We start from the raw sequence: 72089 nt of genomic DNA, 5'->3' as shown, positions 1-72089 counted from the left end.
GTTTTTAATCACTTCCACATGCTAGGTCTGATCAGTTCAGTAGGTAGAATTACACGTTCATCCATAAACTGTTCTTTTGCCATATTTGTTGTTCTTGCCATGATTTTCATAATTTGTACTTTAGAAACATGTTTTTGAGTTGTTTTAACATGTATTATCATTCATATTTCGATTTTAGTACACCCCAGTATGTTTTTGTGCGTTTTGATCCGTTTTTGACTTTTTTTTGTATGAAACCTAACCAAAACGACGAGCTCCTTCAAACCAGCCAGAAGTGGCGACGCCGCCACCCCACCATGGTGCTGCCGCCATCCCATTCTTCAACTCAGACTCCTCCCAGATTTTCTAAAATCGCTTCAGAACTTGTTTTTGTGTATCCGAGCTCGTTTGAACTCGAAATCGGGCCTCGTTTGAGCCTACATACATGTAATTATTTGTAGGATTTGTTTTTATATTATAATCGGTCAATCCCAATTTATTTCGTGTCCAGAAACCCAAATTTGTAACTCACCATGCCAATCGGCTTCGAAGCCCTCGCCCGCTAAGACTAACCACTTCGAGCAACCATTCTAGGTTTTTTTGAACCCAGAATGGACCCTGGTTTTAGCCAATCGATTTGTATTGACGAGATGAAGAATTTCCATGTTCTGACCAAGTCATGTATCCAATCACAGAGACAAACAGATGATAGACGTTTGCCGGATACTTAGGATCTACAAGGTTTAAAAGTATTTTTAACCTTATATGTATATCAATTGCACGTGTGTATGCTTGCACTATTTACTGCTTTCCAAAACATGTCCAAATCCTATATTAACAGGCTAATGAACCTAACCATAATAAATTAGTAATCACATCCAGCAAGTCTAGTAGATTACCTAGAAATCGTAGGATTGCCATGAAAAATGTAGTTAGTGGTTGTATAGGCATATAAGATGACTTAATAAAATCAACTTCACTTAGACATGTAGTTTTGGATTTATGCATGGAAAATGGTAAAGACTCACCACTGTCTGTCATATGATAGAAACCACTAGGATTAGATGATTGTTTAGGATTACATGCTACATGACTGACATGCCAGTCCAAATCGAGTCATATGCGCATCTTTCTTCTTTACCGCTTTTAGAAGTGTTTACATTTCCAATACTATATCATGTGGCCTGCATGATTGTTAAGATGATATATACTGAAGATGCCCATTAAATAATCTATGATCGATAAGCCAAGTACAAGAGCTTCAGTAGTGTCCATCGAACCCGGTCTTTTGATCCGATGCACGATAATCTCAACCGTAAGTGTGTGAGGTTATCTATTCGGTAGAAAAGGCATTCCCTAGCTGAGCTAGGTGGCGAATCCATTTTTTCAAAACCTTTCCAGATTTGAATTCAGCCATAAGCCCGGGCGAATAGCCCCCAAACCCCGCTCCGCTCATAGTGGCGACTCCACTAGGGATGGTCAAACTGTTTTTAAATATAAAACTCAAAGCGTTTTCACAAGTGTTTTTTAAAACAGTTGCCATATACACAACCGCATGACTTGCGTCTTATCGAACATGATTATTTACCAGACATATCCACACCTGGTGCATTGTATTAGAAATTTCTCTTCTCACCTACTCTCTAAGAGTCCCTTTATCATCCCTGAAGCTCATAGCCGATCTCACGTCTAAACGTTGCAGTCCAACATCTAGAACATCTTATGCGGAGTAGCATCACTCACAGCCCAGTACCTCGGTTGTTTGTACTAGTGATTGAGGAGGCCTATCAAAGGTATATTTGTCCGTGTGGACCTTAAACCGGTTACTACCAAATCCCATCGACTCAGCCCACATGTACTTCAGGTTAGTCACTTCCCTCTAAGGAAATGCAATATAATAATTGTATTTGAGACGTATGTCAATGTGAGGATTTCGAATCCATTATTTCAAAATATCCAATTTCAATCTCAAGTTTAGGTTAGGCCTAACTTTTCATTTTTCAAAATCAGATTCTCAAAAACATCTTGTTAGGCCAGACTTAAATACCAAATCCAATCAAGTAAAGTCCATTTAAGTGAAGTCCATTCACTTGATCAATCCTAATATCCAGATTTGGTCAAGTAAAGTAAAGTCCATTTACTTGATAAGACGTCGAGGCTCAACTACTTCCCAGATTTTCTTTCGGTGGCGTCCTTGGTCCACCTTTTCTATATATTTGCACACCTTCCAATTAAAGGGACAAACAAATTCTTACATTTACTATGTTGCTTGTCTATTTTAGGACTACTAGAAGAGAGCTTGCAGGTATACGGTCGACCTTTGCATTGCTATTCGAAAGTCCACTCCAAAACTCCTAGGAATAAACCTGTCAGACCCTGTCTTACTTAGCACGAGATTGACGGTTATTTAAAATATTTTTATCTCCAAATCGCCATTGTAAAATATGTTCTATAAATAGTTAAGCACAAATATATTAAAAACCTTTATACTTATTTAAACCATTGTATGAAAACTAAGTATTGTTACAAACTTTTATACATATGATATAAAATATATATGTATATGTACAAATAAGTTTATTGTAAACCAAAACATCAAGGCATCTCAAAGCTCGGAGATGTGGCCAACCTTTATGTCTCAAGCCCAAACCCTATGCCTAACCCCCTCTCCAATCAATTATACTATAGATTGCTCAGCTAATTGAAAAGGTTTTAAAACAACTAAACTGAGCGAAAGCTTAATAAATAGACATAACAATCAAAAAACATTTATAAGCTTAAAGTAAGTATATCATATAATAACGAATACTAGAAAACAGTTCAATACAACACAAAATACTTGTAATGTCCATCATGAAAGCATTTACAAATATAAACGAATATCAAAAAAATTTCACTTTAAAAATGAAACATATTTTGTATCAATCAACAATTATAACAATGATATATTACCATGTAACAATAATATAAACCATAGACTTGTAATCAGGAACACAACATAGATCTACAGTCTAACAAACCTATCAAATCACACTTGATGGCTAACCCTTCTACATCATTAGCACGGCTCAGCCCTTCTCTCTTCACTGACCATCAACCAAGTTACCTGTGTCAAATGCGCATAGACACTCATAATATCTCACATGTGCATATAACTAACTCAGCACATAACTAGGTGCATATCACAACTCATCATCTCCCATATATATATATATATATCATTATAGAGTAGGCATATCATATAAAAGAAATATTAAGTCATTTCATCAAAACTCAATACAATTCAATAATAAAACCATTTCAAATTCTCATTCAATACTTAAACCAAATCAAACACTTCCAAACATTATATACCAAATCAAACGACTATTGAATTGCCGCAATGCATTACACATTCATGAACAAATAATAATTTACCAAAAGCATCAAAACTTTACTAAAATCAAATACTTATATAGATTCAAATCGATACTTCTTTCATAATAAACAACATTTGCAAAAGGTAGTATTTGAAACATTTAAACAAGACATTTCATCGAACACCTGTGCATTCAAAAACAACCATGTATAACCATTTAAAGCATAATAAAGCTTGACATTTTAAATATCAAAATAGCATATTAATTTAAGTAGCAAGGGCTAGTATATTTACTCACCACACAACAACTAAAACTAGTCCAAAATATCGTTACAAGCTGCCTTACTTTCTACTTGTACCGTCGTTGCCAAAACGAGCACCTAAATGAGTAATATAAATCACAAAATACCATCAAAATCATATATACATACTTATACATATATCCAATTCTGAGTTGACCTAAATTCAGCACCTACAAATGGATTTTTATATGATTTATGCATGATTATAAACTTGACGACAAATTTGCCTTAATAGGCAGAACATTAGACCTCTAATTAAATATGTCATGTGCACAATGTAGACATAATTTTAACAAATCCTTTAGTGAACTTTTATCTCTTTTATTATAGAATCCAAATCAAAAATATTTTCATCATTTCAACATCTGCAATGAATTATGCAAGTTTTAGTCAGATGAGGTCAAACTGCTTTTATAGTAGAAGTAATAAAATGTCGAGGTTATTTTAGGTATGAAAACGTCAGACACAATTTACAATCAAAGAACAAAAGTTATAGGAGACTGTCTAAAGTTTCTTTAGAATCAAGAATTACTTTATTTAGAGTTTTATAACTCTACTAATTGACAAAATACATAAGTTATAATTTCTGTCATAAAACAGAACAAGACCACAACTAACTATATTATAACTCAAAGATGAAAGAATTTACCAATCCTGCTTTACCACACCTTATAATGACTTAGAATATTGATAATTGAGGTTTAGGTTCTGAAATGGAGTTAGGGTTTGAAGGATTTCTAATTTTCTCTCTTGGATTTTAGGTTTCATCATATATAAGAATAAAGAGGTGCTTTTTAACTTACTCTTAGCAATTATTCTTATATATAACAAATTAGGATTTTTTTAATGTATAAAATAAGAAAATGAATAATGTTCCCATTAGTACTTTAATAATTCCAAGAGTTCAGTGTAAACCTTAAAGTTTCAATTCGTTTCAAAACAAAATCAACTTAGTTTACCGACGAACTTCCATTTCAATTGAATCCTAATAATTTTCAAACTAATCAATTGACATGCTAAATAGACTCTAGTATTTTAATGCGTGATATTGAATGTTTAATGAATGCATAATCTAACATTAGAGTACGGGTGTGAAAAAACCTCGTCCGGAATACGTGTGCGGGAGGAATAAGGTTGGAAGGAACAACATGTCTCTATGATATCAATGGTTCTATGTGTTATGTGTTATGTGCTACGTGTTTACTAACCTTGCATGACATAAGCATGCATATCACGCATCTCAGGCATTTATAATTCCATGCATCAAGCATTCTCAAAGACCAACGACATAAATTTTGAAGAAGAGGATTATAAGCCTGTTTTCAAATTGTGAAAACCGATCACCCATATTTTTAGAATGCTAACGGAGAAGGGTCATATATAACCATTGTCATCAGAACAATTCTATGAGTACCACAAGGAAACCAGACATTCTATGGAGCACTACAAAAGCGTGAAGCATGCAATCCAGGATTTGATAGGGAAAGGAAGCGCTAAACTCGTTGTAGAGACCATCAGAGGAGATATCGTTGCACAAGATGAACTATCGATTTTCAAAGAAAACATGATTACTGAACCGAGGACCAGGATGAAAACCTTCAAGCAAGAGATAAAGAATGAAGTTACAACAATGCTCAGAAATTCGAACAAAGATCCTGGTACGCTAAGACCCCCCATGGATGCACGGTACACTTCCCAGAAGAAAAGCCAGAAATATTTGAGTATGCAAAAGGCTTCCAGGAGAAGGTTCTCTAAACTTGAAATCCCCTATCTGTCATATTTGAAGAATTAAGAGCTTCAAGCTTGATGAAACCAATAGTGGTGAAGAGTGCGCCAGACCCAAGTAACCCGAACTTCATTGCTAATGCATACTGCAAGCTACACCAAATGGAAGGGAATCATACATATCAATGTTCCACCCTTCGACATAGGATTCAAGACTTGATCGACAGTGGGATCATCCCGAAACATTTAAGCGATGGAAATGATGACCTCGCCCATGTTTGGGGTATTCAGAGGTCTATTCTCCGAAAAATTTATCATGGTTTCCAGTTTTATTTATTTTTTGCATTTGAACGTCTATGAATAATTTAGTTATCTGATATGTTCAAGTCCTAGAGTTGATGATGAAATCTAGTTTTGCTTATTTATGCGATGTCTTAACTAACATGCATGTTATTTTCAATCGTCATACGTGCATGAGTGGTGGAATCGAGATATATATAACCAGTTCATTCAAACCGGTACAAGGAAACTAATCACTTCTAGAGAAAGCTTCTACGCCTGAAAAATGTGATTGATCCAAATTGTCTCAAAAAGGATTACGGCATGCTAAGTGGGTTTCGACTTACTAGCTAAAATGATTTGGCCACGAAAAGCTTTACAAGAGTAGAGGGTAACATTAAAATAGGATGTCCCACCCAGAAAGGAGCCGAAGAGGGAGAGAGAGCTTCCCACCAACCGCCGAGTTCGCCGCCCAATAAATACTTATCTCGGAGTGGGATAGTCTAAGTAGTGAGAGGAGGAGTGCACTAAAGACCTCTTCAAGATTATTGACAACGTCGTGTAAGACACTAAAAAATAGTAAATTATGAAAATTCGAAAGGACCAGTTGATGATAGAGGTATGATGGCTTGAAACATAAAATATATCAACTGTACAAGTTATTCAATGAGCCAGTAATATAAATATTTAATCATGCATGCATATTGATTATTGACTAGCACATATACCTAGAAAGAATGGACAAAGGACTGTAAATCTTAAAAGCATAATCCATGAGACAATGGGACAAAAACTTTATCAATCAATTATGCCATTTAAAACTGTTCTTCTACACTTCCAGTCACGCTATGTAATTGTTGAATGCGCACTATTAGAATGGAAAACAGAAGGGTCCCACCGGGCCAAACGAGATAATACAAATGGCTAGATGGATCAACAAACTCTCCTACCAAGTCCCCTATGACTCTAGCATCTGCAAGACAGGCTAGTGGACAGCTACGCAACTTCACCTCTAGAAAGTCTTCATCTAGCAAATTCTCAAGATCAGTCAACCTAGCTAGTATGACGAAATCAACTAAAGAGATGCAACTCGTAGTTCATCCAATATATCAGAATCAACCGAAGAGGTACCACCTGTAGTCTAGATCAGCATGGTTTATCTGGGAAATGCATTCCAAAATCAATACTCTCATGGACGATCAAAAGGAGAACTTGGTGAAGCCATTATACATGTGACTACCTCACCTTCAATAACATACACGGGGGCACAATATCGGCCAATGCAATCAGGCCAAAAGTCTAGAAGTCAACCGATCATGAGACATCCATCAAGAGTCGTGATCTTTGCATGAAAAAGCTCCAATGATACAACATCCAGAATGAAGGAAATAATTAAAAAATTTAAGCTTGGCAAATAGAATGACAGAGAATTAAGTTAATTCTAATGACTCTCCGGACAAAAGAAGCAGATTACGACAGAGTTCCAATGCATATGTAATAACAATTAAAGCAGTTTACTATTGTGACCAGAAATCCCAGTTAGTTGAAAATCCACAAAGGACGGCTTAGACAAAAAATTAGGGAAAGGTCTGCTGAGTTTGACCCGGAAGGGCGACTTCGGTAAAAAGATTAGGCCCGGAAAGAAACAAAAAAATAAAATGGTTGCAATGGTACCAATGTCCCAAAGATGCAAGTAATAATATGAAGATCGATAAGTCTTCGTCATCTCGTCTACCAAACCCGTCTCTAAACAAATGTCAATATCATCGATGGCAGACTCGTCCTCAACAATTTGCTATCCAGAACAGCCGAAGGAATAGCAGAGGTTTTAGTTATCCAAAGCAGCCAAATGGAGAAATAGAGACTTCAATTATCTAAAATAGCCAAGCGAAACAATAGAAAAGGTTTCAACTATTCTTAACAACTAGGTGGAGCAGTATAGATTTTAAGCTATCCAGAGTAACTGAATAGAGAAGTATAGATTTCAATTATCCAGCATAAGCCAAGCAAGGCAGTAGAACTGTCTATTGAATAATTCAGTTCCCATCCAGAAAACTGAATGCTTCAATAAGGGGGCACACCAGAGTCTAGAAGTGACAAGCGACAAAGCCAATTGCATCGGAAAATGGAAAATTGCACAAATTCATAGCCCAGATAAGGGCAGAGTCTAGAAGTAACAGGCAAGAAGGCCAATTCCATCTGAAAAATGAAAAATCAGGCCATTTTTTGCAAATTCACGGATCAAACAATAACATATAACATGCCCTACCTCAAAAATCTCCCGAATCAAGAATAGGAGACAAGCCTCTAGAATCAAGAACACATGCGACATGCCTCTGCTATAAAAAAATGAGAACCCAGATAATAGGGGGCATCAAAGTCTTCACCACCCAGACAGTAGGGGGAATCAAAGACTCTATCAACTAGACAATAGGGTTCATCAGATCTCCATCAACTAGACAATAGAGGGCATCAAAGTCTTCACCACTTACACAATTGGGGAATTAAAGTCTCCATCAACTAGACAACATGGGGCATCAGATCTCCATCAACCAGACAGTAAGGGGCATTAAAGTCTTCACCAACCAGATAGTAGGGGGCATCAAGACTCCATTGCCTAGAAAATAGGAGGGATCAAAACATACTCATCAACTAGACAGCAGGGGCGTTAGGTTTTAACCATCCAAACACTACGGGACAACGACTTCCCACCATCCAAGAATCACAGGACTACAACCTCCCACCATCCAAGCATCATAGGACTTCGGCTTCCCACCATCCAAGCATTACGAGACTACGACTTTCCACCATCCAAGCATTACAGAACTACAACTTCCCACCATATTAGCATAACGGGACTATGGCTCCCACCATCCAAGAATCACGGGACTACGACTTCCCACCATCCAAGCATCACGGGACTATGGCTTCTTACCATGCAACCATCACGAGACTATGGCTTCCCTATCATTCAAGCATCACGGGATTATAACTTCCCATCATTCAAGCATCACGGGACTACGACTTCCTACCATTCAACTAGTAGTATCCATAAAACATTGAGCCAATTCTGCTAGAAGAAAAATAGTCATGCTACTATTTACAAAAGCAAAAACACAGAAAAGGCATCAAGAAAAAATATTAATGATATAATGCAATGAGCGTTACATCCGGACATATACCATTATGTTCAGACATACAAAGAGTCACTACCAAGGTAGAGCAACATTAAACGAATACAAAGGAGTGGAAGCTACTCATCAAAACATAGTCCTAAACTAGTGGCTCCATATCGCCATCGGCGATCCCTGAGATCATCTCCTCATCCCCAACAAGACCTCCAAGATGATCGCGCCCCACTTGCGCGCCACTAGAAGAAAAAGTGAAGTCTTCACGACCAACAGAGACACCAAGTCCACATCTACCAGGGCCCTGGTTCCTCGCCCGACAGCGGAAAGATCACCAACTTTGCCATAAGATGGCCCCAGGTCAGTCTGCCGGAATTGACCCTCCAAATCCTCGATGCAATACTGCAAAAGCCTAAAAAGCAGTTAGAACTATAATTGCATGCATACATACATGCTAGAATAGAGCATAAGCATATACCGTATATTTACCCTCACATGTGCAAGTGCATTACATAGCTGATCATGCCAAAAAAGGGCCATGTTCGCCAGCTGAGCAACCTCAGACATGGTCACATGCAAATTGAAAGTAGACTATCAATCTAGGGGGCAAAACAGTTGCCATAAAAAATAAAAGCACAAACGCATAGAGCAGACTCACATGAGTATAGCCAAGAGACAGGAAACTGGACCTAACATAGTCACCCAGCATATAAATCTGACTACATCCACGAGCATCCCAATAGCGAGCGTTGCTATCCGGCATACGAAGATATCAAACCAGAAAAAGCCTAAAAGAACTAGCAGCCGTCGGTTCACTAACAAGAGCTCGTCTAGGAGACCCAGGAACCAAAATTCGGATACGACCAACACGAGATCCACGTCCAGGCCTTCTTTGAAGAAATACCATATAAAGGAAGAGGGTTAGGAAAATAAGGAAACAAACCCCAAATACAAGAGACCAAGAAAGATGGTACGTACTTGAGGCTCAGCAGTAGCCTGCTTGACTGGAGGATCCGGAATGATTAACATCTGGTATACCATTATGACAACTAGAAGCAACCTACCCAGAAGCAACATTGTATCACTAGATCCTCCAAGTAACCCCTCCAAGAAGTAGATAGCTTCTTAGATCACTGCAAAGACAAGGAGGCATGACATCTCAGTCGCGCATCATAAACAATAGCGGCATTCTAGGCACTAAACGCTCGAAGGATCTGACCCACTAGTGGAGCATTCACCCACCCAAAAGCCAGGTCCAATAATTAGGGCCATGGATAAAATAATGCACACCAGACCTATCAATAACTCCATGAAGCCAATGAGGCCATTGACTCCCAGAAGAGTATTCAAGGATGTAATAACATGCAAACTACTCCAAGTAAGTATGCAATTCAGATACAGATTAAAAACTAACCAGTTTGTTCTATGTTGTGTATATCAATCCAACCTAGTTTGTTTAGCTGCTCTCTGTTGGCATCTCCCTAACCCCGAGTCAAAGTATGATAAGTATCCTAACATCATAACAGAGGATCAGACCAGAATACTTCCCTAGAAGATCAGATAGGGGCAGACCTAAATACTCCCCAGATGATCAGATCAAGCTACTTCCTAGACGAAGCAGGACATCCCCACAAGACGGGATCAAAATGGCTAACTGTAAAAAGATACTGCCATGCCAACTAGTATTCGCAGAATGCGACACACAAAACAGCATAACAGCGGCCTGACCCTACATGCAAGACTCCAAACAGAGGAATAATTTATTATCAAGAAGACATCTTATGGTAGAAAGGCACTAAAAAGTGGTAGAAAGACACCATAAGTTGTAAAAAGACACCAAGTTACGGTAGAAAGACACCAAGATATGATAGAAAGATACCGAGATATGGTAGAAAGACACCAAAAAATAGTAGAAAGACACCAAGATATAATAAAGACATCGAGATATGGTAAAAAGACACCAAGATACCCAGAGCATAACATGGTCAAACTCTACATGTGAGACTTCGGATAGAGGAGGAATCTAGTGTCGAGGAGACATTTAGATATTGTCTGCTATAGTTTAAATAAATTTCAGACATTTCTTATAGTTATGGAATAACTACGAAACCTAGGCATCCATGCAATAGGATGGCCCATGGGATTTCCAAGGGGATGCTATCCTTTCTGCAAACCTAAGAAGTACTGGACAAAATAATTTCCAAGCACCTATGAAATAGTGTGGCACTTGGGACAGCCAAGGACTCAGAACGATACTTCTGAAGACCCAATCCTTTTTTCCATCACTTTTTCCATGCTTATTCAAACTATCCCTAGTCTTAATGGTACATTAAGACTAGTATGACGTTGACATATGATTATATTTTACTAATCATTTATATGAGTATTAAGTCAAATCATAAGTGTCATTTAAGAAATGAAGCACTAGATGACCCATCATGAGAATACTACATAGATCAGTATCATAAGTATCTCTCATTATAGTAATATTAAAAAAATCCTTTGACCTTGAAATAACCGTGGATTTCTATATGGCTATTTCACATTTTGATACAGTCTTACATTATCTTTAATAGGATAATGGAATAGAGTGTCGTTAGATATGAAAGTAACTATGTGAGAAATGTGAGTGACTGAGAAGGAATTTGTCCCTCAATGATTTGAGTAAGATATCTATGGGTCCCTTGAAAACATAGAATGAAGGAAATGCATGGCCATGCTAAATGAATTGATAAAGAGTTATCGTTTTCAGTCCACTTGAAATCAGAAAACTAATGATTGATTATTATAAGGATGGTATTACTATGCCTTATATTCAATCTGGATACCGAGACAAAGGGATTAAAATATTAACAGATTAAGCTAGCATGCATCCTAACACATAAATACTCAGTAAAATGATCAGAATGACATAAAAAGTGAAATAAGAATAAAGAGGGTCCTCAGAAGTACCGTTATGAGTCCTTGGCTTGTTTACTGGCGAAGTGGATGCGGAATCCAGCTTTGAATCGTTGTGCAGTCTGTATTCTTAAAAGATTAAAGTGTTTTAGCTTGTTTTCTGGACCGGAATTAACTGGTGTGTGGTGGTGCAATAGGGCTTGGCCAAACTAGTATTTTCCTAGGGTTTGAAATTCAATTTTTGTGCTTCCGGTCCAACCATTGGCTAGACTGCCCTAGGGTTCTATTTATAGAGATTTAGGATGACCTAAGGTTTACCAGGATTCTATGTTGTAATAGGAATGTGAAAGTGTGTGGAGTGATAACTCTAGAAGTCTGATTAGGATTATGATTAAGCTTAGCCTATTATCTTTAGGATTTTTAATTAGAAATTCGTATTATTGTTTGATAGCGAAGTAAAAGAGTGCAAAAAGTTGATTTTGGTTCCTAGTAGTGTTTAAAATGGCTTCTGGGACCCTAAGGGTTTGGGTATGGTCTATTTAACCCGTTAAACTTGCAAATTGTCCCATAAACTTCTAAGATATTATAATTAGTCCAATTTTTTAGGCTTATACAATATCTTTGGATTTTTATAGGCTATTTTCGGTTAATTACGTTTTAATACCTTAAGTTCGCAATTGTGCACTAATCACGCATGCTTGAATTCAAATAAACGGATCGATAGCTCGTCTCATGGACGAATATCTCTGAAAATCTTCATTTGATGCTTCAGTCTCTTATCACTTTTCTACCTATACGGAAAATAGGTGTCTACAGTTGGCCCCCTCTTTAATGTGAATTGACAAAGTAGGTCAATTCTTGTTAAAAAGTAACTCGCTAGTTGACAAGCGACAAGGATACTGCCACTATCGGAGGTACTCGCTCGCCGGTGGTTTGGTAGGGGTCAAATCATCACCTCAATAACTCGGCGTTTCTAGCATGTTTCATCTCCGGTTCTTGTGGAGGCGTTAGCTCTTAGGAAAGAAATAGCCCTCGTTATTAGATTGAAGCTTATCAACTTAGTTTTTAAGGGAGATGCCAATTTCGTCATTGATGCTTTGAATAGGAATGCACCGGTTGATTTGGATTGCCAAGTTATTATTGTAGACTGCCAGAATTTATGCCTAGGTTTAGATATTTTTTTCCAATATTTTTGTTAGGAGGAGCTGTAATTCAATGGCGCATATTGTGATTAAGAAAACCCTAAGTGATGACGATTTTTTTAGTAGTCCTCTAGCCCAAGTTGAGTGGCTAGAATCGAGATTCGTATAGTCGTTTTTACCCTTCAATGAAGAATTATGTTTGGCAGAAAAAAGAGAGGACAAGGGATATTAATTGTGGGAAATGAAAACACAACTAAAAAGGCAATTCAATCCAGCTTTGCATAATAACAAAATCATTTGCTAATGTCTTAGTAATTGATAAACAGTTAACATAGATATAAATATTGACATATATAATTATTTTAAAAGAACATTTTCATTAATAAAACATTATTATTTTTCTAAACAATTATATTTTACTTTTACTATATTATATTAAGGTATATAATAATTAATCATTTAAATAATAAATAGTTGTTTATAATTAAAATGAAAAAATAAAAATAATATTTATCAATATAAAAATGAAGGGAGCAATTATTTACTGTTGGGACAATTGCTGTAAAATGAACTGAACACGATGAGATTGAGTCGCGGACTAGGTCGCTCTCTTTTAAACGTTTTGCGGCACAGCTCGGTGTTGCAAAACTGACTATCAACCGCGGCTTTCTTAGGATAAAACAGCCAAAAAATATTGATTACACTGCACTGTGAGATCAGCTCCGAAACACTTTTTTTGGATTGCTCTGTATTTTCTGTCTTTTGCAAATGGAAATGAAGCCAATATTTATAGTTCAAGAAAAAGAGCTGTTGAATTAATAATTAATATAGGAAACGTTTTCTAATTAATGAAGGAAAACAACAATAGTAAAAAACGTGGGGAGGTAAAATCAAAAAGTCAAAACAGTTATAAAAGAATTAAATAAAATAATAATACTTTTGTATCCAAAAAATAAAGTGCCAGCCGAACTGAACCACCCATCTAACCCAGACTAGGCCGGCCAGACGGCGCGTGTGTGTGGTAAATATGGAAGGATGTAACTCCTACCCCGTTCACAAAACTGGGTACCCCTTGGGGCCCAAACCCATATGAGAAAAACCAAACTTATAAACCCAATATATTGAGTTCTCGTAAGCAATGTGGGAAAACCACAAAATTCTCCATCTTTTCATTTCATATGACAAGGCACTTTTTCTTAAATTTTTAAATTCAATAATTTTCCAACAATCTCACAATTTGAATTTTTAAAATAGTTTTTCGAGCAATTTATGTTTCAATAAAATTGTGCATAAACAAAGGTATCTTGATTTGAACTTTTGCGTAGTAGGTAAGATTTATATTCAACAAGAGTGACTCTTAGTCTTGAACTCTATCTCGGACATCAAACCACGCACGTCCTTTTCATAAGTGTTTTTCTAAAGCCCGTGCATTTATGGCCCTGCACGTCTATCCCAGTTTAGTGAATGCTCTAGAAATTTTGCCTCAAATTTTATAGGAAGTGGCTCCACTTCCACATTCATAAAGGTGAAACTATCAAGAGTACTGTAGCTAGGTACTCCACTCCATATGGAGTATAGACTTCATTAAAAGATTCTATTAACTCATCCTCTACTCGCTTCAGAAATCATGCATAACTTTGTATGTTCTGGCTCATATCACTCGTAACTTTTTATTGCCCATTGAACCTATTTCTTGGGATCTCCAGTCAGTTAAGTCGGGTTTCCATTATGAATGATTCATTCCTTTTGAAGTTTTATGGACTTTCTCTCTAGCTAATTTTTTCGTCAAAGGATCTGCTAAGTTATCAATACTGCGTACATGATCCACTCTAACAGCTCATGTTTAGATGAATTCTCTAACAATGTTGTGCTTACGACGTATATGTCGTTTCTCACCATTATAATAACGGTTCTGAATTTTTGCAATAGTTGCGATACTATCGCAATGTTTCAACACAGCTGGTATAGGTCTTTCCCACAAGGGAATCTCATAGTGCTATCATTTCTGACTCCATCGTAGATTGAGCCAGAATCGTCTGTTTCTTTGATTTACAAAAAACAGCTCCTCTGGCTATACTAAAAATATAGCCTCTCGTAACTTTGGAATCATCAGACAAAGTATTCCAATCTGCATCACTGTATCCTTCAAGTACAGTAGGATGCTTGTGATAATGTAAACCAAGATTCATGGTTCTTTTAAGGTATCTCATAACCCTTTCAATAGAATGCTAATGCTCAACAATTGGTCTACTAGTAAACCTGCACAGTAATCCAACGATATATGCAATGTCGGGTCAAGTACAATCAGTGGCATATCGAAGGTTGTCAATGATGCTCGCATAATCAGACTTTCGTATGCTATCACCAGTGTTCTTGAATAATTTTACACTTCGATCATATGGTGTTCACGCAGGTTTACATTCAAAGTAATTATATTTCTTAAGAATCTTCTCAACATAGTGAGATTGATCTAAAGAAATTCCTTTTTCAGATCTACTTATCTTTATGCCAAGAATGACATTCGCTTCACATTGATCTTTCATATTAAAGTTGGCACTCTACATTGATTTCACAGCATTCACAACATGAATATTTGATTTAAAATCAACAAGTCATCTATATAAAGACATATGAAAATACAAAGTTTCTTTTCAGATTTGTAGTAAATACATTTGTCACTTTCATTCACTTTAAAACCATTTGAGTAGACAAGATTGTCAAATTTTTCATGCCATTGCTTAGGTGCTTGGTTTAGACCATATAAAGATTTGTCTAACTTGCACACCTTCTGTTCCTGACCATGTATCACAAAACCTTCAGGTTGATCCATGTAAATTTCCTCCTCCAATTCACCATTTAAAAAGGTAGTCATAACATCCATTTGGTGTACAACCAAATCATATAGCGCCGCGATCGAAATCAGCACTCTAATGGATGTTATTCTAGTAACAGGTGAATAGGTATCAAAGAAATCAACGTTTTCACGTTGTTTATAACCATTGGCTACAAGTCGAGCTTTGTATTTGTCTACTGTGCCATCAGGTTTCAATTTATTTTTTTAAGATCCATTTATAACCTATGGTTTTGCAATCGGGAGGCAGATCAGCCAAATGCCATGTATTATTGGACTCTAATGAATCCATTCCATCATTTATGGCTTCTTGCCACAAATCAGAATCTAATGAAGTTAGAGCTTCCTGGAGGTTCGTAGGATCCTCCTCCAAACAATAGAAATGGAGATCAGTTCCAAAGTCTTTCGAAATTCTAGTTCTTTTACTTCTTCTGATCTCTGATTTTGTATCATCGGCATTCTCATTATTCTTGACCACATGAACATTACTAGATGATTCGGCCCCACTGTTTCCTAATTTAAAAGAAAATTTATGTTCATAAAAATCAGCATCTACTGATTAACTAATAACTCGTGCAGTCAAGTCATAAAATATATATGCTTTGCTATTGACTGCATATCGAATGAAAACACAATCCGAACATAGACTAAACAGCCCCAAGTTCTCAAATAGGACAAACTTGGTTGTCTTTTCTTTGGGATCTTATAAGGTGAAATCTTATTGTTTGATTTAGAGACTATGTTGAGTACATAACAAACAGTCAACAAAATTTCACCCCACCAATAAGCAGCAGCTCCAAAATTCAATAAAATAGACACTACAACTTCTGTGAGTGTTCTATTTTTTCTTTCGGCTTTATCGTTCATTTCAAAAGAATAAGATGACGTTCTTTCATGCACAATATCATGTGAGTTATAGAATTCTATAAACAAGCTAGATTCATATTCAGTATCTCTATCATTGCGAAATCTCTTAATTTTCTTATTGAATTGATTTTCAATTTCTGTAACAAATAACTTGAACATGTCAAGTGCATCACTTTTATTTTTCATCAAATACACATGTGTAAAATCAGAACAATTATCAATAAAAGTGATAAAATATCTTTTACCATTTCTGGTCAAGGTACCATCAAGTTCACATATATTAGAATATATTAAATGTAAAGGTTCAGATTCTCTAATTACTGATTTATGTGAGTTTTTTGTTATCTTAGCTTGACTGCAGAATTCACATTTTTCAAACTTAGTTTGGTTCATTTTAGGAATTAATCCTAGGGTACTCATGTTGTTATTTATCCTTTTATTCACATGACAGAGTCTTGCATGCCAAGTATTAAAATCACAAACCATGTAAACAAAAGCAACATCTTTATTGATAATTTCAACATTCAATTTAAACATACTCTCACAAGTATAACCCTTTCCCACAAAAATACCATTCTAGTAATGGTGTACAGATCTCCCCCAATAGTCTGAAAAAATCCAGCCTTGTTGAGAAGATAGTCAGACATCAAGTTCTTCCTCATCATAGGAGTGTGCATCACATCCTTTAAAATTAGTGTTTTTCCTGAAGTGAACTTCAGTTCAACACTTCCAATTCCAGCAACAGTAGTGGTGTGGGTATCATCTAGTAGCATTTTCTTATCATCCACAACAGTGTATGTTTTGAACATAGCACGATCGTGGCAAAGATGGCGATTAGCACCTGTGTCAACCCACCAACCACTTGATCCACTAACAAGGTTGATCTCATTCATTTCCGTTATCATAGCCGTAAAAGGCTCTTCGGTCAAGTTTTCCTGTGGAGCAGTACTTGGCTTGTTCCGACACTTGCATGCCATATGACCCGGTTTTTCAAAGTTAAAGCATAGAAACGGTGGCAGGTCATTCTTAACAGGTGGTGCCTGTTTCACAATATGGTTCCTTGAAGGATTACTATTATGGTTCGCTTTGTTGCGATTCACATTTTGGTTCGAGTTCGAATTGCGATTTTGATTCTTAATTTTTTTACCATTAGGCTTCAAATTCATCGAACTAAACCTTTTTAGGTTGTTATAAACAACCAGCACTTCATCTTTTTGATCCTGTTTTATCGCCTCTTCCTCAATCCGAAGACGAGTGATTAAACTTTCCAGCGAGAATTCTTTCGTTTTGTGCCTGAGAGAATTCTTAAAGTCCCTCCACGAAGGAGATAATTTGTCAATTAAAACAGCGAATTGAAATTGTTCATTAAGAACCATACCTTCGGAGATGATCTCATGAGTAATTTTCTGCAATTCATAGGATTGCGCCTCGACAAATTTTTCATCACTCCTTTGATATTTGAGATAGCGGCTGACTGCGTACTTTATAGTCCCCGCCTCCTCGGTATCATATTTCTTTTGCAGTGACTCCCAAGTTTCCCTTGCAGTCTTTCCATCATTGTAGTAATCATAGAGATCATCACTTAGTGCATTGAGAATAAAATTCTTACACAAGTAATTGCTATTCATCCACTGTTGTAATTCACCATTCTGTTTGCCTTTTTCTTCTTCCTAAGCAGTTTCATCAACGATCGACAATGCCATTGTCAAAATAGAAACCACCTTTTTGATGGCTAGGAAGAATTCAGTCTTTTGTTTCCACCTTTTTAATAAATAATTAATATAGAAAATGTTTTCTGATTAATGAAGAAAAACAGCAACAGTCAAAAAACGTGGGTAGGTAAAATCAAAGAGTCAAAACAGTTATAAAAGAATTAAATAAAATAATAATACTTTTGTATCCAAAAAATAAAGTGCTAGCCGAACCGAATCACCCACCTAACTCAAACCAGGCCGACCGAGTATGCTTGTGGTTAATACAGAAGGATGTAACTCCTACCCCACTCTCAAAATTGGGTATCTCTTGGGGCTCAAAGTCATATGAGAAAAACTAAGTTTATAAACTTAACATATTGAGTTCCCCTAAACAATATGGAAAAATCACAAAATTCTCCATCTTCTCATTTCATACGACAAGGCACTTTTTTTTTATTTTTAAATTTAATAATTTTCCAACATTTATTGAAGCTCAAACAATAGAAATTGAACTTTTTTATATTAACTGTAAAATTCTTCTTATTAGATAAATATGGGGTCATATAATAATTCGAATCTGTTATGAATAGTGTGTGAAATATTATGGATGACAAATTCAAAGCTACCTATCTAATTAGGTGAAAATATTTCAACCCTCCATATTTGACATGCATGTAAATGCATTAATTACATGGTGGGTGAAATTGTCTATAAATAGGTTCCATTCCATGTAAAATTCGCAAGTGAAAATATACTTAAAAAGTAGTAAAATCCTCAAGTGAAAATATATTTAAAAAAGTAGTAAAATCCTCTCAAATATTTACTCTATTATTATGTTATTCTAAGTATTCATTAGTAACTAATTATTATCGTTAAATTTATAACACGTTATCAACACGATCGTTCTATTAGTTTACCCTAATCCAAGAAAATTCGGTAAAGTATCCCAAAGGTAAATCTCTAACTTTAATACTTGTTTAATTATTTAATTAATGGAAGGTTATACCTCCTACAAATTTTATTTACTTAATATTTAATTGATTATGTTTATATCTATGTTATTAATTTTCATATGGAAGGCTAAGCCTCCTATAAATAACTCTTTAGTAATTTAATTTTAATCGTTGATGCTTTAGTGGTAATCCCCCTGCTATAAACGATTTTATTAGTTGACACTATTAATACAAATATAAATACTTTTATATCATAATTAATTTAATTCATTGTTGTCTTCATCTAAATAATTTTAATAAAATATAAAATAATCTAACGACTACATAACAGTAACAAACGACTATATAACGGTAATAAAACGGCTATATTTCTCTCTATATATACTCACTTTACTATTTATTTTCACTACACAATTTTTCATCTCTTAATCTTCAAAAATTCAAAAATGAAGCTATTTTGGATTATTATTATTATGTTACTTAGTTTAATACTCATTGGTATATTTAATCTTCCGTGGGAAGAATTTTATTTATATTTAGGTATTTTTATATTTATTGTTCTACCTTTATTAGTTGTTGCAATAATTGTTGATTATGTATATTTATAAGTCAAAAATATGATGGTTGTATTTGTTTGTTTAATCTTAAAAATAAATGATTATTATTTCTATGCTTTTATCGCATAAATTATATTTATTTTTCATGTGATAGTTTAATCATGTCAAACCTTACAAAACTTGAATTTACGGCACTTGATGTATCTGGAAAAAATTATCTGTCATGGATACTAGATGCAAAAAATACATCTGCAAGCCTCTGGTCATGAGGACACTATTAAAGAGGGAAACAATGCCTCTACTCAAGATCGTGCAAAAGCAATGATCTTCCTTCGCCATCATCTTGATGAAGGATTAAAAAATGAATATCTCAGTGAAGATAATCCACTTGTTCTCTGGAATAGTTTAAAAGAACGCTTCGACCATCAGAAGACTGTAATTCTTCCAAAAGCTCGTTATGACTGGATGCGTTTAAGATTGCAGGATTTTAAAAGTGTTAGTGAATACAATTCTGCAATATTCCGAATAAGCTCAAAGCTAAAATTGTGTGGAGAAACAATTACTGATGAAGATTTATTAGAAAAAACATTCTCCACTTTTCATGCATCTAATGTGATACTGCAGCAGCAGTATCGTGAGAAAGGCTTTAAGAAATATTCAGAGCTGATTTCTTGCCTTCTAGTGGCTAAGCAGAATAACGAGCTGTTAATGAAAAATCATGCGGCACGACCCACTGGTTCTGCTCCATTTCCTGAAGTAAATGTGAGCGCATATAGATCTCCTCGTGGTCGTGGCCGTGGCCGTGGTCGTGGTCATGGTTATGGTCGAGGTGGAAATAATTACAACCATATCGGTTATAATAACTCCTTTAAGCATAAGAATCACCACCAGAAGTGGGATAAGAAGGAGGAGAAACAAGAAAACAAGAACAGTGGACAATACAAACATCAAGTGAAAAATGTCGATAGTAAATGTTATCGATGTGGCATGACTGGGCATTGGTCGCGTACCTGTGGTACGCCCAAACATCTTGTTGAGCTTTACCAAGCTTCCCTCAAGGAAAATAGAAAGAATATAGAAACAAATTTTGTTTCTGATGATGATTTTGACCACAGTCTGATGCATAATGACTCTATAGACATGACACATTTAGATGTTTCTGATTTTCTTTAGAACAATAATGATGAAAACTAATCCAGCATGTATTGTAATATTTTTATTATTTACTTATGTATTGTTATGTTATTCTATAATTTCTTATGATGAATTTTTCTTTGTTTGAATTAAGAAGCATATGGATAATTCTCAGCATGTTGTTTCGTCCAAGTTCAATAATGAAGACATATGTCTTGTGGATAGTGCGACAACCCACATTATACTCAAACACCAAAAAAGAATTCAAATTTTAAAAGATGTCAGACAAATATCAGTACAATATCTGGTAAGGTAAAATTAATTGAAGGCTCCGAAAGAGCTATTATTATATTACAAGGGGGAACTATACTTACCATTAATGAAGCATTATTTTCTCCCAAGTCTCAAAGAAACTTGCTAAGTTTTAAAGATATTCGTCTGAATAAATTTCATATTGAGACAGAAAATGATGATAATACGGAATATCTTCATATTGCAACAAATGTTTCAGGTAAGAAACATGTAATTGAAAAATTACTCACATTTTCTTCTGGTTTATATTATACATATATAAATGTGGTCGAGTCACATATGACTGAAAAGAAAAAGTATTGCGATGGTTCAATACTAAAACTATGGCATGAGAGATTGGGTCATCCAGGATTAATAATGATGCGGAGAATAATTGACAGTGCACAAGGACATCCACTGAAAGGTGAGAAAATTCCCCAAGTAAGTAATATGTCATGTACAGCTTGTTCTATTAAAAAATTAATTGTGAGACCTTCACCGGCTAAAACTGAAAATGAATTACCTTTATTTCTTGAAAGAATTCAAGGTGATATATGTGGGCCAATTCATCCACCATGTGGACCATTCAGATACTTTATGGTATTGATTGACGCATCCAGCAGATGGTCACATGTTTGTTTATTATCAACTCGCAATGTTGCATTTGCAAGATTTCTTGCTCAAATTATTAAATTGCGTGTTCAATTCCCTGATTACACAATTAAAAGGGTAAGACTTGATAATGCTGGTGAATTCACATCTCAAACATTCAATGATTATTGCATGTCTGTTGGAATCACAGTTGAGCATCCTGTTGCACACGTACATACACAAAATGGTTTAGCTGAATCTCTAATTAAGCGCCTTCAACTTATTGCTAGACCATTAATGATGAGAACTAAGCTACCTATCTCTATATGGGGACATGCTATATTACATGCTGCATCATTAATTCGTGTTAGACCCAGTGCATATCATAAATACTCCCCATTACAATTAGCATTTGGTCAAGAACCAAATATTGCCCATCTTAGGGTTTTTGGTTCTGCTGTATACGTGCCAATTGCACCACCACAACGCACAAAAATGGGTCCTCAAAGAAGATTGGGAATATACGTTGGTTATGTGTCCGCATCCATAATTAGGTATCTTGAACCTTTAACAGGTGATGTTTTTACAGCACGTTTCGCCGATTGTCATTTTAATGAAGAAGAGTTCCCACCATTAGGGGGAGAAAATAAACAACCAGATAAAAATATTGCATGGTGTGAACCTTCATTATTGCATTCTGATCCTTGCACAAAACAATGTGAAACATAAGTTCAAAAGATTGTGCATTTGCAAGCTGTTGCAAATCAATTACCTGATGCATTTACAGATACAAAAAGAGTGACTAAATCATATATACCAGCAGTTAATGCTCCTGCTAGAGTTGAGGTTCCAAAAGAGAATTCTGAAAATAAATTCTCTCGTGAATCAAAGACACGCCAGAAGCGTGGAAGACCGATCAGTTCAAAAAATAAAAATCATCGGAAAAGAAAAGGAGCAGAAAATCTCGATCATGCTAGCAAAGAGAAAGGTGTTCCTGAAGAAACACAAGATAAATAAAATACTCCAAAAGAGGAGATAAATGAGGTTAACCAAGGCAATGCCCCAGAAGAGGATATGAATGTAATTAATTAAGGCAGTACCCAGAAGAGGACACAAATGAGAATAACGAAGAAATCTCAATTAATTACAATAATACAAAGATTGTGTGGAATCGAGACATAATGGAAAATATTGACAAAATTTTCTCTTATGCTGTTGCATGTGATATCATAAATGGAAATGAAGATCCCGAACCGAGATCGGTTATTGAATGTCAAAATAGACATGATTGGGATAAATGAAAAGACGCTATGCAAGCTGAATTAGATTCTCTTAACAAGAGAAGTGTGTTTGGACCTGTTGTTCTCACACCTAAAGATGTGAACCCGGTAGGTTACAAATGGGTCTTTATACGAAAACGAATTGAGAAAAATGAAATCACAAGATATAAAGCTAGACTTGTTGCTCAAGACTTTTCTCAAAGACCTGGAATTGATTATGATGAAACATATTCTCCTGTCATGGATGCAATTACATTTCGATATTTGATCAGTCTTGCAGTTTCTAAGAAATTAGAAATGCGTCTCATGGATGTTGTAACAACATACTTGTATGTAGGGGTGAGCAACGGTCGGTTCGGTCATCGAACCGCCCAAAAATTCAAAACCGTTCGGTTTTTTAAAAATTTCGGTCACCGAACCGTATTAACCAAATTATATCAAAACCGTATTAACCAAACCGAAATATTACGGTTCGGTTCGGTTCGTTCGAAAACCGTAATATTTTTTGTATGATTTTTAGAAAGAAAAAAAACAGTTTTTTAAAAAATAAAAAAAATGGAAAAATTTAACCTAAAGATTACATGTGCTTTAAATTAAATCTATATTTATCTTTTTTTATTATAAAACTATAAAATTAAACAAGTTTAATATATAAATGTGTGTATATGAAAGTTTAAAACAACGTAATTTTTAAATACGGTCGGTTCGGTTATTACGGTTATTTTTTTGTAAAAACCGTAAACCGAACCGAATAGTCAAAATTTTAAAAATTCGGACCGTAACCGAACTATAATTTCAAATTATATTTCGGTTTGATTAATTCGGTTCGGTTCGGTTATTCGGTTTTGACCGTTTAATGCTCACCCCTACTTGTATGGATCGCTAGATAGCGATATTTATATTAAGGTCCCTGAAGGATTTAAAATGCATGAAGCATTAAATAGAAAACCCAAAGAAATGTATTCAATCAGATTGCAAAGATCTTTGTATGGGTTAAAATAATCAGGGCGCATGTGGTAAATCGTTTAAGCGATTATTTGATAAATAAAGGCTATGTAAATAACCTTATTTGCCCATGTGTTTTTATCAAGAAGTCAACATCCGGATTTGTGATTATAGCTGTCTATGTTGACGATTTATATATTATTGGAACAGACAGTGAGATCAATGAAGCAAGTGTGTACTTAAAGGAAGAATTTGAAATGAAAGATCTTGGAAAAACCAAATATTGTCTTGGTTTACAAATTGAACATATGCACAATGGCGTATTAGTGCATCAGTCAAATTATATAGAAAAGATCTTAAAACGTTTTGGTATGGATAAAGCAAATCCTTTAAGTACTCATATGGTTAATCGATCACTGAATGTTGAAACTGATCCATTTCGTCCTTGTGAAGAAAATGAGGATATTATTGGTCCTGAAGTATCATATCTCAGTGCAATCGGAGCACTTATGTATCTCGCTAATTGCACTCGTCCTGACATATCCTTTTCTGTCAATTTATTAGCAAGAATCAGTTCAGCTCCCACGAAGAGACATTGGAATGGAATCAAACATATATTACGTTACCTTCGTGGAAGCACTGATCTTGGTTTATTTTATTCTAACGATTCAAATCTAGAATTGATTGGTTATGCAGATGCAGGTTATTTGTCTGATCCTCGTAAGGTTAAGTCTCAAACTGGATATGTATTTACAAGTAGAGGTACTGCAATTTCTTGGCGGTCACAGAAACAAACAATTATAGCCACTTCCTCAAATCATGCTGAACTTATTGCATTACATGAAGCAAGTAGGGAATGTGTGTGGCTCAGATCAATAAAACAACACATTCAAGAATCTTGTGGTCTTCCAGTCCATAAAAGTCCAACTGTTCTATATGAAGATAATGCTGCATGTATAGCACAAATTAAGGAAGGATACGTCAAGAGTGACAGAACCAAACATATACCTCTAAGATTCTTTTCATACACTCAAGAACTCATAAAGAATCAAGAAATTGACATCCAGTATGTTCAATCAAATAACAATTCATCTGATCTCTTCACGAAGGCACTTCCTACAGCAATATTTAGAAAACATGTTCGTAATATTGGAATGCGACATCTGCGAAATACATGAAGGATTTTCTATGTTGCAATGAGGAGGAGAAATTACGCACTGCACTCTTTTCCCTAACTAAAGTTTTTATCCCATTGGGTTTTTTTTTAGTGAGGTTTTTAATGAGGCAATACGACATAGCGTAATTTAGAATAAAAATTTTGTCATCCAAGGGGGAGTGTTATGAATAGTGTGTGAAATATTATGGATGACAAATTCAAAGTTACCTATCTAATTAGGTGAAAATATTTCAACCCTCCATATTTGACATGCATGTAAATGCATTAATTACATAGTGGGTGAAATTGCCTATCCATTCCATATAAAATTCACAAGTGAAAATATACTTACAAAAGTAGTAAAATCCTTTCAAATATTTGCTCTATTATTGTGTTATTCTAAGTATTCATTAGTAACTGTTTACACCGACCCAAAGAATTGTTGGACAATGACATCAGATGGACTTACCAGGGATTCAAGCCCAATAAAAAGCCTTTTTTATTAGTTTTTATTATTTCTCTTCTTATTAGGAATTTGTAGCTAGTTAGGAGTGTTTTTCTTAGAGTTTTGATTCTAGTTAAATTAGGAATCTCGATTAAGAGGAGCTATAAATAGCTTAGAACTTCATTTTTTTGTATCATCAAATCAATCAATCAAAAATCAAGCCCAGTGCTTTTTATCTCGCAATCTCCGTATTGTTTTAACTTAGGAGTAGTTTTCGGTATTAATCTCGCCTGAGTTCGTAGCTCCCAAATTATTACTTTTAGATCACGTGGTTAAGTGTCTTTAACCAAACAAGCCCTGCGAATATCTACATAGGTCCACTAAAGTATCAAACCTTAAACCGATCCCTACTATAAATTAAAAGATTCGAGTCCGGATTATTTCTAGGCGAACAGTAACTAATTATTATCGTTAAATTTATAAGAGAATCAAAACTTTTTATAAATTTTTACAAATCAAAAATACAATTAGCTAGGCTAGTACTCATGATTGCTTTTAATATTTTTAGGGGCTAGGGTCAGAAGTATACTTCAGTAAGAATGTCATAAGTTATTGATTAAGGGGGCCGAAAATAGAAAAGCAACCCAATTTCATTTTCTTGTAACAAAATCAAAATCAAAAAGCATTTTCTTTAGAATTTGAAGACTTTTCCCTCTCATTTCACACGAAAAAAAAAAGGAATTAGTTAGATAAAGTTAGTTAGGAAGCAGTGAAGGGGAGTGGTCCAATTTGGATTGTATCAATTGTGTGGATACTCAACGATCAAGCATTGATAAGGTTAGGGATTAAACATGATGTTGGGATAGGTAGATAAATATGTGAACAGAAGGGTCCCTTCTCCCTATGCCTCTCATATCCTAAATATTAAATTTTACAAGAGATATCTTTTTTTTGGCCAAATGATATCTTTTTTTTAACAGAAATGAGATTCATTTCATTGATTACGATAAACCGAATCATTGAGTCTCGCCAAATAATATTGTATGATTATCTTTTTGTGATAACTTACAATAAAAACAACTTTAAAAAAATAATAATTATTATTCAGCTCTTTCAAAATTAAAAACTTATAATTTATCAATTAATCAAGAATTTAATTCATTTATTAAAAACTATTGAATTCACTTATATAAAATTTCATAAATATCCTAAATCTAATTCTAAAACTAACAAATAATCAATCATCAATAAATAAGTTCAAAATATTATCTAAATTTAAAAATATTAAAATCACTTATCATTACTATACTAATACAAATAATTTAATATTCATAATTCGGTATAATTATTTATAATTTATAATTTATATTAATCTATAAAATAAATAAAAAGAGTCCAAAATGGAACCTAAAAATACCTTAAATTATTTGAATACAAAAAGTAGTATAATTAATCTTTTTTATTTAGTTTATTGTTTTTACAGGAAATATTGTTAGTGGTTATTGTCAATGTCAGATTTGAAATATTTTTTAAGAAATCCAAACAACTTACCTCTGAAAAGAAATGCGAGAGGGGTAGCCAGTGGACTACGAAATCATTTTCTAACTAATAGAAATGGACCGATGTTCTAAAATTAGCTCAAATTTAAAAATCTATAAAGTCAATTTCTCTTTTTATTGAAATTTTGATCATCAATATGTAGGGAAGGGGGTCTTTTCTTATAATTAGAAAAAAAAAATTGTGAGAAAAATAAAATCTACAATTCTAAGAAGATGCTACTCAATTCTTATACTATTTGACTTATATTTGAGGTAGTTAACAATTGAGTGCAGACCGGCCTTAAATAAAATGAAGCTCTAGACGATTTTTTATAAATATTTATAAAAATATTTATTTCCTTCAATTTAATTACAAAATATGCTCATTTTTTTCATAAAAATACGCTCAAAATTTTACTTATTATTTTTACATAAATATATTTTTAGTATATTATTGGTACATATTAAAAAACGAATGTTTGAAAGAAAAAATTATAAAAAGTTAAAAAACTACATATTACATAGTTTTTATTAAATAGATAAATAGAGATAGATTAGATCCTAATCGATGAAAAATATATAAATCAAATATTATTTTTGTTAACCTTAGTCAGAAACTATATATTTTATTAAGGGGCTATTTAATTTTTAAAATCACACTTGTATATATATATATATATATATATATATATATATATTACGAGATTTAGTATATATTTATACTATATATAAAAGCACGGATGGGGGGGACAGGCAAATTTACTGAATAATCCTTTTCAGTTTATTACTAAATTATAGTTATTAACTAATTAGTTATTTGATTAATCACTATTGTAATTAAAGTTCTAATTAGAACAAGTAGCTAAATTATCTCTAATTTAGTTTTTAGTATGTAAAAAATAACTAAATTGTCTCCAAATTAGTAGGAATACCTATCTTTTAGTTTGATTTAACTACAAAATTAAAATACTATATTTAGTCAATATATTATTATTTAAATTTCTATCTTACTATTTTTAAAGATATTATTAATAAAATTAAATTAATTATTTAATTATGATTATTATAAAACCAAAAGAAGAATAAATTCATTATGGAAAAAAAATTTAATAACCGAATATATTATATTTATATTTACTTTTACAAAAATTCTTAACTAATTTAAAATTAATTATAAATAAAAAATTGATATAATTATAATAAATTTACTAATATGTACATTGACGAGTTACGTTACGAGCCACGTGCATAGCACGTAAAGCGAAACTAGTACTTTTTAAAAGAATTTAAGATAAATATAGGGTGTTTTGAAATTCTGTCATTATTAAAAAAATCTATTTAATTTTATAATAAAAACTTCATTAAATATTTATATATATTTAAAAATTAAATACAATTATAAAAAAAATCAAATTTTTTCAATGAATATCTTATTTATATGGAACCCTTCAAAAGTTGAAACTCTGGGCACAAGTTTAATGGTCTATATTTAGGGCGGGACCTGACTCAAAATAAGCCCATTGACCGGCGAAAAGAGAAAATTACATCAAATCACCCAAAATTTGAAAACTTTATGTTAGTGACTCAGAATTTTATTTTTTGCAAAAATCTCTCTTTTTTTATAATCTGTTTATATTTATACCTGAATATAGTTTTATTCCTTTTTTTATCCCCCATTAGGAATTAGAGTTTAATGGGTAGGGATTAGGTGTAAATGGTTGATAGTCGGACTGGAGATGGTAAGAGCAACGGCAGCGATGGTCGGAGGGCAATGGTTTGAGCGGCGGCGGCGATGCGATGGTTAGAGCGGCGACTAGAGTTTATATTGGGTAGGGATTAGATGTAAATGGTTGATAGTCGGACAGGAGATGGTAAGAGCGGCGGCGGCGATGCTTAGAGCGGCGACGGCAACGGTTGGACCAGTAACAATGGTCTGCTCCCCGATGTTCATTCCCTGCACTCTTTTTTATCTTCTCTTCCAATTCATTTTCTTGCTGGTTTATTTTTATGGCAGCTGCTACTTCCGTCGTTAATATGGCAGATCCCCCGTCAGATTGGTTTGTAAAGAGAGGAGAAGAGTTTTATTGGCTGAAACAGTAAAATGGAGCCCATATTTAGAATTAAAGAGAATGTATTTGATGAATATGTATCATATTATGAAGTTGAGATGGAAGAGACTTTTACAGAGCTGGTTGTAGTTGGGTCTTGTGGAATTGTAGCTCTCCGATTGTGAAACCAAAAGCTGAGACAAAGACAAATTATAGATATTAATCACTTGTAATTTGAGCATAAAAAGGTTAGTAAATACTGAGTTCATCTTTAGATAAAACTGACATAAATAAATTAAAATTGGAACATAAAATAAATAATGAAAGGTTTGGCATACCCTTGAAACTTTTAGTGGTGGAAGACAAAGAATTGGTTCATCAGCTGAAGTTTCTTTGTGTACTGTCATTTTTGGAATTTTGTTTTTCCAATAATAATGAGCCTTTGTTCCATTTATTTGGTTTCTTGGTTTGTGTTGGTTCTACCGCTAGTTTTGAAATATGATGTTCAAAAAATTATATTAACATCAGAATTTGAAAAATTGTGTTCTATAAATTTGTTGATTTATATGGCAACTATGACTGCTTTGATTTGGTTGCCATTTACTATTACATATGAGGGTGTAGCTGTAATAACTATTGAGAAAATAAAGTTAGATCCTTTTATTGCATCTGATTGTGAATGCTACTGTGGTTTATTTGTTGCATTTGACAAAATGCTGAGTTCATTTTTAAATTGATTATAATTTTAAATTAATTAATTGATAATTTAGACTATAAAAATTAAATTTATAAAATGAACTGAATATAGATTCAATGTGAACTAAATATGTTGAATGTGAACTAAATGTCAACTCTTAATAAATTTAATTTAAATTCAATGTCAACTTAATTTAAATTAATTTATTAATTTTGTATAATATTAAAATAATTTATATAATGACAAATAAACTAATTATAATATGAAAATAAATATCTAAGGTTCATTGGATTTAAACTGAAAGTACATTTAAAATAAACTAAAACTGAAAATACATTTAAAATAAACTAAAAGTGAACTTTATGTGAACTCGATATGAACCATTTATCAATTTAATATCAACCTTGATTCAATTTGAATAAAATTTATTTTGCAGTTTTTCACAATTTTAACATACATTTATATGTATAGATTTTGAGATATAGTCTATTATAAGAATTAAATAAATCTTTTAATTGAAATGCATTTTGACAGTTTATAAAACCGAAAATCAACCTGATGTGAACCTATATCAACTGAATAATTTTATTTTTAGTAAACGTTGGGTTGACTGTTGGTAAACTTGTAATAATTTTTATTTTAAATATATGGTTAATAAATCGTTAGTAAAACCGTTGCTAAACTTTAATTGTGTATTTTAAACAAACTTAGAAAAATTTAATAAATTTATTTTTAGTACACCATTAGTAAACGTTTGGAACCACAAATCGACTAATTATCAACTTACGTTTTAAATATATTTATTAGTTTGTTGTGTGTTTATGTAATCATAAATCAACTTGTTGTTAACTTTGGTTTATTAGTTTTAAATGTAGATTGGTGATGTAAATTTAATATTTTTAGTTTTATATTAAATGTTTAGAATTTTTTTTATATTATATTTAATGAAATTCATATCCTTTATTTTTTTTTAATTGTTGTAACTTGTTATCAACCCCATGGTGGTCAATGGTTGGACTCGCGATGGTTTGTGTTCTACCTACATGGTTGGTGTAAAATTAATATAAACTAAATATGAACTTAACGTGAACTTAATATGAACTCGATATGAACTTAATGTAAATTTAAAGTAAACTCGTCCAAAATAAATTCTTAATAAAGTGACTATAAATTTAAAATTAATTTTAGATTAATCAAATTAATTTATTTAAAATTTTATACTATTGAAAATAGATTTATAAAATGATAAATAAATTAATAATAAACTAAAAAAAACATCTAAGATTTTTTGAGGTGGTCGGTATAAACTTAATATAAATTCAATGTCATCTCAGTGTAAACTAATTTCAAGTAGATTTTGTTCCAATTGACCTTTACAGTTGCTTTATTTTTATTATAGAATCGAATAACTCTTTTAATTGAAATGTATTTGATAGTCTATAAAACCGAAAATCAACCGGATGTGAACCTGATATGAACCTATATCAACTAAACTACTTTAATTCAATTTTTAATCAAATTTATCTTCCTGCTCTTTACAATCTTAAATGACATTTTATATAGATAGAATTTTGAGATTTAATGTAACACCAATTGAATATCTCTTTTAAATGAAATGTATTTGACAAACAATAAAATCAAAAATCGACCTGATGTGAACCTATATCAACTGAACTAATTTAATTCAATTTTTAATCAAAATTTTATTAATGCTCTTTACAATCTTAAATGACATTTTATATAGTGAGAATCTCACAATTTAGTGTAATATACAAATTGAATATATATTTTAAGTGAAATGTATTTGATAATATATATATATATAAAATAGAGAATCAACCTGATGTGAACCTGATATTAATCTATATCAACTAAACTAACTTAATTCATTTTTTTATAATTGATAGTCTATAAAACTGAAAAGTAATCTCATGTGAACCGTATGTAAACCTGAAATAATACCACATGCTTGAAATGAATAAAAATCAATTTCTCTCGAATTAGAATCAATAGCAATTACGTCTTTACGGAAATCCCATATAATCTCAGCTGTTCTTTTCGAAATGGCCATGAGCAACATCGGGACGCGGTTTTATATTTTACTTCAATAAAATAAGAAGGAAAACTGCAAATTTTAATAACTGAATTATGTATAATCAAAAAAAATAAACAGCAAACAATATTTTATATTTTTAACTACCTTCAAATATAATAAGACAAACAATGAGAATAGTAGTGGTCACTTTGCCCCCCAAATTTGTCCATTTTCTTCTTCAAATGGGTAGCACTTTCTTCCAAAAAGACCACATACATTTCTTTTTGAAGCATCCCAATTTCAGTATTCATTCCAATGCTTATGACAATACAAACACAACTTTGATTCACAGTAAATTGATAACTCAACAAAATTTGGCTAAAATACAAAACAAAAAGAACCATAAAATCAACAGAAGAAGTAAAATCCAATAATAAAATACTATGACCTGCTAAAATATTGACATGCGATACATATGGCAATGGAGTCCTCCGATGGAAAGAAAAATGAACCCCTCAACTCAAATTTCAGTGTCGATGTCTTCAAAATTGCAACTCTAAGATCCAACTAATAATTCCACTATATCTCCATGGACAAAAAATAATTAAAAATGACAGTGGAAATATCAAAATTTTAAATAATATTACTTTCGTTGAGATTAAACCATCTAATGTAAAGAATATAAATTGCTCTCATTTTTGTAAGGTAAAATCAAACTATATTGATTATGTGTCCATATGAAATCTATTTCCATGACCAAGACAATCACATCGCCAATTTTCTCCAAGCTTACCGGCGGTGGATCTCTGGGAGACCATTGCGTCGCCGTTCGACCACCACGCCGCCGTCCGACCACCGCGCTGCCAATCAGATCACCGGAGCCCGACCAGAATGATAACAGTGGAGTAATTTTCAATTTTTCTTCTCTGTTTCAGTTGAGGGGAAGAGGGCATAAATGTCCTATTTTATGTTAAAACCAACTTATTTTGGATTATGAGAGATTTGTGAAAAGTTTTCTTTTTTTTGGGAGATTTTTGCCAAAATCAAAATACTGAGGTAAAAACATAATAATATACCACTTTTAGGGGATTTGTGTAGATTACCCAAAAATTAAGTGGATAAATTTAAACCGATTTAATTTGAAAGATAAAAAAATTGCTCTACAAATGCAAAAGTATTTCATGAAAATCAAAATATATAAAAAATTTAATTTAATTTAATTAATAAAAATAAAAGCTCGTATAAAGGAAATGCGCGAATCAATTAATTGATAGAAACTAACAATGATTAGAACATGGGTGGTGACATAGAAACAAATATTTGGATCTAGTTGGTCTCAAATTCAAAATTAGTTATGATTTTGTAAGGATAAGCAAAAACACTTTGGTATAGGCACCAAGATCCAACTTGGTGTGATGTTGAGCCAACAATGTGCATTTGTCAAGGTTAGGGAAAACATGGCACATGACTATGCGAAAAAAGGGAAGATGGTCCCAAAAATGTAATTATAATTCTACAAAATCCAATTATTTTTGAGTGGCTATGAAAATTGGATTATGGAGATTTCTCATTTCATGAGTGGAATGAAATTTCCTATTTGACAATCTCAAGTTGGGAATGAATATTAAAGTATTGATGTTGTCTATTTGTTGGTATATAACGTCAATATGTATCACACAATAGAGACTACAAACGGCTAATTTGGACATACAACTACATGCATTCCAAAAAGAACTTTTATCTAAGTGTTATTTTTCATTTACAATAACAAACAATACAACAATTAATCTATGATCAGAGGATGGAGCTCCCCCATTCATTTAACTGTAAAAAGAATCGCCACCTAATTAAGCTATGAATATCTTCTCTGTTGACTAAACGTCTCACTCGCTTATGAATGTAAAAAACATCGTATGTCGGACAAAGATATTTGAATTTCTAGATTCAATTAACTCTTATATTTGATTTTTTTTTTCAATTTAGCAGGTTTATCTCAAGTAGATTAATTCAAGTTACACATGCAATTACAACCCCATCAAGTAGAACGACTAGAAATAAGTGTTGGTAGGTAAATGACTGGAAATAAATACAGAAATAAATGTAAACATGTATTACATTCGTAACTGGCATGTGACTCTAGATTGGCATAATGAGTAAAAAAAATAAATACTCCTAAATAAGTATCGAACCTTAGAGGGTTCTAACATATAAAAGAAAAAAGTGATTTTTATTTCAATTGCATGCAAAAAGCCTAAACTGGATGTAAAAATGAGGTTGATTTTGTTATTTTCCATCTTGAATACTTATACAACTATTAATTACAGATTTCATGGTAGTACTAAGGTTTTTATATGTCTGATTAGTTTTAATTGAATTAACATGATTAATAGATTAATCCTGTCAATATTGGATCTGTACATAAATTCAAATCAATAAACATTATTATATAATCAATACAACAATTGGTATATAAAAAAGGTTAAAATTATTTTTAAACATTGTTTAGGAGCGTTTGACAGTTTTCTATCGGTATAGTCAAATTCTCGATCTAGTTAAAACATGAAAGTATTTCATCTGTTTGATATGAGTCTACTAGTTCAAACAAGGGTTGATCCGAAGTCGGGACAAAGCGGGAAACGTCGAAACATGTTTTTTCGGACGGCGAACTGGCAGTGTGAACCATGACGACACTATCGACGTGACATTGGCATGTTGATTGGATAGAGCTGTAAAATATATAAATATGCTCTACAACTAATTCCATGGCTACTAGTTCCAACATGGTGTGATTCTGAGCCTGAAAATACAAAAACGAGATTATGGACCAGGATTAAAGATTTAGGAGTGCTGAGGGAAGCACGAGGTTGTGGCACCGTGGCTGATGATCTAGCGCCACCACCAGATCATTGTGGCTTCTGCACCACAACTCGACTACTCCTTCAAAAATATAATTTATTCACCTAAAACATTAAAAGACGGCCAAAAAACGTGTAATGAAGTCTTTGAGACTGATAAATAATTGATAAAATACATAAAAACAATCAGAATCTCCCTAAATATGGATCTAAAAATAAAATCAATGGAAAATATTACAAATTATTCAAGAACACAAAAAATTTAAACATACATTTTAATGAATTAAAATAGAATTTGGATGTGAAGTAGAGATACTTATGTGTATATGAACTAATTAGGCACATAAAAGGTGAAAACGTTTGAAAATCCGTTTTATGTAAAAAATATTGCTCTTCTCAAATCATACTTTGTATATATATATATATTATTCACTTTCATCTTCCATATACGTTTCAATAATTGTATATACTTTGCATAGTACATACATCTCATAAACTTTATGTTTATGTTATATTTGTATTTAACATCTTTTATTTCTCGTTATCGTTTGATATTTTTTTCTTTTCACGTTTCATTTCTTTAGTTTTTCAACGAACGTTTTAAATGGTTATTTTTGGTCCTTAAAAATGTCAAAAAAGGTCTTTAGTGTCACGACCCAAAACTATTGAGCCGCAACCGGCGCTAGGGAACGGGAGTGGTAGCTCCGGAACCCGTAGCAAGCCTAAAATCACAATTTATTTTTCGCAAATATAATATAAACAAATAACAACAAACAACGGAAGCAAATATACATATATATAACATATAACCAAATGTATATACTAACTGTTTCAAAACCTCACGGGCTCTAGTTACCGTACTCTGTACGAACTGGCCTCGCGGTACTATATACATCAGTTAGTATTCCAAACATCTCACGGGCATCTGGGGCCGTGGATTATATACATAACACGTAGCCTATCAAAATGCCTATAAAACAATAACAGCAGTTAATATATACAATCAAAATGAACTGCTGTCTAGGCTACTATACTATCGACAAAGGACCACTACTGCAGCATTCACAGAAGTCATAAACTAACATATACAGATGACTTCTGCATTCCAAAATTGGCTTCTAGCTAGATCCACAAGCTAAGCACCTGTAAGACATCAAAGGTGAGGGGTCAGTATTTGGGGAAATACTGAGTGAGTTGACATTTACTAACAGTATTAATATAAAAACATAGCATCGCATGTCAAGGAAATATTAATATAAAAGATATAAACATGTATTTGATCCGTGTGAAACTAATATCCTAGCATGCGACACATCTCTCGAATAATCATATATCATTCAACTCAATCGTAATATCATTTGCGAGTCCAACTCGCTGGTGGCCCAGCCACTAGATACGAGGACTTCCAGGCTACATCGTAGCCGAGTTCACTCTCGTATCGAAATCATATACCCAATCGTAAATTTCATATTCATCAACAGCTCCCAGCTGTGTCAAGTCATTTCTCAATGCAAACATACTAGACTGACTCGATTCTGGTGATCACACAGCCTATTGACACCCAATAGGTAGCTAGTTTCTTCGGATCGCATACTAGTTCTCGCATATAGAAATTAAATAAACATATAACATCCAATCAATTGTATATAATGCGATGCGTGAAAACAATCTATATATTTTCATAAAATAATTTTAATATATATAATACATGAAAGTAAAAGTACAACTCACAGTGACCGCAATCCAAGAAATGATATGATCGATCTGATAGTACGCTCTCGCTAGTCCGCCTCTACTGACTCCACTACTCGCTGACACGTCTGATAAATCGTTAATAATTAGACGTGATTCTCGTATTTTTATACGTATAATACTTTTAGGTTTTAGGATTTAGTTTCGTTTTACATTTATTTACGTATTCGATATCTCTAGTCGTAGAGATGACTTAGCGAATACTATATATCATAATTAAAATCGCTTAACGTCCTTGACATTTTCCATTGTTATTAATTATCTAAAACGTCGAGCTAATCTCGAGATTAATGATTCTCAAAGTTCGAAACCCTTCCTTTAGAGTCAACTTATTTAAAACATCGAATACCTAAGTCAAATACCGTTCGCATACACGTGGGGGAAAGTCGGGATGCACGGGCGTGCCCTTCGGTGGGTGCACGATCGTGAAACCAAGTGCACGTTCGTGCACCTCAGGGGTACACGTTCGTGCACCCTGAAGAGTGCACGTTCGTGCACTTCAGGTGCACGTTCGTGCACCTTGCTAGGTGCACGTTCGTGCACTTCTAGTGCACGTTCATGCACCCGTGGTGCACGGTCGTGCACCACGTGCACAGCCCCGGAAATCAGATTTTCCGGGGTTTCGCCACAATCCCGACGTGCTAAACATACCCACGCTCAATACCCATATCTCGGTTTCTTCAAAAACGCCATAATAACCTCGAAAACGTCAAATTCAATCCAAAATCATAATCTCATGAAAACAGCCCACAAAACCATCATTTTCATGCCAAAACCCGACCTCTTACCTTAATTTGAGGGCCGGAGATGATAGAGCTTTCGATTCTGAAGAAATCGCCGCTTGAATCGCTCGAATCGGACGTCGAACGGAGAAACGGCGGCGAAACGACGGAAATCGGCGATGGCTTCTGTTTTCTCTCGATCCTTCTCTGATCTTCTTTCTTTGAATTTGGGTTTCTTATATTTCTTGGTTAAAGGTTCACTTTGGTCCTTGTTCTTTTTGTTTCTTATCATTTATCCTTTAAACTTTTCTTTCTTACGATTTAGTCCATAACTAAATCGTTAAACTCTTTTATTACGACTTATACGTATTATTTATATCCGATAAATAATACAAAACTCGATATTAATACTTTCTCGTCAAAATCCAACACTTCCATTTTCGACACAAAGTGGCTAATTTACCACTTTGGTCCCTATACCTTATTTTGGACTTTTCTTGACATTTTTCCTTTTAATTCCAATTCTAACTTTAGAATTGAAATATAATATAAGTTTTCTTCGCAATAATCTTTTCTAAACCGACCTGCTAAAACTTATTTACTTCATCTTTTCAGAAATTCTTCTGATATCACCACTCTGGCGAATCAAAACTGGACACGTGGTCCAATTAGCTAATTAAATATTTTGGGGTATTACATTTAGGATTCTTAAGGTAAGGTTTTTGGGGATTTAGTCCATCAAACCTACAAACTGGCCCACGAACTTCTATAACATTGTAATTGGTTCAAAAATTTTTTTGGGTTATTTATGAAAATTACGCTTTAGTCCTTCAAGTTTGGCGCTGCGTATCGATCTAATCCACTTTAATTGCAACAAGTGGATCGCTAGCTCGTCACCTGGACGATATCTCTAAAAATTATCACCGGACGCTTTAATCCCTAATCACTTTTTCTATCTGTATGGAAAAGAGCTTTCCACACACATATATCCATACAACACACAACATATATTTTAACATAATAGCTCACACACAATAAGAAAATTTGAATTTTCAAGAGTCAAGAAAAATATACACGGACATGACCCAAAATTTTATTATCTGCGTAGTTCTTAGGTAACATATTAACAATCGCCACATCATTTCACTCTCATAATAGCAATAGTCTAGAAACAATAAATCATTGCTCTGATACAACTTTTATCACAACTCGATTTTATGGGACCAAAACCGGCGCTAGAGAATGTAATTAATAATTTCGAAACCCGTATCAAGTTTAAAATGTTACTTTAAATTTAATTCTCGTTATATAATAATTATATGTCATTTTCTTTTTTACTTCTATACTAGCGTAATTACTCTTTTTATAACACAAACATTTTTCATATTAACTGTTTACTTTCTTTTTCTATTATCCAACCTAACAAAATCAAACCTAAAACCACATAATCAAATCTAAAATCATTTAATCAAACCTAAAACCATCTAATCCAATCTAAAATCGAAACCCACCCACGAACCACCTCATAAACTATACATGTTTTTTTAATTTTTAATCACAAACTTTAAAACGTCTCAATTGTATATATGAATTTTTATTTTTTTCTCAATTTGATGCAAACGTTGACGTGTCACTCATTTTTTTATGTGATTTTGTTGAGGTGGACATCATTTTTGACAGTCACATCATCATTTTATGACCTTATGTACCAAACTGAGAAAAAATAAAACTTAATACATATAATTGAGCCGTTTTAAAGTTCGTGATTAAACTAAGAAAATATGTATACGCTATAAATTTTGATAACATTACTCCCTTTTTTTTATTTGAGAGAAAAAGAAAAAAAAAGTATATAATCTTTTGAATTTTTTATTAAATAATTCATTATGATTGTTCAGTTTTTAAAATATCAATAAATCAAAGTTGATTTTTCAGCTAAAATAAGTTGAACAGCTTCAAAAGGGGCATCCCCATCTAAACTAAACTATTGACAGGAGCATGTAATGTTTTTTTTAAAGCATCTTCAATTCCAAACATCAAATTTAGCTCATCACTTTTCAATTTGGTAGTTTTTATCAAAATTATTTTAATGGGAGTCATTAATTTTTCACCAAAAAACATACTTTTTGCTTTTTAATATGTTTATCATTTTTAATTGTTAACATTTTATACAATGTTTACTAATTATACCTACAAATTTATTTATATTCATATTTGTCCAAATTCTATATATAGTATTATTTATATTTTTAAAAATAAAACACTATCATTTTTTTTAATTATAAAACCTAGTATTTAATAAGATTTAATTTATATTAAAATTACTTAAAATGAACATTACATTATTTTCTCGTAATGTCGTAATATGTTCCGTTTTTAGGTTATTATCTCGTAAAATTATCTATGTAGTGTTTATTATATTATCGTCTTGTCAAATTCATTATGTAATGTTTGGTCTCATATAATTATTTATGTAAGGATTTTCTCTTATCGTTTTGTGAAATTATTTATATAATATTTTTATATTATTGTCTCGTATTATGAAAAATAAAATAATTGTAAATAATATCGCATGTGAAATTAGTTTATACTTATTTAACAATTAAAAAATTAATTTAATGCTTCCACAAACTATAAGTATTAAATTGTAACTTAACTAAATATTATTATATTCAGAAAGTTAAATGATAGAAAAATAAATTTTTTCATTATTTTTAATGAGAGAAGTAGAAAAAGAGTCATCTAAATGCATTTAGAAACGGGGGAGTCATCGATTCTCATTTCGATGACACCCGCCTTATAAGTGCTCCTATAAACAAACTGTCCCTAAATTTTTATTATTATTAATGCGTAGAAGTTAGATCAAAAGGTTGGCCATCCTCAATATTTGCAGCATGAATGTATAGTTTACTGTTAACATTACTTGGTAGCGATTCCGTACACTTGAGGGTTTAAGAAAGCAGTGTTAGACAAGAAAATTGAGGTTAAATTAAGATGAGAGAAGCCCGCTTCATCTATTTTCTTTCCTGTTTCCCTGGTTAGATGACATCCATCCGCTACTGTCTGCTGCAAAGGATCAAGCACATTCTGCACATATCTAAGAAATGTTCCATCTGCGTTATATAACACGTTATTAGATATGTTATAAACAATAAAAACAAGTTCGATAAAAAAAAATTCCACGTGGAAAATGTGGGGGGCTTGAGTGGTTTATATATTTAGAATTTTAGTCAAATTAGGTTGTCTTAATAGGTCAATAGTTTGAGTCGGAAAATTAATTGAGCTAGTTAAATTCGGACGGTTAAAGTTAGTATCAAACCCGAATTGGGTGCGGTTATGATGAGCAGGAATGCTGATGAATCATAATACTTGAGGTGTGGCATGAACGTGTGTTCAGTCGCGATGAGAACGTCACAAATTTAAAAGGAGTGAATGTAAAGTTCTTCATCAAGATAATTATAGTAATATTTAGAGTTCAAGTACCAAATTAGCTTGAGTTAATCATTTTAAACTACTGGTTTGGATATGAAAATTAACTAGAACTAATCATTTTAAAGTATTGGTTAATTTGAATCAGAAAAATAATTAGACCGATTATACTGTACCTTTTGCTGCCACATGCTCTACAAATAAGTAAAATCCACCTGGTCTAAGCACCCTTTTCACTTCTGAAAACAAGGAATAAACGTTTTATCTCATTATTCTCAGACATATATTGCTAAAACAAGATTTTGTTACCTTGCAATGTCCGATCAACATCAGTAACAGAACAAAGAACAAGAGTTCCAACAACTGCGTCAACCGAAGCATCACGTAGTGGTATAGCCTCTCCAGCCTGGATGTAATGTAAGCAATAAACTAATAAACTTTCATTGTAAAATGGCAACATAATTTGATAAATTAGTCTACCATTGTGAATGACTCACCAGAATCATACATGTGAATGTTCCAAAAGGCATATAAATGCTTTCACTTAAGGTCTTTTTTCACTTATATTCAATTATGAGCGTAATCGAGTCGAAAAACTATTAAACTCGAGCTCAACTCAACTTGGAAAAATGAATTCGGTCAAATTTTATTTTGAAAGCTTCTCATCAATTCAGTAAATAATTCAGAATCAAACTCTATCTACTATCTATACAAATATTTAAAAATGAAAGATATTTATAAAGGATAAATTAATCAAAAGTTGATGATATCAGACTTGTGAGCCTTTTAAATCAAGTATTTAAATATTCAAACTCCACTTTGACAATCAAATTGAGTAAACTCAAGGTCGACTCAATTAATTTCAAATGAATTTCGAATAGCTTGCGAGTAAACGTATTATATCATACCAAGTAAAGCCTATGGTAGCAAGACAAAAGGTAATCAAGACGAGTCCGAAAAAAGAGCAATAAGCCTATTTGGCAATAAATTTAAAGAAGTAGCAGGCATTACATACAGATTGTATAAATCTGAAATTTGCAGAAGGTAGACCAGCAGCTTGTGCAGCTGCCTCTGCATATTTTTCCATTTTCGCATTAGGATCCACACCGAAAATCTCTAAATCACCATCCCCGGCATAGTACTTGAGATTAGGACCTGTCCCAATTCCAATCTCCAATACTTTCTTCGCATTCCCCCTCAAATTCGCAAAAAGCTGCGACTTGTAAGCTGAAATCTGACCAAACAACGCATTTTTAAGTTAAGCCGAGATAAAAACAAGAGAGTTCCAAGTGCGAAATCACTCACAGAAAAAGCTAACCTCTGCCTCATAGGATTGCATCATCTGTGAATTCAACGCTGAAGCATAAAATTCCTCGTACCAATCGGGTCTTGGAGGGCGGACTGTATTCAAAATAGTCTACACTATATTTCCAAATTATAATTGTAGTGAAGAACTAAATCAAAATATACAAAACAGATTCAAATGTTACCTTATAATCAGAAGCATGTGAAGGAGCAGCCACTGAAAGTAGAGCTGTCTGAAGCAATTGCCTTCTTCCGCATGAGCATAATTTGAGTGGCTTTGGCTCACCATTGGACACTGTGTTTTTTGAGGTTGAAATTACAGTCCCGGAAGAATGATTGTTGAGAGTAATCATAATTGAGAACTGGTGCTCAGATTTTGTTAATTTGAAGGTCATAATTGAGAACTAAAAAGCTTGAATAGTCAAGTGAGAATAGCGGTAAACATTAGGGTCATTTTGGTATCTTTCACCCTCTAGATTATTCAGACAAAATATACAAGTTTAGATTCCAACATATCATCAGGCGCGTCACTCACACCGTATCTTAACACCGCTGAAAAGTCAAATCTCCTACACACAAAAGTAAACACCTCCCACTTTCAATTTTTCCATTTTCAGATCCCGAACCATGGCGGGTCAAAGAAACGACTACGGCAAACGATCAAATTCCCAATCAGACTACGGCGGAGGTAAACGCCGTAGTAACCCTCCCGACGGAGAAGAAACCGACCACCACCATCAGCCGCCACATGCAATCACCAACGAAGACACAGTCTACCGCTACTTGTGTCCGTTAAAAAAGATCGGCAGCATAATTGGCCGAGGCGGGGAGATAGCCAAGCAGTTAAGGTCGGAATCGAAATCGAACATGCGAATAAGCGAAGCTATGGCGGGGTTCGATGAGCGCATTGTGACTGTTTATAGTAGCAGTGAAGAGAGTAATTTATTTGGTGATAGTGGTGAGTTTGTTTGTCCGGCTCAGGACGCGCTTTTTATGGTGCATGATAGGATTGTTGCGGAGGATCTGAATGCAAAGAATGATAAGAATGATGAGGATGATTTTGATGATAATGATGAGGCGGCGGCGGCGGCACGAGAGGAGGATGACGGTGGCAAAGAGGGGCAGGTTGTGGTTACGGTGAAGATGTTGGTACCCGCTGATCAGATAGGGTGTATTATTGGGAAAGGTGGACAGGTTATTCAGAATATCAGGAGTGAGACTGGTGCTCAGATTCGTGTATTGAAAGATGAACACTTGCCTCCGTTGGCTTTGCCTACTGATGAGCTTCTTTTGGTTAGCTTTTTTGTCTTGTTATTGCGTTTTGTTGTGTGTATTTGGAAATGTAGCAACTGTTATGATTTATTTAACTTGGAAGAATCTATGCCATTGATGGAAATATAAGTAATCATGCCAAGCTTGGAAACCTTTTTAAAAAAATTGTGGGAATTTGAGTTTGATTTTGAATCTATATTTAGTTAATTCTCATGCTCGGAAGCGAACCATATGATTGCTACTTCCCACATTTCGAATTCTTTTGACCAACTTAAAACAATAAAGCATTATGAAAGAAATGAATTGAGCTCTTATCTATTGATGAATTCCGAACAAGGGCTATGCAAAAATGGAGGGGAGAAAATATTCCATTGTAGTTGACTCTAGCGGTCTGGTTTTGCTTTATGTTCCAGTTTTACAATACGCTTTTACAGGATTATTTTTTCCGGCAAATACTAAAATTGCAGCAAAATTTCATGTGGGCCTGTGTGGTTGTTATGCTGCATGGTGGTTGTAAAATGAATAAATAAATGAATTGCTTTTTTGGCCATTTCTGCTAGACGCTGATGTTTTTTATATGAGAGTAATGATCTTTGTATCTTTGATGTAATGGGCTTTGTTGGCGCTTTAAAATTTGTATAATGCTGCTTAAAAGGTTACCTTTTTCTCGTATCTGGCTGTCAGATTATTGGAGAACCTGCTGTTGTGAGAAAGGCACTGTATCAAGTGGCAACTCGCCTTCATGAGAACCCATCACGGTCCCAGCATTTGCTTTTGTCTTCTTCAGCCAACATGTATCAAAGTAGCGGTGGCATGTTTGTGGCTCCAAATGCTGGAGGTGCTTCTCTAATGGGTGTTTATGGAAATTACAAAGGTAACTGGTCTTCATCTTACTACTCTGATCAGAGAGATGAAGGTTCTTCTATGGAGTTTTCTCTTCGTTTGGTATGTCCTATTGGAAATATTGGAAGTGTGATTGGAAAAGGTGGTAGCATCATCAAACAAATTCGCCAGGAATCCAGGGCTTCCATTAAAGTTGATAGCTCAGCTGCTGAAGGAGATGATTGCATCATATTTATATCAGCAAAGGAGGTGAGTGAGAGTGCATTTTTATCTATTGATTTATCTAGGTGTGGATTACACTATAAAGCTATCTAGATGTACCGATCAAATTGTTGCTGATTTAAACATTTTCTATTATAGCATCTTGAAGATCAATCTGCAACAATGATGGCAGCTATGCGCTTGCAACCACGGTGCAGTGAAAAATCTGAAAGGGATTCAGGTGATTCTGTCATTACCACACGTCTACTCGTGGCAAGATCACAGATTGGATGTCTTATGGGAAAAGGAGGGTCTATAATTTCTGAGATGAGGAATGTGACAAGGGCAAGCATCCGGATTCTATCAGAGGATAATCTTCCTAAAGTAGCTTCTGAGGATGATGAAATGGTTCAGGTAAGTACTCGTAATGTAGTGTGCATTTGTGTTAGGTCCTAGACTAATGTGATGTAATGATGCAATCGTTTAATGCTGCTCAGATTACTGGCAGCCATGATGTTGCTAGCAATGCCCTCCTGCATGTTATTTTGAGGTTGAAGGCTAATTTATTTGGAAGGGATGGAGCATTAACTCCATTTACACCGACTCTTCCATATATACCTGTCTCAATGGACATGTTGGATAGTCCAAAATATGGGAACCGGGACAGTCAATCACGCGGACGTGGATACTCTTCTGCTGGTGGTTACAGTTCCCGTGATATGCCTCCTAGTGACAACCATGGAAATAATGCTAGGTCACTGGTATGTGCAGAATCTCTGTGATGCAGCAGTATGCAGTTTATATATTGTGTATGCATGATCTAGTTGAAATAAACATGGCCACGATGCTATTACATGTTTTAATGATATTTCACTGTCCCTACTCAGAGTGGTGGTGAAAGTGGATATGGAGCATACAGTAGCTTCTCTTCTGGTCGTTCTAGTGGTTCAGGGTAAGATATCTTTGGCTGATCCAAAATTTTAAACTTGTTTTCCCTTGTCCGAATGGCCTTGCATCAAGTGTATCAAGTGGTTACTCACTTTCATTATTTGTATTTTTGTTTTTCTATTCCTGTTTGGTCCTTTAAACTTAAAGTTGCCTGTATTTCACATTCTTTGTCATCTGATATGATGATACTTTCTAAACTTGATTTTTAGTGTCTTTACCAGGTTATCTGGTCAGACTTCAGCCCAAAGAAAACATCATGGATATTAGTCCCATATACTACAGACCCAACAGGTAGACAATTTGGTTGAACTCATGTGTCGGTCTTTCTTATTCACATAGCATATCACTTTCATAGTATAGGCCACAACAACATGTTCATATCTAACCCAGCCATCCTAGTCTTGGAATTCTAATATACCTTTTTGCCTTCTCTCTACAATCTAAACAGCAGTGACCTACAAACTCTGAAGCCATCCTCTGCCCTTTTGACGAAGCCTTCAGTTTAGGTCAGAAAAGATCAGATGAACAAGTTTGGGGAAATTTTGCCTCATGTAGGCCCACTCTCGATGCTTTCTTTTGGTGACTTACATGTTCTAATGATGCAATTCACCAATCGATCATTTATGGACCTTGACAACAATGCTTATTGAGCTCTACATGATAAGCTCTTAATTGTCATATGCCTTCAACACACCTTATATGTAAAAACAATTATTTGTATTTTCCTGTAGAAGTTATGCGATTAGAAGTCGTGACTTTTGTCCCTCGATTCACGAGGGGAAAAAAGCTTGTGTAACTTAGGTCTAGAGTTCTTTTTTTTAATTTGTCAATCTTTGCGTGAATTGAGATGGTATGGTATTATTAGAGCTCTGAAGATGTTAGGCTTTTGTAATTTGAATTGTGCACATCATCTTTGTACTTGTGCAGGCATTTTTTTGATTTCAAGTTGCAAGTGTCATTTTTGCTATTATCTTAATTTCTGTGATTCATGGCAGTTTTTGGGGCCTGAGCGGATATTTCTGTCTATTCTCTTACAGTTTGATTTCTTCATGGATATCAATTCTCTGATGCTGCAAATTTGAGATATCTCTGATACTGTAAATTGCTTTAACGGGATGTATCTTGGTCATGGCATGTATTCAGGTTTGGGATAATGGTGGGGTCTGAGTGCATATTTCTGTAGATTCTCTTACAGTTTGATTTCTTTATAGATATCAATCCTTTTGAACAATTTAAGATATCTCTGATACTGCAAATGGCTTTAAAGGGGTGTATTTTGGTCATGGTATGTATGCAGGTTTGGGATTATAGTGGGGTCTATAGATTGCCTGGGAGGTAGTTTGTGCATAAGTTTCTCTTTGACTTGATTCACAGATTGTCAGCTGGGTGAAGATTAGATCAGCTCAAACCTCTAAGGGTAGGCTTATTCTCAGTGTAACATCTTCTTATTTCTAGCTTAAGCCTTGAGCGAACTGTCTGAAGCTCTTTTCTATTATTAATTTGGCAGGTTTGATGAGTTATGGACATTGGGAGGTAATCATTACTAACATTTATGATTTTTGAGTCACATGTTCCCATATGTAACCTAGTGACGTACAATTTTGAAGTGGAAATACCGAAAAAGTTTCTGGTTTTGCTTCCGGCCCCGAGACTTGTACGGCTTGGGGTCCAGACCTATGGAACCTTTGTTAGGTGATCATCTAGATTGACAGGAAGGGGATGAAAAGGACCCATGGAACAGATTGATAATTGCTCCTCTACATGATCTTCAGTGCATGATTATGTTCAAGTGCTTCTTACCTCGAATGGAGATGAAAGTGGAAGTCCTCATTTTTGTGTATATACTACGCTAGCCAGTTGTGTAAGATTTATGTTTCCACCCGCCAGTTAACAAAGTGGTTAGGCCATGGCTGATGATTTCTGTTGCAGGCCGAATTAATCTGAAGGATTTTGATTATTGGGGTTTCGTCGTTGACCATATTAAAGGATAAACTTTAGAACATGTTGCGATGAAGCAAAAGTAAATGCCATGTTACAGTTACCAAAGTAGAAATGAAACAAATGAACTAATTTAGGACCTTTGTTCTAAGAGAACTTGGAAGCGTTTAGTACTTATTATAATGAGCATCTCCTGAATCATCGTCCAGTAATCTCATGTTTCAGAACACAATCTTAGTTGGCAACACCAACAGCTCAATCGACTGAATCCTCAGGTTGTTGTTTAGACTGCGTACTTGCAGCTTCCAGTGTCTTGTTGTTATCATCATCATCAGAGGTATGATTATTGCCGCTATCAACTGCTAATAAAAATGAAGGCAACAGATAAGATGGATAAATTGTGCTGTTCGGAGATTTTCCAAGCAAACTGCAAGTGTAACATACCATCATCAGCATGAACATAAGCCAAGCGCCTTGAACGCATTTGGTGATGTGGGGTTGGCTGCAATACAAGAAAAACACTCTGTTACACCATATTGGCTAATTATGCATCATGTCATCAACATAATTTATCTGTTTCTATGTTTTAGTCTTTCGTTTTCATTTCTAGAAACGCCGAAACGCTATTTATAATCTTCTTACATAAAAATATTGTTCTGCCATCATTTCCGTGCAATATAGATGAACATCGAGATAGAACAGGCATAGTCTTAACAAAATGTCAGCAAAAAAGCAAAATGGAAGACCTGTAATTTTGGGAGGAGAGCTTCAAGCTGTCCTTTAGGCTTCTCTGCAGCTTGCTGTGATAAATGAATTGAAGTTGAAAAAACAGACCAACTTGAAGAAATGAAGCATTTTAAATAGAAAACGAGGAATAGAGTAACCTTGTTGAGTGCCCAATCAGCAGAATCAAAGAAGGCCCGCTCATGATCCTGCATAGTATGATGAGGTGAATCACATAATAATTTGCAAATCAAAACATATGTTTTTTTTTTTTTTTGATAATCAGAAATTTCATTAATCAATAGGCGAAACAGTTACAGCTGTAAGATATTCAGGAAAATTACAGATGTTATTCACAGCTTTTTCACCTTGGATATCAATGCTTTCTTTTTTGGCAACATTCCTCCATACTTTTTCCTTACCACTTCCTCCTGAAGAGCACCAATAAATAAAAATTCCACAGATGTATACAGCAAAGCAACCAGTAGTATACATATAATATATACCTCCTGCTCAGGTGTAGGCATTGAGATTTGCCCATCTTTATCCAAATCTTTAACCTCTCTCATCGTCTGATCATCATCATCATCATCATGATCAACAATAAATCTGTCTGTAAGACCATGATCATCATCCTTGCTTATTTCTTGATCCATTTGATGATTTAGCTGTCAAAACACACTAAGAAGTGAAGCAAAATGAGGAAATAAAGTAAAAATATTATGCATGCATTAATTGTACAAATGGAAGACAGAATTTAAAAGGGCATGACAGATGGTGCTCAAATAAAGATTAAGAGTTGGCAAGTTACACCTATGTTCATCAGCATACAAATTTACAAAACCAACAAAATATATTTAATTAGAAGAAAATAATAATAATCTGCAGATAGATGAAATGATTGTTGAAAACTTTACCTGCAGCAACAACGGTTCACCCGATTGTCTCTATTTTTGTTTTAGTGTACAAAAATTGTTATTCTGTCTGAAAAGTTGAAGCCTGAAGATCACGCACACACAACAAAAGGTTTCAGATCTTTTTTCACAATTTGTTCTTTCATTTAGGGCCATTAGCCCAACTCTACTTTTTGTATACCTTCGAATCTAGCTCCAGCTTCGGCTAATAGTTATCATTTTTCAAAGTTGTTTACGAAAGTATGATAATTAAAGAAAATGACATATTAATTTGGGAAAATTAGGAGAATACAACATAATTACAGAAAATATTAGCATTTCATAACCCTTATTTGTTGACTTTATTTTTGTATCCTAACGTGTCATTGAATTACTTTTTTACTCTGTTTATTTTGTTTTTATACCTAAACTTTACTCTGCACGTCTTCTTTTATAACAAACATCTTTTTCTTCAAAAAAAACCTCAAGATCGTTATGTCCTTTCAAGATCTAAATTTATAAACAATTTCAGAAATTGTTTTTTAAATATTCTTTCGGATCTATTCGAATTATTGCATTTTTATCAAATTGTAAACAAGTTATTAAAAATTTAGATCCAAACTTCTTTAAAAACTGCAAAATTTACAAAGAATCGATAAGGAATTGTTAAATCGAATTATTTTACAGTTTTATTATGTTTATTATTTTTTAATGATCATAACTTTTTTCAAAACGAAAAATTTTATTAAAAATTTATTTTTTAATGATCCAAACTTCTCTAATTAAAAATTTATTAAAAATAGTTTCAAAAGGTTTTGTAAAAAAACAGTTTCAAACCGTTTACAAAGATTTCGAGCAATATAAAACAATTTCAAACTGTTTACAAAGATCTCAAACAGTCTAAAACAGTTTCTAAAAAACACTTTCAAACAGTATAAAAAATAACAGTTTCAAACAGTATAAAACAGTTTCAAACCGTTTACAAATGTCTCAAACAGTCTAAAACAATTTCTAAAAAACACTTTCAAAAAGTCTAAAAAATAACAGTTTCAAAAACAGAGTTTCAAACCGTTTATAAAGGTTTCGAGCTACATAAAACAGTTTCAAACCGTTTACAAAGGTCTCAAACAGTTTAAAACAGTTTTTAAGAAACTCTTTCAAACAGTTTAAAAATAACAGTTTCGCACAGTATAAAACAGTTTCAAACCGTTTACAAAAGTTTCGAACAGCATAAAACAGTTTCGAAAAAACAGTTTTAAATGATTTCTAAAATTAATTAAAAACGTTTGAAAACCATGTCAAAACATCATTCATGAAAAAAATGACGATTTTTTCTAAAAAAGTTGAAAAAAATTCCAGAAAACGATACTACAATAATTTAAAACAACAAAGAAAGAAAGAAGAAGAAGAAGTTTCTCATCTATCAGCCATCATATTATCCCTTAAACTCATTCACAATTAGCAAAAAGAAAATGACAAAGAAAAAAAAAAGAAAAAAATTGCAAAAAAAAAAAGAAAAGAAGAAGAAGAATGAAGAGGAAAGAGAAAATAAAGAGAGAAAAAGTTGCAGAAAAAAAGAAAAGAAAAAGACAAAAAAGAAAAAGAAAAAAAAAGAAGAAAGAGAAAAAGGAAAGAGGAAAAAAAAGAGATATGCATGTGCTTAAAAGAAAGAGAATAAAAATACAAATAAGTTATTTTGCTAATTGAGAGTACAACTAAAAATAATAAAAAAATAGAGTAAAAAAGTAAATTTTTAAAATTAAGGTATTGAGAACAAATAAGTTTTAAAAAGGAATCTTTTGTGCAAATTCCTCTATTAATTTCATACGAGGGTGTTCTTTAGGGATTATTTTCAAAATACCTTGTTATGAAACTGTTTGCACCGGCCCAAGAATTGGTTGGTGGACCTAAAATGTGACACAGCCCATTGAGTAGAAAAAAGTTTAAAAAGTAACACAGTCCAGGACTTGGTGAAAAAAGCTTAATGGCTCATCTGAGATTTTAGCCTAATAGGAGTTATATTTATTTTAGTTTTTTTTTCTTAATTAGGAGATTAAATCTCATCAGGATTAGGACTTTTGATTAGGGATTATTCCCTATAAATAGCTAGAATCATTGTATTATTATTTTTATCAACTCATCATTAATCAAAAACCAAAGTTCAGACTTTTTATCCTCAATCTCCGGATTGAATCTTAGTTTAGGAGTAGAATTGACATTAATCTCGCTTGGATCTCTGAATTTCCAGATTAATACTGTTAGTTAAATCGAACGGCGGTAACATCATTCACAATTTGGGTTACGTCATTCAGATTCGGGTTAGGTCACTTGAATCAGGGTTACATCATTCAGATCTTGTTTATCTCATCCATAATCGGTTACAACATCAGTACCTAAATATATCTAAGTATAAATTCAAAGGTTCGAGCGTTAGGAAAACCTCGTGAACATCTTTTGGCGACTCCACTGAGGAGAGTTTATGGTCAGCACAAAAACCAGAACTTTACCGGACGATTACAAGGAAACTCGGTCTCAAAGCCGAGCTAAGTTGGAAAGGAAGTTTGAGTTCACAAAACATTTTGATCCAGATATCATAGCAATCATGGCCAAGGGCGATAAGCAACAATAGCCAGCGAAAGGAGTCCAACCCACTCCCACCGAGGCGATTGTCGCTAGTAACAAGTCTAAAGAAGATGACATTGATATTGAGAAGGAATTTGACGAGTACTCACGAGAAAACTCACCAACTCGCCCATCGTTATCTAGAGCCGATGTTTTTTACCATGAGAGACGAAATAGATCAGAAAAATCGGCACATGTTCGATGGGGCGATACAACAAATGTCCAACGCCATTTGTAGGCTAATAGGCTTAAAAAACCATCACCTTTTAGCCCCTTTTCGTTTGCACCCTGACGTTGCAAAATCACCGATTACACCTAAATATACATCTTTCGTTTTCAATTCCACCCTAACCTAAAACAATTGACACAGTGGTAGTCATATCAATCATTTTGGCTGACTCGTCAGCTGACTTGTCGTTTTAAAAATTGAAAAATAATAATTAAGTTTTTATTGAAAAATGTAGGGACTTGTTTTGCCCTTTTTACATCTTATTATCTCTCAATAATTAATTTACCCTTTCTCTCAAAAAAAAAATTAACCGTAATTATTCATAACTTAATCTAATCAAATCTAATTTAAATTCTAATTAAACCTAATCAATTAAACTAATAAAACATAATTGATGGAGTCTGCGTTCTAATCCGGTTATATGACCTGCAAAACAGGGTAGAAGCTAACCAGACGGTGGTTGTCCGATTAACTCTCTGATGCTAAAGTCAGTATTGAGCTTTGAGCAGAGTTTTGTGTATATATTGTAATTGTGTGTTTAGGCATACCTCAAGCTCCTTTTATAGTAGATGATAGTATACCTTATAGAGTTGTAATAGAAAGGTGAATCCTATTTTGTAGGGTTTGACCCTGATTAGGAGTGATATTCCTTATTCAGACATGATTCTTATTTAGGAACGACTTCCTAAATAGTCTCGTCTTCCTAAATTGGAGGTTATCTTCCTAAGTTAGAGTTTGTATCCAACTAGGAAAGACAATCGAGAATATATACCAGATCTGGAAATCTGTCCAAATCTCGGGGTCGACGTGGTTTGTATGATTCCTCAGGGACTCGGTCTTCTTTCTGTCGGATGATATGATATTCTGGTCCAGGCGAATTCTATGGATTCGGCCGCCTGTTTCGTCTGGTTTGTGTCATACCTCGCCTTACTTAGGACGACATTGACGGTTATTTAAAATATATATATCTTCAAAACAACATTTTAAAACGTGTTCTATAAATAATTAAGCACAAATATATGAAAACCTTTTATACAACATTTTAATTAAACCACTGTATGAAAACTAAGTATTGTTACAAACTTTTATACATATGATTGAAAATATATATTTAGGTACAAATAAGTTTATTCTAAACAAAAACATCAAGGCATCTCAAAACTCGGAGATGTGGCCAACCTATATGTCTCAAGCCCAAACTCTAAGTCCAACTCCCTTTCTAGTCAATTGTACAGTAGATTGTCTTGCTAACTGAAAAGGTTTTAAAACAACTAAAATGAGCGAAAGCTCAGTGAATAGACATAACAAGCATAAAACATTTATATATTTAAAGTAAATATATCATATAATAACGAATACTAGAAAACAGTTCAATACAACACAAAATACTTGTAAAGTTCATCACGAAAACATTTACAAATATAAACGATATCAAAACAATTTCACTTTAAATATGAAATGTAGTTTGTATCAATCATCAATTATAACATTGATATATTACCCTGTAACAACAATATAAACCATAGACCTGTAATCAGGAACACAACACTGATCTACAGTCTAACCAACATATCTAGGCACACTTGACGGCTAACCCTTCTCCGTCATCAACACGGCACAAGCCTTCCCCCTTCACTGGCCATCAATCAAGTGCCCTGTGTCAAATGCGCATAGACACTCATAATATCTCACATGTGCATATCACTAACTCAACACATAACCAGGTGCATATCACAACTCAGCACCTCACAAATATGTACCATTACAGAGTAGGCATATCATGTAAAAAGAAATCTCAAATCATTTCATCAAAACGCAATACAATTCAATAGTAAAATCATTTCAAATTCTCATTCAAAACTTAACCAAATCAAACGACTATTGAATTGCCGAAAGGTATTACACATTCAAAAACAAATACTCATTATGTCAAAAGCATCAGAGCTTTACTAAAATCAAACACTTATATAGATTCAATTCAAAACTTCTTTCATTTTATACAACATTTGCCAAAGGTAGTATTTGAAATATTTAAAACAAGGCATTTCATCGAACACCTTTCGTGCATTCCAAAACAACCATATATAACCATTTAAAACACAATAAACCTTGACATTTTGAATATCAAAATAGCATATTTATTTCAGTAGCAAAGGCTAGTATATATACTCACCACACAACCACCAAAACTACTCCAAAATCACGTCACAAGCTGCCTTACTTTCTACTTGCACCGTCGTTGCCAAAACGAGCACCTAAATGAGTAATGTAAATCACAAAACACCATCACAATCACATATACATACTTATACAGATATCTAATACTCATCTGACCTAAATTCAGATCCTACAAATAGATTTCTATATGGTTTATGCATGATTATGAATATGGTAACAAATCTGCCTTAGTAGGCAGAACATTAAGCCTCTATTCAAACATGTCCTGTGAATAGTATAAACACTAGTTTAACAAACCCTTTGGTGAACTTTTATCCCTTTGAGTCTAGAATCCAAATCAAAAAGAATTTCATCATTTAAATATCTAAGCAATGAGTTATACCAGTTTAGTAAGGTGTGGTCAAACTGTTTTCACAGTTGAAGCAATAAAATGTCGCGGTCATTTTTGATATCAAAGGACAGAATCAGATCAAACTCAAAGAACGAAAGTTGTAGTAGACACTCTAAAGTTTCTGTGGAATCAAGAATTACTTGATTTGGAGTTATATAACTCGACTTATGTGCAAAATACAGAAGCTAAAATTTTTGTCACAAAACAGAACAAGACCACAACTAGGTATACTATAGCTCAAAGCATAAATAGATGAAAGAACTTACCAATTATGCTTTCCCACACCTTATAATGACTTAGAACAATGATAATTGAGGTTTATCTTCTGAAATGAAGTTAGGGATTGAAGGATTTCGAATTTGCTCTCTTAGGTTTTAGGTTTCATCATATGTAAGAATAAAGAGGTGCTTTTTAACTTAATATAAACACTTATCCTTATATATAACAAATTAGGATATTTATAATGTTTAAAATCAGAAAATAAATAATTTTACCTTTAGTATTTTAACAATTCCAAGAGTTCAATTGAAACTTTAAAGTTTCAATTCGTTTCAAACTCACGAAATCAACTTAGTTACCGACGAACTCCCATTTCAATTGACATGCTAAATAAACTCTAGCATTTTAATGCATGATAATGAATGCATAATCTAAAATTAGAGTATGGGTGTGACTGTTTGTCCCTTTGGGCGGGAGTCCGGTATCGTTTGAGAATAGATCTCATGCGACTCGACTCCATTGTACTTAAGATAGGATTCGGTATCCATTATTAATGAACCTAAAACAACTGTGAGACCAACCCCGACGCTTGATGGAGATCGATGGTTGCCGGTGAAAAGAAATCAAACAACATCGATTTGCTAGTGACAGAAGCATAATTCAACGGCAGCAGAGATGTTGCGAACAACGATAAATTGGTTACAGTGTTTCAAAGTAAAGATCTAAGCCATCATTCAATTTTTAAGAGGACGATGACAGTAGCGCCATATTCAAATTATCCTTTAATTTTGCTTCCGATTTCAAATTCAAGAACCTCTCGTACCCAAAATATTAAATAGAAGGAAGAATCAATAAAACTAATACAAAGTGAGGGTAAAGCTGGGTTATTTTTTTTTAAGGGAAGGAAAGTGGATTTGTGAGAGAAGAAGAAGAACATATAAGGTTTTTAGCCATTAGAAAGACACAGGTGGACTCAAAGTGAAGGTGGAGGAAAATTAATTATTATGTATTAATTTTAAAAAATTAAAAAAATTAGGACCATTTTAAACTTTTCACCATTAAAAACCACCTTGAGAAAAATACCAGCATCAAAATTGGAGAGTGTGTCTCATTCTCTTGGGTGAGAGTGGGTAAGGGAGTTTTTAAGTCAGTTTTGACAAGTTTAAGATATAAGTGCTGCAGGTTTCTACTTTGGAATTTTTTATACTTTGTGTCAAGTTGAGAGAGTTAACTGATACTTTGTTCATTTTTGCTTATGTAATATGTATTTGAGGTATATTGGTAAATTGATAAGTTTAATAAGATAACAAATCAGAAGAGTTAATTGTATCCACAAGAAGTCGAATCTTTTAGTGTGTTGCACGTCATCTTATGCATCTGTTAGGCCATTTCCAACCACAACTCATCACCAAATATGAATTAGGTGATTTATCACCGAATCCACTCCAACCACAATCACTTTTTCCAATATCAAAAATAATATTCCTCTTTATATAATGTTTTACTTTCTTTTTGATTTCTAATTGTTTTTATTAATTAATGGTTTGCAGAAGAGTTTTTGCTGGTATTCGACCTACCCTGAGGACCTGATTAGAGGGGTCTTCTACCGACATGCGGCTAATCGGTACAAAGATACTAACATGAAGCCGGATAAAAAAGAGGGCAGTGTTAGTGCTGATACTTGGGCGTCATGGAAGCGAGATTGGGATACTGCTGAGGCTAAGAAGAAGTTTGAGACAGCACGAGCTAATCGGATGAGTGAGCCGTCCGGAGGTGGCACCGGACCGGTTTGACATACCGCAGGATCGCGATCGGCTACGAGGCATAAGACAGTTATGGTATGTTTTTAATATTAATAATTGTGTTATATATTATGTTTATCTACTAATTAATTTTTTCATTTCATATGATAGACTGAGGAACTCGGTCGAGAGCCCACTTTGGCTGAGTTGCATGTACGGTTGCACTTGACCAAAGCTGATCGGACTGTCTTCGTTGACAAGAGATCAAAGGATAAAAATGTAAGTTTATTTTAACCTTAAGTGACTGTTTAATATGATATAGATATAACTTTATATAGTTGTTTATATGATGTTTACATGTTTGTTGTGTGTGTTTTGATTTCTATTACGTATAGTTGAACAGAGTTGTCTGTAGTTTTTGCAGGATGTCCCTAAAAAATGGGTGATGATCAAATTTTAGAGAAAATGCTGCCGAATTTTAGTTAAAAATGTAGGTTTAAACTAATATTTGTTAAGTATTTTTATAAAGTTTCACTAAACTATGAATTTGTATTTTTTAATCTCAGGACCGTTTCCAGGCAGAGCTTGCTGCAGCGACCCAGTCTCAGGCGGCTGCGAAGGGAGTTCGTCGACTCCAGAGCCGATCGACGAGAACGAGCTGTTTTTGTCTCTCGAGGCAATCAAGAAGAAGCGAGTCTACGGTATTGGTTCGGCTTCAGCATCCTACGTCGGCCAGAGCAGCCGATTGCGCCGCGGCGGATCATCCCAAACACTGCAGCAGGCGATCGTTAGTGAGGAGCTCGAGCAGCGCATTGCTAGAGAGGTTGAGGAGCGGGTCGAGCAGCGGATGCGTACTGTGGAGGCGGGTTTTGAAGAGCGGGTCGAGCAGCGGATTCGTACTATGGAGGCGGGTTTCGACGAGCGGATCCGTACTGAGCTTGCGCGACTGATGACTACACTCCCCCCAGAGTTACGACCGCAGTTCCCCCCACCTCCACCTGCTGATGACACTACTAGTTTGGGGTAGTATAGTATTTAGACTCTTATTTTGTAATACAGTTTGCATATTTTGACTTATTTAGTATTTAGCAAATTGTATACTTTTTACCGTTTATTTATATATAACGGTTTCGGTTTATGTATATTAATTTGTGTTTCGGTTTATGTTTATTTGTTGTCTATCGTGTCTGTGATTAGTGAGTCAACTGGTCTATTAAAAAACAGGAAAAAATCGAAAAATGCCGAAAAACGGGAATTTTGTGCCGAAAAATAAAGGAATTAACCACATATGAGCTATTTAGCGACGGAATTTCCGTCGCTAAATAGCACAGAAAACGACGAAAACCGGGCTATTTAGGGACACAATTTTTGTCGCTAAATAGCTCAGTTTATCGACTACAGGTAGCGACGGATATTGCCGTCGCTAGAAATATTCGTCGCTAATCAGTTGGTATTTGGTCGGCTTGCCCGACCAAAATACCGACTGACTGTGGCCAATTTACCGACGGAAGTTCCGTCGGTAAATTGGCGACGTCTCAATTTTTGGGTCGCTAAATAATTAGCGACCCAAAATGTGCCGACGGATTCATTCCGTCGGCAGTCCTTCGCTAATCCACATTAGCGACGGATTTTAGCAAATTAGCGACGGAAAATTCTGTCGCTAATTGGCTGAAATCTTGTAGTGTATACCAAAAAAAAATTCCTTTTATCAATAACTCCATAAACTTAGATTTGTTACATATTGGTTCAAGGGTAAATGTCATAAAAATTCACCAACTTTACACGTTTTCTCATTTTAATCACATAGTTTAATTTTTCTCATTTTCATGCACGAACTACCACTTTTTCTCAAATTCATGCACATGCTGAGGTGTTACGGCTCCATTGGTGTAATTCGCTGAGGTGGAGGTCATTTTACACCAATGAATGCATGCCACCTCAGCACCGTGTATAAATTTGAGAAAAAGTGGTAGTTCGTGCATGAAAATGAGAAAATTTAAACTACGTGATTAAAATGAGAAAACGTGTAAAGTTGGTGAATTTTTATGAGATTAACCCTTGGTTTAATTAATATATATAGCAATAATTATATTTTATAAAATTAAAAATTATTAAATAATTTTTAATATTTTATGTTCTCGTCTCATTAAATAATTAATGTAACTGTGAGCGGAACGGGGTTCGGGGGCCGCTCGCCCAAGCTTATGGCCGACTTCTTGATTTGGAAATGGATTGGAAAATGGAATCGCCACCTAGTTCAACTAGAAAATTCCTTTTCTACCGACTAGATAACCTTACTTGCCTCCGGTAAGATTATCGTACGACGGATTAAAATACTTGGTTCGTGGACCTCCCCGAGACTCGTGTGCTTAACTTATCAATTACTGGCTTTATTTACCGAACATATTCGTTTTATTCTCATCTCAACATTCCATAGTAGTCCATATGATATATTGCTGGAAATAAATTAGTTTGAAAGTGGTAAACACGTTTGACGCGCATATGACTCGATCTGGACTGAACATGCAAATCAAGTAACAAATACTACTAAGCATACATCTAAACCTGATGGTTTCTAGCAAATAATATAAGTCTGGCTAGTCTGAATCGATTACAAGCATAAAACCTAAAAACCGGATGTCTAAGTTCGATTGATTTTATTAAGTCATCTTGAACGCCCTATATAACCGTTTACTACTTTTTCGTGGTAGTCCTAATATGTCTAAGTGACTGGCTGGAATTGATTTGATCTGCTAATTTAACGTGATTATTTATTTATCCTGTTAATATTAGTTTTGGCATGCTCTTGTAAAGCGGTAAACAATGCAAACTGGCCCATATTCAGTTGATATACATAGAAGGCTAAAGATACTTTTAAACCTCGTTGACTTTTGAGTGCCTTGCACTCGTGCGGGTTTGACCATCAATGTGATTAGAATTGGCTCTCGGTTAAAATAAAGAAGTTGTTCATCTTGTTGATACGGTTCTATCGGTTTGAAATGCGGTAGTTTCCGAATTATGGTGAACTCAGAATTTGATATGAAAGTTGCTGGGTTTGCGGGTCTCGGGCTCGTGGGACCGGTTTATACTTTTTGTTACATATCTGGGTCATGGGCCCACTTTACAGTCTGACTCATTAAAGTTTATAAAATTAAAATAAATTAAATTGTCTACGTCTGGGTTCAAATTAGACCGAATTCCGAGCCCAAACAAGTCAGGAAACCTAAATCATTGTTCGAGATCAAAATTTGGAAATATAGGAAATCAGGTTATGGAGAGGGGGAAGAACTGGAGGTGCCGCCACCTTCAGTGCCGGCGGCGGTACTGTAGACTACCAGCGCCGACAGTACAATCCACGCCAGCGTTTGGAACAGCAGTTTCAGCAGTTCGTTTTTAGCACGTATTTAGTGTTATAAGACTAGGATTTGAATAAGATTTGGTGTGTGTGTGTGTAGTGCAAAATCCGGCTATGCTAGGATTTTTTAGGGGGAGGTCGAATTCTTCCTAGGGTTTTTATGTTTATGGTCCGACCTTTAGTTAGACTGTCTAAGGGTAGTATTTATAGGGATTATTTAGATCTAGGGTTAGCTTAAGTCTATTTACCGTTTTGCCTAATTAGAATTTGATTTGAGGTTGAAGAAGTGTTACAAGATTAGGATTAGCTTTTTAATTATTTACCTTAGAATTTTACATTTAATTTTCGTATTTGGACTTACTAGCTAATTAAAAAGGTGTAAGTGTCTCAAAGTGTCAAAAATGACTATTAAGACCCTATGAGTTTGGATATGATCAATTTTAGTCCGTAAAACTTGCGAATTGGTCCATAAATTTCTAAGATATTATAATTGGTCCAATTTCTGGACTTAGACTATAGTCTCTTTGAATTTTGCGACTAATTACGTTTTTATACTCCAGTTTACAGCTATGCACAAATTACGCATGTTTAGATTCCAGCAAGCAAATCAATAGCTCGTCACCTGGATGGATTTCCATGGAAATCATCATTGGACGCTTCAGTCCCTTATCACTTTTTACGTGTCCGGAAATAGGTGTCTACAGTAACGTTTTCAAATTATTGTCTCACAAAATTATTTATATAATATTTTGTGTCGATTTTAATAATTTATATGATTATAATATTTTAAAATTCTCATGTGTAAAGTTATTCTATAATAATATAAATAAATAATACTCATATATACTAAAGTTTTTAAATATAAATGTGTTAGAATTAAATAAAAAAACAAACTAAAAATATTAAATTGTAGTTTAGCTAAAAAAATAAATAATGATGGTAAATAGGTGACTTCAAATAGTGAGTCACATATTCTAATGAGAGAGGTGATTTGTATGTCACTTGTTTTAAAACAAGTGACACGTTGGAGATGAAATGCCACTTGTTTTAAAATAAGTGACATGCATGGGAGATGCGCTTAGTGAGTGAGGTTGACTAGTTAGTATAAAAGGTGCTCTTAATATTATTACGCGGCGACTTTATCCCAATTTAGGTCACCAAATTCTATAATTCTGACTGAAACCAAGTATGTCTACAACAGTGGCCTCGACAAACATGTTATTTTGTTTATTTTTTAGAAAATGGTCGATTGCTTTTCAAAGTTGGAGAAAATAATATAAAATAAGAAGAATAAAAATAAAAATGAAAAGTAATTTTTTAAATTCTTTGCATGTGAGTATTTTAATTATATTTTAAAGTTAGAAAAATATATAAATTTTCATAAAATAAATTGGATGCATGCTTAGAGAAGCAAACCCAACCTAATACCAGCTTTTACATGTTCCTTCCATTGAGAAAATCCAAATTTTCTTTGATGTGCTAATTCATATACAAATCCTAAATTTTCCACTAATCTTCCTACAAATGGTACCCAAGTTAGTGTTCAATTATTTAGAGAATTGCAAGAAACATAATGATGGCTAGTGTGGAAGCACCAAAACATGGCATGAAGCTGATCGCAATACTAGACCTTTTTTTTTGGTCAATCAACCAAAAGAGCAAATATATTGCTATGAAAAAGGCCCCAAATACAAGCCCAAGCTGGGATACAAGCAACACTAGCTGGCTAGGCTAGACAAGAGCCAAGGAAAACAACTGCTAATAAAACTAGCACTTAACTGGCTAGGAAACCAACTACCAGACTAACTCAATCTATTTCTAACATCATTAATGATTCTATTGCAAACCTGCATAATACTATGCTTCTTATGATTGAATATCATGTCATTTCTAGCATACCAGATATGGTAGATAGAGGCATTAAACCACAATCTTCTAACTCTAGCTTTAATCGATCTCCCATTTGCTCTTCTGGTCAGGAAACTGACTTCTCTTCTCAAGCTGTTTACAGGTCTAATGTCAATTGGATACACTTAGAATATTCCTCCAAACTTCTGTAGAGAATTTGCATCTAAAAAACAGGTGATCAATATCCTCAGCCTGCTCATTGCACAAGGAGCAAGTGTTAGTCTGAACCACTCTCCATCTCAAGAGCTTGTCTTTAGTGTTGATTCTTCCCAAAATAACAAGCCAGGTGAGGAAAGAATGCCTGGGAATCATACCAGAGAACCACGCAATACTAGACCTTGTTTTAAGAGTCTTTGCAAGTATTTGTACATTAGCAAGTGCTGTTGCCATGCGAACTGCTAGAGATCAAACACTTCCATTTTCATTTCAGTTCATCAGATCCAGGGCTAAATACAGTGATTTCACTGCCTTCAAGTGAGTTGATAAGGGCTGTAAATTTCTTTTTCTAATTTCTGATATTCTAATATTTTAAGTTGTTGGGTTGAATAAAAATTCTGATAGTATGTCATGACAGAGGTTTTTCGTAATTGCGAATTCTGCTGCATGTGCCTATCTTGTTCTTTCCGTTCCTCTGTCTATCTTGATCATCATAAAAAACGGAACGAAAATAAGCAGGATCATCTTAATCATCTTGGATACGGTAGATTTGGATGCGTTTTTCTTTTTATTCCTTTTCAATTGTTGCAGAGTTGTTTGTATAATATAGATTTTAAAAATTCGCCCTCGAACTTAACACTTCCTGATTGTTGCAAGGTTGGGGTGGTTCTTCTCACTTCGGGGGCTTCCGCCGCTACAGCCATTGAATACTTTAGCACAGAGAGGAAATGCTAAAGCTAATTGGCCCGCGATTTGCCGTAGATTCAGTCACATCTGCAGCAGAACATCTGGATATCTTATCGCCTCTTTTTTCTCAGTAATCATAATTATGCTGATTATCATTCTATCTGCCGTTTCTCAAATCTATAACTTGTAATCAACTAAACTACACTTAAAAGTTATTCTGTAAATTTTCATATTAATATGTTAGTCCATCATTAATCCGTCATAAATATCCAATACGTATATCAACAAAAAACAGAAAATAAGGCAAATTTACAAAAGAAATAGGACTTCTGAATCAAGATTTTGTTGGTTTATTATGCCAAAAATGCCACAACATCATCTATGGCCTTCAGCGTCTTCTCGTAATATAAATAGGACTCGTAGACTTTCGGTGTACGAATATACTCATCTAGCTGCAAAACAACACAACAATAAAATTACAAACCGGCAGGTTTAGTCTAGTGGTATGCACAGGAATCATAAAGCTAAATGGGTAGTGAGTAAAGAAACCTTCCCAGTAAAACCATTAAAAAACTTGATACATAAAGGAATAGGAGGACAGCTAAAGATTATCACCGGCGACCTAAAAAGAGCTTATGGTGGGCAATTGTCTATCTTATTATTTTGAATATTTGAAAAAAATGAAATAAAATTTAGAAAATGTAATTTCTCCGCCTTAAACTTTACCGTAGTAACCACTTTAAAATTTAAATTTTATCAATTTTATCTATCTAATAAATTTTAAGTACAATCTTACCCACCTTATTAAAAATTTCTAGGTCCGCCACTGAAAATTATCAGGTCGTTTAATCCCTCCTTTCGCACTATGGCGGAACCATATAAAAATTTAGGTGAGGTAAAATTTTTGTTGATCGAACGATACGTTGTTCGGCAATTTCTAGACTGAAGTATACATTTATTAGCTTTTATGAAAAAAAATAGACTAAACGATATATATTTAGACCGAATGATATTATGTTTGACTTTTTTATTTATTTCTTTGCCAAAGAAGAATGTCGGTTTGGCTAAAAAAAATTAAAAAGATTATTCGATTCTCTTTAAAAAAAATTATTTAGTACTCATTAGTTTCTAATATTTTAAAACTGGCCCCGTCCTAGTTCCGTCATATTATATTTATTTTCAAAATCAAGTTTCAAAGAAAACAAAATAATAAGCTCTAATATTATATTTACTACTTTTATAAGAATCCATCGTGCAGTATGCAAATTCTTATATTTATCTACTAGTGTCGTTTTACGTGTTTCACGCATGACTCGTAATGTGACTCTTCAACTAATTATATTTATTATGAATTAGAAAAATTATATTTATATTCAATTAATAATTATTTTTATAATTGCAAATTGTGTTTAAATATAAAATATCAAATAATTATTGAAATATTAGTCAATTAGGAATACTTTATCTTATTTATGGAGAATATAAATAGAAAATATAAAATAATAATTAAATTAGTAATTTATTGGAAGTGGTTTATCTTAATTAAAATTGTAATTGATTAAAAAACTATTAAAATAAAAATTATTAAATAAGGTAGTATATTTTAATTAGTATTCTAGCGATTAATTTTTATATAGTATTGTAAGTAGTTTATTTAAGTTATTACTCTCAATAAATTTTTAATAATAATTATATTATTAATAAATTAAAAGGACATTAACGTAAATGGGTGTGTCTCCCTCCTCCATATACGAATCACCTAAACATAATAAGCTCCATAATCATGTGTGTTGGAACCAAAAATCAATTCATTATAATAAAATCAAAAGTTAATCATAAAAATGAAACAAATGAAAATTTCATGCTAGCTAAAATCGATTATGCCACATTAACTTACTCAAAACTATAAAAAAGAACAGGACATACCTGAGCCATATTGTCGACCAAGACATTAGCCAAGTCAACATAGTCATTGAGGAGAGGCTTAGGCAAAGTAGCCATCGCAATTTTCAAGTCTTTAGAAAGATAAGATTGCTTGAGCCTTATATAGAAAATGACATACCTCCACGACATGGTTTCTATCATATCTCTAATGCTATGTAACCCTTCGGCCGTCTGTTTAATTCGTGCGACGGAGTCTTCGGGCGACAAATCGGGCTCGAAAAAACGTTCAAACATGAAAGAACGAACGCCCCAATTCTGGGCCAGAGCCGGAGGTGAATGCAGCTGCGGTAGGGATGTGAGAACAAGGGTTGTCACCATTATTTTTCTTCTGGATGCATTGCTTTCTTGAGATGCTTTCAGAGTTGGGATTGAGTGTTTATTAAATTGTTGGTTTTGGAGATGGAGGAGAGTTGTGGTGTTTGAGAGGACAGTGTTCATTGTTTTTATTTTGATAGAATTTGTAATGAACTGGTTCATGTTTCATGTTTTGAGTTCCTTGTGAGTACCTTAGGTTTGTGCCATGTGGCACTCATTATCTTGCTTTTGTGAAAATTATAATTTAGGTAGAGTTTTTTTTATGTTTTATTATAGAAAAATGGATAGATTTGAAATCATTAAATTATAGACTAGTAGGCTCAAAAACTATCCATCTTTCAATTTTTTACGATAGCATCCTCATCTAATAAAACCATCAATTGCATCCTATTTTGAATTTTCACGTTTCAATAATACTCTAAATTAAAAAATTAGACAATTTTTTTAATTATAAGGATGAAAATATTTAAAACAACTAAAATTAAAGACTATATTATATTTTTTCTATATGGATAAAGTTAAACAAATTTTTTAACTTAAAATATATTCAAATAAGCATTCTTATGCACTAATTAGTGTTTGGGTGGAGAAGATGAAATAAGTGTCTCATCAATTAAGTGTCCATTTATTATATATTGTGTTTATCACGTTGTGATATAATCTATTTTTAAGGTGTTAAGAATATGAGAGACAGATTCTATTATACAAGTGATCTAATTAGCCGTTCACGATCGATAGAGTTCTGCGAATAAAGGCATCGCATTATCCCGGAAAGATCGTCACCTCTATTTATTCTTCTGATTAGTTAATGATAACTAATCACGTGGGCTGTCTTGAATCTGATATGTTTTCAAAGGGTACCTGAAATCCACAGCACAACCGTTAGAAGGGCACCGAAAGGTGATTCCGACAAGTCTCTCTGACGGTCAAGTTAGTAACTATTTGAGTAGGGGGGGGGGAATGAGAAGTGAAAGAGAGTTTAGAGTTGAGAGAAAAAGAATATTAACCATTTCACCTACATTTCTTAAACCTTTTATACAATCCCATAGTTTTCTTATGTTTCGATAGTGATGTGTTCTTATATCCCCGACAATAACAAGTTTGTTTTCTTTATCTGTGCAGGGGTGGAAGGTGTTTGTTAGTGTGCCTTCTGTCAGCTTGTCTCCTTGTAATTAGGGAATGTCCTGCTCGGCGATCCGAGCAGGTCCTTCATCGGTTTGTATATTGTATTCTGTCAGTTTGCTCGGTTTGTTCGAGTACGTCTATGATGGGTTTGGTTCGTCAAGCCTTGTTCGGTTATCCGAGTATGTTCTGAAGACTCGTTCTGCTCGTCTGAGATATTCTATTCGCGCTTCTCTGTTTATGCTTTGATGTTATACTTGATTTATGCTTATTTCATTAAATGGTGCCTCATTTTGAGGTCGGTCCATTTGCCTTGTTATCAGTAGATAGTTACTAATTAGAGAAAGTAGTGAATCTCATACTACTCGATGGGGATCAGAATAAACATGTAGATACTCAAGGGTTTGACTGAGTCGAAAAAGTAACGCTAGAGGACTTATACATGATATTTCATTAAAGTCAATCTAAAGTCATCTTGTCATGATTGTACATATGTTCTTTGACTTGCAGTGACACTATCTTGTATATATGTGATTGAAGTTTGATACTTCTTATTCTTAGATCTTTTATGAACTAGGATCGCGAGATGTGCTGGCGCTAGTTAGTTGTATATGGAGATAGGGAGTCAACTTAAAAGGATTCATCACTCTGGATGAACGAAGACAAGATTCTATGCTATCTCGAATTGTTTTTGATGGATGACAAAACCTGCGTAGGTGTATATGACTTCTAATACTAGAAAGTTGTTTCTAGTGCAAATCATATTTATTAAAAACTAGTTTCGCATTACGTGTTATGCACGTGGCTCGTAACGTAACTCGTCAATGAACATATTAGTAAATTTATTATAATTATATCAATTTTTTTATTTATAATTAATATTAAATTAGTTTAGAATTTTTGTAAAAGTAAATATAATATATTCGGTTATTAAACTTTTTTCCATACTGAAATTGTTCTTCTTTTGGTTTTATAATAACCATAATTAAATAATTAACTTAATTTTATTAATAATATCTTTAAAAATAATAAGATAGAAACTTAAATAATAATATATTGACCAAATACAGGTGCAATCAAACTAAAAGATAGGCATTTCTACTAATTTGGAGACAATTTAATTATTTTTTACATACTAAAAACTAAATTGGAGATAATTTAGCTACATATTCTAATTAGGACTTTAATTATAATAGTGATTAATTAAATAATTAATTAGTTAATGACTATAAAACCTTTATTTAGTTGTAAACTAAAAACGATTAATCAGTAAATTTGCCTGCCCCCCCCCCCCCCCTCATCCGTGTTTTTATATATAGTATAGATAAGAATTGAGAGATGAGATCATATGATTAAGACAAACAGTGTTTGACTTAACCGTGACACTAGTGAAGATTGGAATCTTAGATGAAGTAAATTAGTGTACGGTAATCATGAACATTGGTTCATAAAGAATGCAACAAAACATTCATCTCTATTTAGGGGTTGTGATGTTACTAGACATCACTCTAGATCTACAAGGATTAATAATTAATGGGATTTAGTTATTGTAGACACCTATTTTTCAGACAAGTAAAAAGTGATAAGGGACTGAGCGTTCAATGATGATCTCCAGAGAAAATCGTCCGAGTGACGAGTTATCAATTTATTTGCTGGAATCTAAACAGACGTAATCAATGCATAGTTCCGAACTTAGAGGATTAAAGCATAATTAGTCGTGAATAACCTATAAAAATCCAAAGAGATTGTAGTGTAAGTCCAGAAATTGGACTAATTGCAATATCTTACAAGTTTATGAGACAATTTGCAAGTTTAACAGGCTGAAATTGACCATACACAAACCCATAGAATCCTAGGGGACTTTTTAAGCACTTTCAGGCACTAAAAGTGGCCTTTTGATACACTTTGCTTAACCTTAAAAAATAAATCCGAATTTGATTAATTTAAAAGTGATTTTTTCTAATTCAAACACTAAATGGAGTTATCACTTCACACACTTAGACACTCCTGACAAAACTCAACCTCTAGCTAAACCTATGTCTACCTCACCTCTATAAATACCATCCCTAGACAACCTAGCTAGAGATTGGCAATTTCAAACCATCAAAGCACGCAGTCTTTCACCCTAGAATTAGAGGAGCCAGACCGAACCCTACACCCTGCACACACACATACCAGTCGATCAAACTAAGCTAAAACGCGTTAATCACTCAAGAACGCAGTCTTGCACAGAATGCAAAGCTGGATTCCGCGTCCGTTTCACCAGTAAACGAGCCAAGGACTCAGAATAGTACTTTTGAGGACCTTATGCATGTCTTCAATCATCTTTTATCATAAACTACTAATTGTTGTATTTAGGGTGCATCTTAGCTTAATTTGTTGTTTTTTCCATAACCACTGGCTTAATACGTTTTTCTATAAATTGCCATGAAACTGAAGTAGAAAGCATATTTTAGGTCTGTCAAATTGTTTTTATTCAATTAATTTCGAATCAATTGATTTTTTTCACTTAGGGGGCATGTAAGAAACAACTGTCTTTTTCTTTTGCGTTCTTGACGTGCCTATCGTCATATTATCAAACTAGCGGGAAAACTGTAGTTTAGGGCATTTTAATGCCTTTTTAGTCACCATAAACAATTCCTAGATTATATATATTGTTTTCCCATGCGTTTAATGTGTTTTGCTAAGTTTTTGCATGAAAAATCAAATTGAAACGAACAAAAAGATGACAAACTGCTGCCTCTGTACGAACTGGCGCCGCCCCCAATGTAATCGGTGCCGAGTTCTTCCTTCCCTGATTCTCAAAATCGCTTCCAGATCATTCGAGCTTCGATCCGAATTTGTTTTTAGGTTTTCGAGCTCGTTTGAGCTCGGAATTAGGTCTAGTTTGAGCCGAGATTTAGGGATTTTCATGTACTTTAACTTTCTGCTTTGTAATGGGCCAAACCTAGTGTAATTCAAGCCTTGAAGACAAAAAATGTAACAGATAATATAATACAGGCTCATGAGCCCACAACCAGCAAATCCAGCAATTTCCATATCGGCTTCCGGGTCCACCCAAACTCGAAATCGACCCCGTTTCAAACAAGTGGAACTGTATCGACGAGACTGAGAACTACTATGTTATTCCCGAGAACAAGTTCTGACTACATCAACGGTCAACGAGGTTAAAGTAACCTTCACCTTGTATGTTTATCCAGTTGTCCCTGAGTATGTTGAAACTATTTACTGCTTTCCAAAAGCATGCAAATCCAAATATTAACAGGCTAAAGGACTAACCACGTAATTTAGCAATCAAATCAGTTCCAGCCAATCACCTAGACATCTTAGGATTGCATGTAAAGTGTAAATAGAGGTTATATAGGCTTTTCAAGAATAACCTAATAAAATCAATCAAACTTAGACTCCCGGTTTAGGCTTTGTGCATGTAAAATATCCAGACCGGCAAGACTTATTACTTGTTAGAAACCGCCAGGTTTAGATGAATGTTAGGAGTAATTGCTACTTGCTAGTCCAGATAGAGTCATATGCGCGTCCAACGTGTTTACTACTTTCATAAGTATTCACATTTCCAGCATTATATCATGTGAGTTGCAATGTATGCCGAGATGATATAGATACATTCAGTAAGTAAAGAAAATAGAGGTTAATAAGCCAAGTGCATGAGTCTTAGGGGAGTCCACGAACCCGTTTGCGTATGGTAATCTTACTCAAAGCGAGTAAGATTATCGAGTCAATGTAAAAGGCATTTCCTAACTAAGCTAGATGGCGACTCCACACTTATTTCAAAACCCGTCCAGAATAGAATCCTCCCATAAGTCTGGGCGAACGAGGCCCCAAAACCCCCGCTTTCACTCATAGTGGCGACTCCACTAGGGATGTATAAAAAATAACCATTTTCAAAAAAAAAAACAAAAACGTTTTCAGAACTGTTTTTATAATGGTTGCCATGGACCTAAACCGCACAGCTTGCGTCTTATCGACCTCAATTCTTTACTTACCAGATGTAACCAAATGTTGCATTGCATTAGATGGTTCTTTTTAGGAGAAACCCTAATCAACCCTTATGCTCAAAGTCGATCTCACGTCTTGGCGTTGCATTCCAACGTCCAATGTACGTCTTATGCGGAGTAGCATCACTCACAGCCAGTACCTCGATCGTTTATACTGGTGACTAAGGATACCCGTAAAAGGTATATCAGTATGTGAGAGCCTTAAACCGGTTACTACCAAAACCCTTGACTCAACCCACATGCATTCCAGCTTAGACACTACCCCTTAGGAAAATACCCAAATGATGTGTGTATTTGAGGCAAACTGTCGATGTAAAGATTCTAAGTCCAAATTTTAAAAGTTACCGTATCAAATTTTAGTCTTAAGTTCGGTCTAACAAATTTTCTAGTTTTCAAAACCAGATTTCCAAAATATCATGTTAGGCCAGACCTAAAATACAAAACTCGATCTAGTGAAACCCCTTCACTTGATTATAACTCTAATACCAGTCCAGTCAAGTGTCTGTCCATGCACTTGACCAGCCGCAAGGCTAAATCAAATTCCAAATTTTGAAAACGGACCGTCAGGTTCACTCTCTATGTTTTCACACCTCCAGAAGGGACCAAACGAACTATTACATCGACTACTATCGTTTGTCTATTTAGAACTGCTAAAGAGAGCTTGGAGGTTTACGTCGAATCCTGCATTGCGATGCGAGGGTCCAGGCCAAAACACCTAAGAATGAAACCTCGCCCGAAACACGTGTGTGTGAGAAATAAGGTTGGAAAGAACAATTTGTCTCCGTGATATCGAACTGTTCTACGTGCAACGTGCTAAATGCTATGTGCTATGTGTTAAGACTAACCCTGCATACCACGCATCTGCATATCAAGCATATCATGCATCCTGAATGAAAATACATCATGTACTAAACCCTTTGTGGATAAAGCCACTAAGGAAGCTTGTCTGAATGCTCTCTGGAAAAGACAAGCATGAAGACTCACCGGACCGATTAGTCCCACTAAGATGCCAGAAATTCCATTCATACCGGTACAGCTAGCCAGATAGGTCACGGTCAGCTAAGCCATTCCGGCCCTAGAAGGTCTTCAGCTGGATCAACCAGCGTCTCAGACATGTCAGAATCAACCGGTACAACACCTGCTGTGACACAAGACAATCTCGATTAGTTATGGGAGGAGGTTATGGATTCCATCAAAATGTAAAATAACAATTTAAAGATATGGTTTGCGAACCTTGTGAAGTCTCGACAGGGGACAGGAATTGGTCAAGACGACAAACCGTCATCCTCTACCAAGGGATGTCGTTGATGACCCCATGGGGTAGATGAGGCCGAAAAGAGGCATTAGGCAGATTATGACAAACTCAGAGGGGAAACAGCCAAACCTATTACCACTGATCAAAACTGGTTCAACAATGCACTATACGAAGAACAATCGAAAGTGGAAACCGAAGGCGAAAAGCTCAAGAGCGTAAAATCGACTCAATCTGACTCCTACCCAGACCTGGCTAGAAAGGTGGAGCAGCTCCAGGCCATTATTCTAGGGAAGAATAGCAGCCAATTCATCAGCTTGGATGAATGTTCTTTAGAGGAAAATGTGAAGCTACCGGCACAATTCAAAATGCATGACCTAAGCCGTTTTAGCGGAAGAGGAGAGCCTCGTACCCATATCAATCAGTTCATGTCTGTGATGACCACGACAGTCCTGACCAAGAAGTAGATTGGTAGGGCCTTTGCAAGTTTGTTGGAAGGGAATGCGACTCGTTGGTACTATGACTTGCTAATGAAAACAAGAGGAGACTGGAGCGAGTTGTCCTCCGCTTTCATTAGCCAATACAGTTGCAGCTCTAAGCTGGAAGTCACCCTGAGAGACTTAAAATTGACGAAGCAAAAACCTGGAAAGTCATTCTATTAATTCCTTGCCAGATGGTTAGACAAGGCCGCCTTGTTGAAGAAAAAGTCGTCCGAGAAGGACCGAGTCAGGATTGTGGTCAAGAATGTCCACCCATACTGGGTCGAGCGACTTCAGAATATGAATCCTAAGAACTTCGATAATCTGCTAGATGACGAATGTAAGTAGAGGAGATAGAATCCGAGAAGAAACATAGCGCACCAATAGAAGGCTATCGGTCGAATTATTAGTCGGCCAACAAAAGCGCTGATGTCAACTTTGTCCTAAGACAAGGGACAGGGAGCAGGAAATTCTTAGAGTTACCTATCCCTCATACTAAGGTTCTAGACAGGCTAATGAAGCAGGACCTCCTATAACCAAGACCTCCAAAGAATCCCCCAAATCCTAAATCGTCGAATTACAATCCCAACACGCATTGTAAATTCTATCAGACACCTGGGCATCACACTGGTTCGTGCATCACACTGAAACATGCCATCCAGGACCTGATAGACGACGAAAAAATTACTTATCCGTCATTGCG

At 34.2% G+C, this 72089-nt stretch overlaps 4 protein-coding genes across 15 annotated transcripts; 1 reads left to right on the top strand and 3 right to left on the bottom strand.

The window, feature by feature from the left end:
- Positions 1-40079: 40079 nt before the first annotated feature.
- Positions 40080-42451, bottom strand: LOC126654099 (uncharacterized). Its single transcript, XM_050348163.2, has 6 exons — positions 42142-42451; positions 41970-42068; positions 41667-41885; positions 40961-41057; positions 40828-40890; positions 40080-40335 (listed from the first exon to the last, which is right to left on the bottom strand). The coding sequence occupies exons 1-6, from the start codon at positions 42349-42351 to the stop codon at positions 40142-40144; spliced, it is 882 nt and encodes a 293-aa protein (XP_050204120.1). The 5' UTR covers positions 42352-42451; the 3' UTR covers positions 40080-40141.
- A 25-nt stretch (positions 42452-42476) lies between these two features.
- LOC126654098 (KH domain-containing protein At4g18375) lies at positions 42477-47820 on the top strand. 10 transcript variants are annotated; one of them, XR_008790987.1, is made up of 9 exons: positions 42477-43249; positions 43913-44320; positions 44432-44686; positions 44770-45033; positions 45160-45224; positions 45442-45511; positions 46258-46376; positions 46518-46637; positions 46728-47820. XR_008790987.1 is itself a non-coding variant. In XM_050348160.2 (7 exons), the coding sequence occupies exons 1-6, from the start codon at positions 42584-42586 to the stop codon at positions 45485-45487; spliced, it is 1704 nt and encodes a 567-aa protein (XP_050204117.1). In that variant the 5' UTR covers positions 42477-42583; the 3' UTR covers positions 45488-45511; positions 45672-46165. The 10 variants fall into 10 exon arrangements, 6 of the variants coding, with proteins under 6 accessions (XP_050204117.1, XP_050204116.1, XP_050204114.1 ...); XR_008790986.1 differs by having other exon boundaries at positions 45430-45511; XR_008790985.1 differs by lacking the exon at positions 45442-45511 and having other exon boundaries at positions 46216-46376.
- Positions 47201-48941, bottom strand: LOC126654100 (uncharacterized). 3 transcript variants are annotated; one of them, XM_050348166.2, is made up of 7 exons: positions 48799-48941; positions 48388-48562; positions 48250-48312; positions 48043-48090; positions 47905-47958; positions 47603-47660; positions 47201-47517 (listed from the first exon to the last, which is right to left on the bottom strand). In XM_050348166.2, the coding sequence occupies exons 2-7, from the start codon at positions 48535-48537 to the stop codon at positions 47414-47416; spliced, it is 477 nt and encodes a 158-aa protein (XP_050204123.1). In that variant the 5' UTR covers positions 48538-48562; positions 48799-48941; the 3' UTR covers positions 47201-47413. The 3 variants fall into 3 exon arrangements, with proteins under 3 accessions (XP_050204123.1, XP_050204122.1, XP_050204121.1); XM_050348165.2 differs by having other exon boundaries at positions 47201-47520; positions 48388-48549; XM_050348164.2 differs by having other exon boundaries at positions 47201-47520; positions 48799-48940.
- Positions 48942-62473: 13532 nt separating this feature from the next.
- On the bottom strand, positions 62474-64695 carry LOC126685831 (photosynthetic NDH subunit of lumenal location 2, chloroplastic). Its single transcript, XM_050379801.2, has 2 exons — positions 64188-64695; positions 62474-62713 (listed from the first exon to the last, which is right to left on the bottom strand). Exons 1-2 carry the CDS (start codon positions 64680-64682, stop codon positions 62615-62617), a joined length of 594 nt encoding a protein of 197 aa, XP_050235758.1. The 5' UTR covers positions 64683-64695; the 3' UTR covers positions 62474-62614.
- Positions 64696-72089: the final 7394 nt, after the last annotated feature.

Source organism: Mercurialis annua, linkage group LG6, assembly GCF_937616625.2.
Source record: "Mercurialis annua linkage group LG6, ddMerAnnu1.2, whole genome shotgun sequence".
Taxonomy (NCBI): domain Eukaryota; kingdom Viridiplantae; phylum Streptophyta; class Magnoliopsida; order Malpighiales; family Euphorbiaceae; genus Mercurialis; species Mercurialis annua.
The sequence above is the reverse complement of the archived record's forward strand: the minus strand, read 5'-3'. Positions and strand labels throughout refer to the sequence as shown.

Coding starts and splice junctions, on each gene's coding strand:
- LOC126654099 (XM_050348163.2), bottom strand. CDS start 42,351: ATGACCTTCAAATTAACAAAATCTGAGCACCAGTTCTCAATTATGATT. Junction 42,069..42,141: donor CACATGCTTCTGATTATAAG/GTAACATTTGAA, acceptor AATATAGTGTAG/ACTATTTTGAATACAGTCCG. Junction 41,058..41,666: donor ATTTCAGATTTATACAATCT/GTATGTAATGCC, acceptor CATTACATCCAG/GCTGGAGAGGCTATACCACT.
- LOC126654098 (XM_050348154.2), top strand. CDS start 42,584: ATGGCGGGTCAAAGAAACGACTACGGCAAACGATCAAATTCCCAATCA. Junction 43,250..43,912: donor CTACTGATGAGCTTCTTTTG/GTTAGCTTTTTT, acceptor TCTGGCTGTCAG/ATTATTGGAGAACCTGCTGT. Junction 45,034..45,159: donor GAAATAATGCTAGGTCACTG/GTATGTGCAGAA, acceptor GTCCCTACTCAG/AGTGGTGGTGAAAGTGGATA.
- LOC126654100 (XM_050348165.2), bottom strand. CDS start 48,537: ATGGATCAAGAAATAAGCAAGGATGATGATCATGGTCTTACAGACAGA. Junction 48,091..48,249: donor AGAAAGCATTGATATCCAAG/GTGAAAAAGCTG, acceptor CATACTATGCAG/GATCATGAGCGGGCCTTCTT. Junction 47,661..47,904: donor CTCTCCTCCCAAAATTACAG/GTCTTCCATTTT, acceptor CTTGTATTGCAG/CCAACCCCACATCACCAAAT.
- LOC126685831 (XM_050379801.2), bottom strand. CDS start 64,682: ATGAACCAGTTCATTACAAATTCTATCAAAATAAAAACAATGAACACT. Junction 62,714..64,187: donor TGGTCGACAATATGGCTCAG/GTATGTCCTGTT, acceptor GTTGTTTTGCAG/CTAGATGAGTATATTCGTAC.